This window comes from Rhipicephalus microplus, unplaced genomic scaffold (genome assembly GCF_043290135.1).
Source record: "Rhipicephalus microplus isolate Deutch F79 unplaced genomic scaffold, USDA_Rmic scaffold_18, whole genome shotgun sequence".
In the NCBI taxonomy this organism is placed as follows: Eukaryota; Metazoa; Arthropoda; class Arachnida; order Ixodida; family Ixodidae; genus Rhipicephalus; species Rhipicephalus microplus.
The window spans coordinates 2,892,654-2,964,742 of record NW_027464591.1 but is presented as its reverse complement, the minus strand read 5'-3'; the positions used below and the strand labels follow the sequence as shown (position 1 = coordinate 2,964,742).

At 46.3% G+C, this 72,089-nt stretch overlaps 1 protein-coding gene across 1 annotated transcript; it reads right to left on the bottom strand.

Moving 5' to 3' along the window:
* Nucleotides 1-16,016: 16,016 nt before the first annotated feature.
* Nucleotides 16,017-50,939, bottom strand: LOC142785168 (phosphate-regulating neutral endopeptidase PHEX-like). Its single transcript, XM_075883623.1, has 4 exons — nucleotides 50,617-50,939; nucleotides 44,091-46,137; nucleotides 16,812-16,961; nucleotides 16,017-16,058 (listed from the first exon to the last, which is right to left on the bottom strand). Exons 1-4 carry the CDS (start codon nucleotides 50,937-50,939, stop codon nucleotides 16,017-16,019), a joined length of 2,562 nt encoding a protein of 853 aa, XP_075739738.1.
* Nucleotides 50,940-72,089: the final 21,150 nt, after the last annotated feature.

Here is a 72,089-nt window from a genome sequence, read left to right as displayed (position 1 = left end):
GCCTCAATATTCCATAATTTCGAAACAATGACGTTCTTCATTAACAATAAATACTATAAACCTTTTTCTTTATCCCACTATAAGTACTGCTAAGACCACCTTTTCCATGCCAGACAGAAGTTTGTATAGCATTGCCTTGCATTTCAATGTTTCCATACAAAACAAAGGCGTTGATATATGTTGATAACTACGAGGACGTATAGTTCCCACATTGCGCTAAATAATTAATCGTATCACATTAACAACCGATTCCGCCAACGTCGCATTTCCCGAAACATTCCGTGGAGCGGCTCAAAAGACAGCATAGCGTATTAATTTCTAAATAATCAGTGAATGGTTTTGAGAGTGCTGTAAAGTTTGTGAGACCATCAAGTGAACCCAGTCGGTTTATGGGCTTTCACGCCGCAGATTAGGAGTAAATTATGTATGTCAGTGCTCTTTATTGTGAATACTTGATGCTAGTGTGCCCTGCTGCCGGTTAATATTATAATGGTGTTTTAATGAATGCAGCTAAGCATTATGGAAAAAGAATCATAAGATAGGGCTGAAGTGAGGACGATCTTTTTAACGCGAAAGCGTTAAAAAGCTCGTTTTACAGAAATTCTGGTGTCGGAGTTGACATCAGCGTCGATATGAGCGTTGCTCATTGCGAGTGAACGATAATCATCTTGTGCATGACTGAAAAACTGAGCAAGATGCAAATAAAGTAAGTAATAAAAATTTGCGTCTGCAATTAAGCATCGAACCAAGGACATTTGCGTGGCAGGCCCGTATTCTACCATACATCCATAGAAATTCTTGGCAGTGCAAAAAAATAAGTTGCTTTGCTTCGAATTGCAATAAAAAACTTGTGCTTTAAAAACACAGAGTCCTTGTAAGCAGACTTCACAATGCAATGAGTAATATCGCAGTGATATAGCGTTGTACAAGCGTACTTTGCCATCGGGTGCTAGAACATGCACTGATCATAACGACTGTGGCTCATTACGCTACGCGAGATCATTGTATGAGGGATCATCACGTACATGACTTTTGAAGTCGTTTGTTTGCATACATTGCTCACATTAGAAAAGAAATCTTCCTTGTTTTAGTAAAGAAATCTTAGTCCCTTTATTATACCTATGTGTGACGAAGTGAAAAATTTTTTTGTGGGCCAATGTGGCCCAGAAATACGAGCCTGCGAGCTAGATTGTTAAATGTTTGCTAATAAATGCAACTGGTGTCTATGTCTACTTGTCGGCGCCGTCCTTATATGCCACAATAAATAGTGAATACCCTCCTGAATGTTATAATATACCAGTTTTCACTACGTAAAGATGCAAGCCCATTAAATTGCGGGCTGCTATCAGATAACAGAGAGAATGAAAGTAGCCCCAGCTGTTCACCGTTCACTAAGAGTAAGGGCGCAACTTCGGTGCAGGCATGCATGCTTCTCGAGCCGAATCGTCCTGCAGATTTGTCCTTCAAAATGTATCTGTTAATGTATGATTTCAAGCTGGCATGTGTGCTGTTTCAGTTATTGCGTCAATTTATTCGGCCACCACGATGCCTATTGAAGTTTTTTTCCTGACACGTCCTGATATTTCATGAATATCAAAAATTTCTGCTCAATAATCTTTGCTCGAGCCAATGAGCTTTATGTCTTCCTCGCCAATCACTAGAGTATTTTGCTTTCAGGTTCCCCACTTAATAATTCGGCGTCTGTGCCTAAAGTTACTTGGCGCAGAGCAGTCACTTTCTTTTGTCCTGTAAAGCTTGAAAGAGAGAAAAAAAATAAGGCAGGAAAACCAGCCAGGTTGCTCCCAATTTGCTACCCTGCAGAAGAAAATGGGAGGAATAAAATAGACAAAGGAAAAAGACAATTTATATAACTAGAAAAACACTATTAGAGAAACATGAACTTCAAAGATTCTTTATAGTAATAGCTTAGGGGCCCTTGCAAAATATGCACTCTTTTCAAAAACTACTTTCCGTGAACACTACTTCTCATAGCCACACTGAGAAATGTATGTATGCGAAGAATTCACAGATAATCCTGCCAGCTCGGCAGCCGAGGCCCTCGACTTGTTTCCATGATGGTTTCAGCCTGTGAAGATTGTAAAAGAACGGTTGTCTCGTAGAGACTGATTGTCCTAACAACTCAGGCTTATTGCGTCGTTAAGATGTTCAAAGTTTATTTATGTCAATTTTTTCAAATGAAAACCAAACATCAACGCAACGTCTTTGGGGCTTTTTTAGGTATTGAGTATATTAAGTAAGTGCTACGCTTTCGTTAGTGCTCGTGCTTTCACGGGCCGTTTAAGGAGGCGTGACCATGACATATTTGTTCTTATCATCAGCAGTCGTCAGTAGTTGTTCTTTATAGGACTCGTTCGTGTGCCATGATGCGTGCCTTATGGCACACGCATTCTGCTAACACTAACTCAACTGAAAAGGGTTTCTTCAGTATATACTTCGCAGTTTCAATTTTTCCGGTGTCACAGTTAGCCCTCTCACATTCGGGATTTGAGATTTAATAATTATTTCATACAGCGTGCTGTATAGTTGTAATTTTCCTACACAGTGGGTACAACACATATATACCGGAAACTCCTCTTCATTGTCGTTTGGACCATGGGTGTGAGCCTCTTAGGCTTTCCAAGATGACTTCCCAGCGGTCCCAAAATGACGCCCTTACGTGGGATATTTAACGCTCTGACAAAACATCATCTCTCCAGGACCCCATCATTATAAAAGAAGTTTGTAATAGTGATATGTTGAGTTTCATACAAAAGTTGCTTTTAGTTCTGTCACCTTTGTTCCAATGAGCTCAGTATTACAGCTGTGCACAGAAAATTATGAACAATTCCATGGAAAAGCCTTTACTGAGTCTTCAGATGATCGCATACAGATAGGGACTACGCTTGCACAAGTGACTTTCGCCCTCCTAGCTCTGGCACGCTGGCACATACTTCACCATAGAATCACTGACATTGCTTTTAGGGAAAGCCATGCATGTTCATAGTTTAAAAACATGGATGTGTAACGAACACTTACTTGTCTTAACAACATGAGGGCCTGATGTTGACCAAGTCGCGGAGTGAGAATTTGTTTTCTTTTATGCAGTTATCTTTTTTGGTGGCAATTCTTATTATGAGATCGACAGATGGACAGCTTTCTCGATAAATCTGCAAAGAAATGCTAGTACATTTATAATAAATGTAGACGAATGAGTGCCAAGTGTTGTCTGCCCCGAAATATATCTTACGTCTCTATATTTTTTCACCATCTGCCTTCTCATAGGTTCGCCGGGAAGTTACTGCATTTATAATAAATGTAGATGCATGAGTGCCAAGTGTTATCTGCCCCGAAATATATCTTACGTCTTTATATTTTTTCACCATCTACCTTCTCATAGGTTCGCTTGGAAGTTACTGTCACTATTTCGCAGCAGCAGATGTTTCACATGCTAATTTCAATTTTCGTATAATAAATTGCGTCGTGTTGCTGTGTCTAAGTAAACAAACCTGAAATACTTACCACAGTGGCTGGAAAGCAATAAGACTGATATAAAAGTTATTCTATTTTGATCACGATCACTCTGCAAAAGCAAAGTGCTCGAAGTTAACGAACAGTTCGCCATCTGGGACTTTTTGTAATGCTCCCGGGCACAATCCCTTTCTGGACTGTAAAAACTTATAAGGTTTCCACCTTAATGAGATGGAGTTTCGACTCCCTCCCACGCCTAGCCGTGCGTGGCTTTGCCGTGTCCAAGGAAAATGGGATCCTGGGGTTTGAGCTGATGCTGGTTGATTGGACCTTTAGGTCCCCCCAGCAGAGGGAACACACCCCTTTGGCCCCGGCTTCACGTAGACGGCACTCCTGGGCTGACCCACCCACGGGAATCGGCAGTCGCCTTTTCCTATCTCATTCTCCCTATATTTTCGTCTTTCTCTCTCACTATCTATCTGTCCTGTCTTTTAGTCTCTTCCGTTGACTTCCGAATTTCTTGGCGACAAGGGTTAACCTTGGGTGGATGCCCAGTCTTGGCTATTCCATATTAGGTTATAGCAGTGCTGTACAGCTGGCGTCGACAGAACTTGTCCAGCATCTCCTGCCACGTCCCCTGGTTGGGCTCGGGGGTGGGGGGGGGGGGGGTTGGCACCGCTGTCGAATTTTATAGTTTATTTATAGGCGTATTCGGTTAGCCGCTCTGGTCCTCTGGCTCAGAGTCGCCAGATGCAGAGGCCGCTCGCAATCCGAGCGCGAGAGGCAGCGTACCAACTGAATACATCGGCGATTTCGGAGCAGCTAAGGTCCCCAGATGAAACAAGTTTCCAAGGTAGCGACACCCTCCGTTTTCCTCCTCGCTTATTTGCCTGAAGCGCCCCCTAGAAGGTTTAAAACTTTCATCCAAAAGCGAATGTTTGGGTTCTGTTGCTACGGTGAATAGATGTAAATGAAACAAAATCGAACGTAATAAGACGTAGATTAAACAGTTACCTTTATGAACATAAACGGCACAACACAAGAGCAAGCGGGATGTGCGTTACTCAACCGGCAATGTTGGGCAGTTCTATACTTTACACCACTAGCCATGGCGTCTCGCGTAGTACATTTTAGTTCCACGGCCACGGTATTTCGTCCAGTTCTAACTAGTCCACTTCTCCGATTGTGTTTTGTTCGTGCTGTGACACAGTGGACGTGCTTTTGCTGGATCCTGTAAGTGGCCACAGGGCGTGACGTTGTGACGATTGATTACAACCGGCTTGTGCACACGCAAGAAAAAAAACTACGACCAGACTGGTACGAACACTCGTCCAGCAGCACTGCGATGACGTTTTTTTAAATGTGCCCATTTGGACAATCGTGATGCCAAGTGATTCTGATGCGGTGCTGGAAACTTCCTGAAAAGTGAGAGTTCTGCTGGTGAGGTGTCTCGAAGCAGCGCGTTTCGGCTCAAGCGGGAACTGGGCAAGAGTGAAATGTTTCTGAAGGTGTGCTGATTACAACCTACAGCTGTTCTGTATACGTGCATACCCACATGTATTTGTACCAACTGGCATGCGCTAGACATGCATTAGACGCGCGCCTGGCGTTTCAATAAAAACCGACAAGTGAACTCGCTTCGCAGATCCGCGTCGACATACGTTGACGGAGTTGCATGAAAGCATTCGCGTGAAATGGTTCATAGTTACGCTTCATGGTGCGCTTCATCTCGGAAAGCACGAGGTAAGTTGAAGAGAGCGAAACCATTTTCTGTTGTTTATGGCAACGCAGCATTGCTGAAAAACGCAGATGTTTCATTGAACGAGCATGGCGAAACAATCTTGGTCGATTTAGCGCACACCAAAACGCTCCTCCTCTTCATGCATACTCATGCAAAGGGCGAGGCAGGGAGCACCCTCAGTGGTGTAGGCACTCCGCAAGGTTAGGTCCTTTCCCCTTTTCCCTTCAATGCCACACTCATTCCCTTAGCCCGCGCTCTTCACAATATCCCTCACCTTCACCACACCCTCTATGCAGACGACATCACACTGTGGACCACCCACGGTAGTGATGGCGACATAGAGGAAACCTTACAAACCGCCGCAAACATTACACAACAACACGCACAAAGCATTGGTCTCTCCTGTTCCCCGGAAAAATCTGAGCTGCTTCTCATACCCCCTTCACCACGTACTCTTCCCACTGCCCCCATAACCGTTACTCTGGACGGGCGCCCTATCCCAGAGGTCGACACAATCCGAATCTTGGGCCTTCACATCCAAAAATAACAGCCGTAACACTTTCACTACCCGGAAACTCAAGCGAGTGACGGATGCGCTCTCGCACCTCGTCCGCAGAGTTTCTGGAAAACACTATGGCATGAAGGAACACGATTTGTGTCGTCTCATTCATGCCTTCATACTGAGCCGCTTCCTTTATACAATCCCGTATCTCCGACTTCGACAAGAAGGAATAGCCACCCTGGACGCCATGCTTCGTAAAGCCTACAAGATGGCCTTACACCTCCCCCCTAACACACAGACCACTAAACTTCTTCAGCTTGGGCTCCATAACACCACACACGAACTCACTGAGGCCCACAGACGAGCGCAATACACTTGTTTAGCTCAGACTTTCACTGGACGCTACATACTTAACACCCTCAATATTCACATACCAGCAGCCGACCCCACACTTCTACCAATCCCCCGACCCATACGCACACAGATAATAGTTAAACCTCTCCCAAGAAACACCCACGTTACCTACCATTCGGCCCGCCGCAAGGCCAGTGCAAAAGCTCTCCACAAATACTACGGTTCTGAAGAGGACGCCGTATGGGTGGATGCAGCTTGCACGGGCGACGACGCGGCAGTTGCAGTCGTTGATCGCACACTCCAACCCATTGCAACTCTCCACCTTCCTTCTGCATCCACCCCGGAATCCTCGGAAGAAGCGGCGATCGCGCTTGCCCTCGCACACACTGATGCCCGGTACGTCCTTTCCGACTCGAAAACCGCGATCCTAAATTTCGCGCGAGGACGTGTCCACGAGAGCGCTTTCAGAATTCTCAGCTCGCCCACCAAAAACCCGGCCCGCCATGTGGAGCTGATCTGGGTGCCTGCGCACTCTGGAAATCTCGGCAACGAAGCCGCCAATGACCACGCTCGAGGTCTCATCAATCGGGCGGCGGCGGAATCGGAGTCGGGCTCTTCCAGGGAGCGCATGCATTCGTTCAACGAGATGACCCAGTCATATCGCGCCGAACGCCAGCTATACCCACCACCCCACCGATCCCTCAAAAATTTTCACCAAATATTATGGCGTCGCCTTCAGACCCGAACCCTTCCCTCCCCCTATTTTCTTTCCGCATTTACCCGGGAGCGTACGCCCCGTCCTGTGCTCAATGCACTCACCCCCACGCTACCCTTACCCACATTCTCATGGAATGCCCGGCGGACCCTCCCCCGCGGGGCCCGGAGCCACTGACCGCATGGGAGGAATGGGAGACCTTGCTGCGCTCGACGGACACGGCCAAGCAGAAAATCGCCACTTACTGGGCCGCCCACGTCATGGAACTGCATGAACTCATGAACGCATAGCGCAGTGGGGTCGTGCGGGGACCCTGGGACGTAAGTGCCCAAATCCCTTGGTCTAATAAAGTTTTACCTCCTCCTCCTCCTCCTCCTCCTCCTCCTCTTCAGCTTATGTTCTGGCTACGATTTTTTCTTTGGTCACGGCGAGAATCCAGCTGGAGCCATATGCGCATGCGTACTCGTTTTGAACCTTTTGCATAATAATAAATAACACCACCAGCCATTTGCAACATCACGTGCAAGTAATGCACCAATTACAGACGCGGATATCAGAGAAAAAGAGGACTAATCGAGAGAGTGAGGAGGACTGCTCGAGAACAATGAGTGACGATACCTTGTTTTATCTAGGGACCTTAGGAGCAGCACGCCTGTAGCACCACCGTGCAACGAGCGCGGGAAGCCGCCGGGTAAACATTTCTGCGCTGCATCGACAAATGGCGCCGGTCAGTTGAGTGGCGATCTCCGACATGTCTGGACGCAGTGACAGCCGTCTGAGCCCAGCACAGTCCCTTATGCTGACAATGTGTGACGGTAAGTTAAGTAAAAACAACTTGCGAATGAACTTATCTTTTGCGAGTGACTCGAGCTGTAATGCAGCCCCTTCGCGCGTTATTCATGAAGTTGTGGAGTTAACACCTGTACCGGCGCCGACGTATTTAACCACGTGCATGTTTCTTTAACGTCAAATTGAGACAAAAACGCGTGCGCTGGTTGTTTAACACTCCTTTAACTTGCTGTTTTAAGCTACGGCGGTTCGTTCATTCCACATATTGAATACCGAAAATTTAGACTCAGCCGCGTAGATGAGAGCCAACATTACCTTTAGAGAATAGAGTCGTCACGACATGACATGATTATCTTGAGAAATAAGCGCATACCAGTCATGAGTACTGTAGACAGACATTACTGCTGCCTTGTTTAAATCGCTCAAGTTAGAATTCAACTTCGTCATTTATGTGGTTGATCAACCTGCCATTTCAGTTGCCTGCATACGCACAGCTGAATGCGTCCTCTGCAGCAATATACGCTTTTGCATATAACCGCTTGTAACAGCTATAAAAGTCGTATTAATGAAATTTATTGTTTTTCGTAGGTAACGAGCCAAGCCCAGTCTCGCCCGTGGACGCAAGCAATGCAGATAGCTTGGGTACTCCTTGCACGAGTAAGCATAACCCTCGCTGCTACTTTTTTTTCCAGTTGTCATTGTGGTAGACTGTCTTCAATCAGGCAGGCCTTGACTTCAGTGTTTACTGCCGCCTTGCTCCTGTACTTATTTTAATGCTGCAGTGCCATCAAAAATATTCCTTGTGTGGCCATTCGAACCACTGGTTTTTCTTATTACACAAAATCTGAAAATTTGCAGAAATGTCCGCGGTAGTCCAACCCTCTATTTCTTTGGCCTTTACTGCAGCCTTGCATGTACACCTTTTTTTTGCTTACAATAACGCTGCAGTGACCTCAAAAAAAAAAACTTGCAGGGCCATTCAAACTTTAGTTTTTCTTGCTAGTATACAAAGTCTCAATGTCACTTGTGCTATAACCAAGCATTTATTTTGTTTTCAATGTAAACAGGACCATGGGGAGAAGGAGAAACTAGGCTTTTATTAACACTCTATTCCCAATATTGAAGCAAGGCTGGCCCAATGAAAAAATTTCGGAGCAAGCGGGTCATGGATGAACACATTTCGAAAGAAATACTTCACATGCTTGGAACCTGCCGAACCGCTACACATTGTGAGTCGTGTTTCAAGACCATAGCGAAAAGAAAAAAAAACTGCAGACACAAACAAGACATCCGGCCATACTCGCTGCCAAGTGCCTTATGAAGAGTTTGCCCAAATAAGGGCTGCAGACGATAAAATTGAGCCTGAAGTTCTCCGTGGTGTGCATTCTGTGACCTTCAAGAGTGTACCCAAGCCAGTTGATGAAGCCAGCACATCTACCAGTGTAACTGCATCCTCTGAAAGTACCGAACACGATAGCTCCGAACTTCTTGACTACGCTTGCGAGACAGCAAAGGAAGCAGGCCATGAACGAAGAAAAAGAATGAAAAACAATAAAACTGGTCGTCCCAGTGGTGGTAGCCAAATGATGCATATGCAGTATTTTTTTTGAAAGAATGGAAAAGATCAACAAAGAACGAGAAGCGAAAAGGGACGAAAGAGAAAAAAGAAGATAGGAACGGCATCTTGAACGAATTAAACTACACAAGGAGCATATTGACGCACTAAAAGACCTAGCAACAAAGGCAGGCACATAAAGCACAGCATGCCCTGTACACAAATCTGCGTATGCACATCAAATTCTTCAATAAAACTTAGTTTTGGCATTATATCAACTTGTCTTTGGTTCCTGCTCCCATCACTCCCTATAGCTGCTGCATCAAAGCGTTTCTTTTCAGTTCGCCTAGACGGCGCAGCACACTTTCGCGGTCAGTCTTTGGCTGCCTGTTTCGGTCCAGCTCGGCGCGCTCCTCTCTGATCTGTAGTAGTGCATCTTGTCTAATTTCTTCTCTCTCTTCTTCAATCAATAGGTCCTCCACACCAGTGTGACCACTGTCCAGGCATATGTTGTGGAGCACACAGCATGCTATTATAAACTGTGTGATCTTGTCCACTTTGGTAAACTCAATGTATCGAAGTTCGCGAAACCTCTGCTTCAATAAAGCAAAAGCATTTTCTATCACCACCTTTGTAAATGATAGCCGATAATGGAACCTGCTTTTATCTTGTGTCATGTTGCCTTAATTTTTAAATTGCGTAAGCAGGTGCTCCCTAATAGCATATGCAGCATCTCCAAGGATGTGGTACTTGTTCACCTGGCAAAGTGCGGGCAAATCTTGTTGTATACTCGATAAGCTCCGCACACGGGAGTCGTGTACCTTGCTTGGTGGTCCAGTAAAAACGTCTTGAAATCTCCCTTTGCTATCGCAGATTCCCTGCATTGTCATCGACACCTCGTCGTGTCTGTTTATATATGTAGACCTAACATTATTCGCCGGGCAGCGCATCGGAATGTAGGTCCCTTCGATGCATCCTATAACACCTGGGATTCCTGCTAGCTGAAAAGAGAGTAAGCAATTCCTAAGTCAGAATTACCAGTATACGCAAAGGCTAGAAAAATGCGCAAATACACTCCAGTTTGCAGCATTCAGTCTAATAAGTGGAAATTATTAGGCGTGATCAGCCAAGCCATAATTCCATTTTGTGTTTACTTGATTTTCTAAGAATAAGCATGCAGTACCTTCTACTATATTGATCTCAGGGACATAAACAAAATGTCGAAGTTCAAAAGGACTGCTTCTTCATGCTTGTTTTATCATTCCTCGACAATATGCTTGACTGTGCATAAAAATAATGTAAGGCAATATACAAACTTACTTTCTCGAAATCACTGGCCAATGTATCTTTCTCTAGTCCAAAGTGTATGACATCTGGAGCAATTTTGCACTGAAAGCCAAGAACTCTATCAGTCACAGCGAACTAAGTGGACTCGGCCATGTCAAAGAGGACCACAACCTCTCTCATTGAGGCCATGTTGACAGCATACCTATCAATATTGTGCAGGTTATGAATTTATTTGCGTCGTAACAAGAAGATGCAGCAAAATACATGCAACTGCATAATGTTGCGTGTAAACCAAGACTTGAATCCAATAATGTGACTGCTGAAATGACACTAATTAAAGCTTCATGTGGAAATCACTACATCATTGCACACGTAATGTTTATGAGTGCTCTGCGTCGGCCTCAAACTGGCCATTTATTACTATATTTGTAGTATTTGTCACTTCGTGATATGACGAGTATTCATTTGTGCCATATTGTGCGCCAAGATGAAGTGAAACAGCACGTGTTTGCGTAACCCCTTAAAGTGAACCAACATTATAGAAACCACAACATTAATAAGGTCGTGCACACGTCGAAAGCGTAGTTGGCCTCAGGCTGGAAATGTCTGTTATTGTCCTTGCTAATCAACATCCACAGAAAAGGCTATATAATCCGCTATGGAATTCCATGTTTTCCGCGAAATAAAAGGTGGAGGGAGGACGACGTGCTTACGGTCGTTTTTGTTGAGGCTGTACACGAAGTACGGCCTCAAGGTTGTCAACACCTTTTCTTAGCATTTCTGGAAGCAGAACGAAAAACGCTGTTCCTGTAATGCACTTTTTCAAAATGATGGTGGAAGCACTAAGCAGCATGACTCCTTGAAAAAAAAAACCCGCCGTTAACTGAAGAGATGATTAGGAACTTTTTTCACGGTGAATTTTGACACATCTGATCGTAATATAGAAGGAAAATTTGACAGAAGCCTGGCATCTATATTGACAGTTGAGCTACACTGCATGTCGTACACTGAACATTGAAGCAACGCGTGTGGCATGTAGCTGACAGAAAATGTAACTTGCTCACCAGAGGAATGAATGAGAGAATGTGCTCCTCGGGCGTTTTCACGGGCACACCGCCATGATTTCTGTCTGACGGGTAAAATTCCGATGCCTCAAACTGTTTGATGAGCTCGTAACACGCTGAATGAGCCAGACGGAAGTTAGTGCGAAACTGTAAATGGAGATAACATTACGTGCTGTCATGTTTGCCATGCGGCCCGAGCTTACCTGTTTATCGGAATAATTGCTGACAACGTTCGAACGTATCATTGGACTTTTAGAACAACAATAGACTTGGCGAACAACTCGGCGAACTTGCTAGCATAAATCTGGCAATCGTCGTCGTCGTCGTCCAAACTGCTAGCGTCAAGGCATTCGTCTGCGAGCTGCTGTAACAACAGCATTGACGTTTCCTCTGCCTTCATTAGCCTCCTCTTTTTTGACATGGTGTCCTTACGGCTTCGTAGACGCGAACTCGCCACGCAAAATACACGCCACGAACAACACCGGCGATGGCCCCTTCCAGAATGTGTGCTCGCGCTGTCACCTGCCGGCAACCAAGAGCTTGTGTCACGTGATCCGTCCTCTCGGCCAGATTGCGCCACGCTCTCACTTCGAAGTCAGTGGTGCAATTATATACTAATTCCAAATCCGGACGGAGGTGGTCTGTCGGTGATGTCAAAAAGTGGGCGGTCCGCAGCGGTCGCGAAGACGAACGGAAGTGAACAGCCAATGAGCGAAATGAAGCCTTGCGTCATCATTTTGACGGGGACTTGGGGACCGTATAGCAAAGTGAAAAGTGTTTGTAACGTGTTGAAAAATGTTTAGCTACTATTGATCACTATCAAAATGTGTTGGCACGAGTTTTCAAACGTTCAATAAGGAATACGGCACAATATAAACGTATTTTTCTCGTTATTGTTTTGAAATGAGGTTAAATTTAGCAGGACGGTAAGTAGTGGCGCTAAGTACAACCCCGTTTCAAGCAGTTACTATTTCTATATCTCCACCACTATACAAACCCAAACAGCGCAACTTTCGAAGTTGTTGGCTCAGTCGAGCGCAATCATGGTGGAGGGCAACGGCACCAGTAGCCAATAGCTGCAGCGGCTCATCCGCGTTTCCGAGGCTCAGCATTCGCTGGTGCTCGTCTTTATGGACGAACACCCCCAGCTCGAGGTGAAAGCCGTCGAGCTGCGGCACGGCGTCACCGACCGGCGGCGGCTGTGGCAAGAGCTCAGCGACGTGCTGAACCATGAAGTGCCTGCGCAGGAGTGGCAAGCTTGGTGGCGCAGGTTGGTGCACGAGACTCGCCGTGACGCCGCCGCCATCAGAGAGGCACAAACGTGAGTGACCGTCGAATGGCGCGGGCGATTTGTTCTTTGACATTGGTGTATATTTTCAGGGGCACTGGAGGGGGTGGGCTGCCTGGCTTCCGCGGCCGGGTGCTACAGTTGACTGGGATGACACGCTCCAGTGGCGTCTTTGGTCTCACCTATCTACAGCTAAGCACTCTGCCGCCGCAGTATCACGGGTTCCTGAGTGGTGCCATGACAGAGTTTAATATCTGAAGGGGTGCCTTTAGTGGAACCTTGTTAAACGGGAATATAGTGCAGGAGAAAGTATTTAAAAGTGGGTAGGTTTATTAACTAAAATCTCAGTTTTCAGCCCTTGTAGTACAAGGGGTATTAATTTATCATAAAACACGCAATGCCTGCGGGCAAGTGCATGTACTAAAATGGTACTACATGATATCAATGACCACTGAATAGCTGCAGAACATTTCCGCAGATGTTTAGTACGTAAGGTTGCAAAATAGCCAGAGTAACGAATACCCACTTTCCGAAAGATCATGCTTACTACACTTTCCAGCAGGTGGACGTTCTCACTGCTGTGGTGGAAATGGTTGTGGAGGCCACTGAAGCGTCTGAAAATGGCAGTGACACAGTAAGACGCAAGCATCTGAAAACTTGGTGCTTTATTGAGCGCAGGACCGCAACCTTGAGCAGGGCGACAAGGTGCTCAAGGTGAGTAGACCCTTTGTTTACATTTTACATAAGGGGCGTAAGCATTCTCCATGCTCTATTATGATGACTGAAACCAACTCGTGCTGTAAACAAGAACCATGCATTGTATTGAGGGCATGGTATTGGGTATCTGCAATGATAAACTGCCGGGCAAAAGGTTGGCTAGCCCTGAAAAGGGCTGTTTCATGGTGAGAGATGCATTTGAGGACATTAATAAAGAGTAGTTTCAACAAATGTTTGTTGGTCCGCACGAGGAGGGCATAGCTTTGACACAAAGCTTCACACTTTCATTGGATGCCATCAGGCCAGTTTATCTTCAACTGAGGGGAAATTGTTGTGCCCGTTGCAATTCTTGGCAGAAGCAGCAGCTTCCAGTCACGAGATGGTTAAGGGTTTACCGGCTGCTCACTTAAACATTTACACCATGATGATTCATCGCAGGTGCTGCGGGAGATAAAAAAATCAACCACCCGCATCGCTTTTGCAGCACGGCGTGTGGCAGCGGCACAGGAGAAGGCGGCAGCTGTGCAGGAGGGCACTGACCGTGGCTGAGGGCTTTCTGCGAGAAAGGGATACGTAGTTTAGTTTAATTTTTCGTCATGTGTTCAATGTTTTTTCTTGTCATCATTCATTAATGATTTGTTGGTTTCAATGTGTTTAGGTGCTGCTCTTCATTTTCAATTTTATACACTTCGGGAGAGATATACATAGTTTAGTTTGTTTTTTGCCATGTTTTCAACTTTTTATCATTCATAATTGGTTTAGTTTTTTTTATATGTTTACGTCTTGCTGTTCATGTTCTATTTTATACGTTTTTTGTTTGCATTTAGTACATATTACTAGATTTAGGTTAGCATTTACTTTGTACAAGGAGTACAGCATTTTTTATGTTCGATATATGCATCTCTCAATGCATGTTCGAGCTGTTCCAGTGGTTGTGTTCTCCCCACATTTAAAAGGTGTATAGTCATTCACACGGAGACCACAAGTGTATAGTTGACATTTTCTGTTAATGTTTCTGTGATATTTGAATTGTCCCACTGTGTTTTCTAGCTCACTGTGCTTTTTTATGCAGCATTATCACATAGTGTAGTAATGTGATATCTCTTTGCACCACACTGTTTTGCAGTTCACTGTGATATTTTCATTTCAGCACAATGGGGCTAAGGTGCAACAACTACATTCTGAATCTTGTTTGAGAGCGCTAAGCTATTAAGTGGTCATCTCGCACAGTTTCACAAATGAAAATGGTCATCATCACAGCCACATGCCAGCGATTGATTTCATCCAGTTTTCACTGCAAACAACTCGTTGCGGGAATAAATTTTGAACGTGGTATGGTTTGGGAGCCGCGAAATGGCTGAGCGAATTATTCATGCTGTATGTTATCAAAACAACTCGCCTGTTGTTTGCCGTCATGATTTGCGTACTTTTTAGCATTGCAGCATGACTGCAGTCGAGAATTCTAATCAAATGTTATTTTAACATTCATACATTGTTTAGGACGATGAGCAAAAAACCAGCACAACTTGACGAGCACGATTGCTCGTCAAGCCTGGCGTGCACAATTGAATGCTTGTAGTCAGTCACTATGAGAAGATATGGACTTATGTATCATGTGTTCATGCAACATGTTACTAATGAAATCGCGATTTTTATGCGTTCTGGTGAAAGAAATTCTGAGACGTTGCTGCATTGTTCGCACAATTTTGTGATAGCAACATTCAGCACAGAGTGCCACTCATATATGCTTGCTCCAATCTAGTCTGTTGTGACTGTGATCACTGATATGGAAAAGAGTGTTCTGTTGCATATTTCATGTGCCATTTAAAGAAAATGCAGCATTTTGGCATTGCCACCTTGCTTCATATTGAAGCACGAGTAAGTACTTCGTGTATTGAAGTGTGGCAAACACAGCCCTGTCATGTCTAGATCCACTAGAATTAGTGTAAATAAATTATGTGTGGGATAGGAAAACATGAAAACTCACCGTTCCTGTGCACTTCAAAAAAGGCCCAAGACAGCGCTGTGCTGCTGCCGTCTCTGAGCAGCACGTTGCGTGGTGTGAGCACATGGCTCCCCCTTGTCATCCTCAGCTGGTGGCATGTCCACAACATACTCGTCGAAGGTCCAGTCGCCTGCATGCAACGCAATGTTGTGGAGAGCAAAGCAAGCATAGATGATTTGCACTGCCCGATCGGGGTTGTAGAGCATGGTTCGAAAGTGCTGCAAGCAGCGGAACTTGCTCTTCAACACGGCGATACATCTTTACACAACATTACGCATGAATGCGCGCTCCTTATTGTATCGGCCTTCGGAAGTGTTGCACGGTTGACTGCCAAGGACTGGAATGAGGAGCCATGGCATGAGGGGATAGCCTGCGTCTCCTGCAATATAAGCATAAAAGCTGAGTGTTCTGCCCAAATAGTACACATTAATACTTACCAAGCAGATATTCGCCAGGCTGCAGATGTGCAGGTAGGCGCGCACGCATTGGGTTGTGTTCCCACACCCAGGAGTCGTGGCACGAATCTGGGGATCATGGGTCCATGAGAAGAATGCGCAGCCATGCTTTGAACACCTGCGATGAAGAGCGATATAAAATAGTACTGCATTTATACTCAGAATAAATCCCTTTTTTCTACGCATACGCAGGAAACAATGCATACTAGTACAGTCATTGGTACAAGGAGCTTCACTTAGAAGGAAACACAGGGTGTAGCACACTGAGGAGTGGGGAGCGTAGGGGCAACACCCCCCCGCCTCTGCTGTACACATGGCTACGACTTCCACTGAAAGATCAATAAATGAAAACCTACGTGTTGCTCTTGGGAAAAAACTCTCGTGAATGCCAAAGCCAGCTCTTGCGATTGTAAGCACTTTCGTGTTGGAAATACTTCCCTGTCGTGTATATATTACTGCTACGTCTGCTGCCTATATTACCGATTACCTCTAAAATGCACAACTCAATTGCGCATGCATGCCAGTGCAAAAACGGCAACTGACTCACGCACAAAACACTTGACACCTGTTATTACGAGGCCTTGCGAGCCACCAACTAGCTCGCACCCAATTTCCTGCAGGTTCTTTTTCCTTCGTTGCACTACTACTTTTTCCAGCTTTGGCGTCACAACGGAACAATTGCTCCGAAGGGTGAGTAAGAAAGGATCCTAACGGTACTTACGATAATGACGTTCAGGACATAACAGTCCTTTCTGGACATGAAGCTCGCCGTGTCGGCCATTCTGAATCCCTCCGGCTTGCGAATGGTGACCAACGTGCCATCGGCACACGCCAGCAGCCCTGGGATGCAACCGCGTAGCGCAAACTCTGCCTTTTCCTCATCCTTAGCAGCTGTTGTTAGTGTGAAGTCGGCCAGCTTGTTCCTAGCAGCCACGGTTATGATGGCCTGCGTCACCAAGTGGATAGTGTTGCTCACGACCGGCTGAGACTTGCCGATGTGCTCCTCACGATCAACGCTCCTCTAGAAGCAACCGGTGGCGAAAAATCGCAGCGCACATAACAGTTTCCTCTCTGTGGAAAGGCCACTGGCTCGCTGGCATCCGATGACAGGGACAAGTTCGTCGCACAAGCTACGCACGGTTCGTTCGGACAGACGAGAACATTGCCGGAACTCTTCTTTGGTGAACTTTTCAAATGCATCTTTAACCTCGCTTCGTCGTCCGTGCTTGGCTGCAGCTGCCGCACAGGCGAGACGAAAAACCGTGGCAGTGGGAAACGCCAGGTTGTCCAAGTGCCCGGATGCTGAAAAGTCGAGAAGCCCTTACTTTTCCATACAATCCAGGCCACCTTGCAGCCAATTCAATCCATCCGGTTCCTTTCGAACGGTCTCGCCGACCGTTCCTTCGCCTTCCTCCAAAAACCGGACAAAAACAATCACGTGACACCCCAGCCCACGTCACTCAGAACGTCACAGCATTCATCACGGCTCGAATAGGCCAATCGCGTGTGACTCAATGGAACAGACCGCCTTTGTCCGGATTTGGAATTTGTATATAATCGCACCAAGGTTACAATGGCTGTGCTTGTGTTGCGCCAAGATATCTCGTAATTTTTCTTACAGTCCCCAAAAAGAGAAGAAGAATCTGGGAAAGTTATTTTTTTTTCTCTTTTCTTCTTTCGCCGTGATAGACAATGATGGGAAACAGCATGCGTATGTCCCCCGGGCACACGACGGAGGTGATGCGCACCATGAAACTAGCCCAAACTATAGTGTTCTAGAATAATGGGTAGTGAGCCCACTCTACGGGGAGAGGGTACGTTGCCGTGGCGCAAAAAATGTCAACGAGTTTTCGTTTTCTTGAGTGCCCGCGTGGCGGCGCTACCATCGTCAGCAATGGAAGTTTTCACCTTTTCACTCTGCTTCTGTGTTGGCTGTGTGTCGTCATCGCTGCAGGTTTACGGCCGAGCAGTGCTTTGTCAATACGTTTAATTTTTCAGTTCTTATAGTTGTGAATAATGTAGATTGGTAGTGAACACCTCGCGGTCATCGACACTTAGTGCGGAATGGCACCACGTCGCCAGAACCATTGTTATGCACCCGGATGCCAGACGGGCTACATTCACATAAAAGGTGCTCCAAAACCGTCACTCTTCGTCGTCCCCAGGGATGAGAGACTGAGAAGACTGTGGGAGAATAATTTACACCATGCGGACAAGTCACTCGAAGACACAAGTGTGGTTTGTGAACTCCACTTCGAGCCTCGGTACGTAATTCGCGATTATGTACACACCATCGGCGGTAAAGAAGTGCGGATCCCACGCGGGAGGCCTATGTTGAGCAGTGACGCTGTTCCCACTATTTTGTCAAATTTGCCATCGTATCTCACCAGAAAAGCAGTGAAAGAAAGGCCGCCTCGAAAAAGGAAGTCTTAGGCCGCGTTCACACTGGGCATTCCGGCCGCCGAAAGTGCTCCAAATCCGGTTCGGCGGCGGCAAAATTCGCCGAAAGGGCCTTCTCCCTGCCGATCGCTTTCGGACCGATTTTTGCGGCGTCTGCCGCCGAATCGGTCACCGCGGACCAATAGGAGCGCTAGTCAAGGAATTTTGAAAAATGGCGGCCAGGCCCTACTCACTTGTTATGCCGCAGTGCACGTAACTGAATGTTGAAACCAATGGAAGTTTAACCTACTCTGTGCCCATTTCGCGTCCGTATTTCGTGAAAGAAGTGACCGAGCTTGCTGTTGGCGCGACCGAGCTTGTTGCGGTCTTGCAGAGCAAAACGAACCCACCAACGCCGCTGGCGTCGGTGGTTTTTTCTGCTCTTCGTGCATTACAAGACAGCCACTTGCCAGCAAAGTAAGCCGTACTGTCTTTTCTTGCTTCTTGCGTACGAGAATCGTCGAAGTATACACCACCGTATAGCGTAGTAGCGTTCGCGAGCCGCGACAACAACCGGGTGACAGCGCATCCATCCCGTGTTCGCCCCGTAGTAGATGGCATATCCGGCGGCGCGGGGCGCGTCCAGTGCGAACGACGCTGCGTTTCGGCGGCAGGGGAATTTCGGTCGCTGTAGAAAGCGGATGTCTCAGTGTGAACTAGGCATCAGAGTCATGCTTCGCCAGTGAAGCGCCGGCTGTGCACGAGTGGCAACTCGACGGTGTTTCACACAAACGCCGTAAATACTCCGGATCCAGACGCTGCAGCATCAAGGCCAGAAGACGAACAGCTGGCCATCGATGTAGAAGCTTCCTCTTCAGAAAATCCGCAGGAAGACCGCAAGTCTATGTCGTTATTTAGCTGTCTTCAGGTACGATCGCCGCACTGGACTAAGCACATCTTTCCAGATCACAACGGCATTGTATACTGCACGTCCATGTTGACACCGAAGAATGAAGTACGATCGGAAAAAGTGGTCATGTTTTTTGAGTCACGCATTGCGAGCTACTGCAAAGTGTTCATTAGAGGTACCCTGTTGAAAGAAGGCACCGTGGAAATAGAGGCAGCAACAGAAGAAGTGCTGAAAACAAGTGATCGTATGTGCATTTGCGTTACGTACCCCTCAAAATATACGGTTTCATGCAGTGACCAGCCGTGTACTTTGATCTAGGTGGACGTTAAAGAACCCTAGATGGTCGAAATTTCCAAAGCCCTCCACTACGGCGTCTCTCATAATCATTTAATGGTTTTGGGACGTTAAACCTCAAATATTGTTATTATTACAGTGACCAGCTATACGGTTACATGCTGCGTAGACCTAACCTAAAATGACTTTGTAGCAAGATTGTGCCCTGCCTTCCACCAGACAATTAGAAAATAGTGCAAGCTAGCTTCCTAGCCGAGCTTTAACATGCAGGCGTGCTGGCTGAGTTTGTGCCTTTGTAATGATGAAATGAAATTGTTCCTGAACCATCTTTTGGTTGTTGGACATGGCAGAGTAGATTTCTCGGGGTTTTTAATAACTATACTTACGCAGTTACACATCTATTAGACCTATGTACAAGCTTCTGTTCCTGACATGAAGCTCTTATTTTCAAAACAGAAGCACAGTATTCAACCACTGCTTTAAACACACTTTATTCACTTCATGTGGAACGGCTCAGCTTCAGCTGCTTGGTCCTCGGCCGCTTTCCTCCCTTGTCACTGTTCAGTCCTTTCACAAAAATATGAAGACGTGTGACAATGTAAAAACTAATTACTTTCGCTGTTAGAGTAGCTGCATGCACACTGCAACCAATTTCGATGGAAAGTCTGTGCTGAACAACTGCCAGCATGTTCATAATGCTGTCAGAGTGCAGCTCGCTCTGGCCGAAACAATCTGTGAATATACCTTCGAGCTTTTCCACGAAGCCGTACAGCTGACTAGAGGAATGGAGGAGGCCTCTTCGGACACAATAGTTTAATAGCCAAGCACGCTGAAACTTTCACCAGCTGAGCTCACGGTGAGCAGCTTGACGCAATCTTGACATTTTGTTCTATCATTGACAACGTCGTGCAACACAGCCCGAAATATGGTAAATGAGCCGAAGTCGCTTCTGACCACGTGTTGGTTATGGTCATACAAGCCTGCGGGCCAGCATGCTGGTGTACCACGATTTTTTTTTTGCTTTCCCTTCAGCTGCATTGGTAGCAGCAGTTTGACTGCACTTCTCGCTATCAGTTGATGATTCGAGCGAGTCAACTTCCAGCAAAGAGGCCAGGGTACCCTCCTCGCAGTTTCCATGGCTAACAGACCTAACCAGACCCTAACATAAGAGGCAATTCACAGTGATTGGGAACTGTGTTGGAGTCGGGTGATTATTATTGCTAGGAGCTTGTCTTACACTTCCGACGAAATTCTCGAGTGGGTCCTGGCTGGTTCTTTATGTTATTAGGTACTTGTATCCAACATTGAATGTTAAGAAGGTAAGCAACTCGAGAGTGCTTGAAATTGGGACACGCAATCCGGCTGCTGTGGAGTCACTTAAAAATCCAAGGGTTCCTTTGGCATGCCTTTTCCACTGATCAAGGTACTACAGCAAGTCCTTCAGGGTTTCTTCTTTCAAGGAGCCTGGCCGGAGAGCTTCAGCAGCATACCGTGATGCAATCACTGATGTCAACTGGCTCACCTTGTTGAAAAAATGGCATAAAACAACAATGCTTGAATTCTTGTTTACGTGGCCTCTCGGACTACAGCCACCGTTATGTCGTTGAGCTAAAAACTGCAAACTCTTTCATTGTCTTTTTTAGGAATGTTTACTGAAAACATTCTATAAGCTAGCTGGCAGGAAGATTGGTTAGTCTGGGGCACGGTGTTGTCTAGGGTGAAGGCCTCGTCAGGTGATTTGTTGCCTAAGCTCTAGGACCTAATTCACATTGTGTATTTATGTCTTAAATAAACGAGTGAACTGTGTATTTATGTCTGAATAAACGAGCGCAGAGAAGGGCTCTCCTGCGAGGTATCCACACCTCTTTTCCCTCAGCAATATGCACATCGTCTCTGAGCACATAACGCGGCTCGAAGTAAAGCTCGCACACAGCGCTGGTGTCTTCCAGGGGCATGTCCACTCAGCGCAGGTTCTTCTCCCATTGTTTACGCCTGTTCTCATCCTTCGGGACGCCAAGCAACGAAAGCTTCGGCCCACCCTTCACGAACACATAGCCTGGTTGGCACCCAGGCGCGTAACAGTGGTTTTGCCGATATTGCAGCATGGCTTAGGCACTAAAGCACATACCGATTTCTTCAGCGGTGCGTACGGCTCACCTCTGCCGGCAAAAACTGGGCGCTACAATGGCCACAGCAATAGCGCGTCGCTCAACAAGTGCTTCTGCGTAAGAGCTGGCCAGCACTTCCAGCCGCCACGCTCACCCAAAGTTCCATTATTGGCGATGCCAGTGCCGCCGCCTGGGCGAAAAGAGAAACACACACTGGCGACGTTTGTGGAGACACCCAACCGCATACTCTCCGCCGGGGAGTAAGCCCACTGCTCTCTTCTAGTACACTGTAGTACAGTCACGACGGTGAAGTGTACTAGCAGGGGGCAGTGGAGTGAACGAGGCGGCCGCGCCGTATCTCGGCTGATTCTCCAGCGGATGACAGTAGCGGCGGCGCTTTAGTTCTATGGTACTGAAGATCTCAGGAGCGTCTTCATTGGGAGCGGGCGTGCGAAAGCGTGTAATTGCTAGTTTTTAGCGCGTTTAGTGCGTTTCTGAGCCTTCACAAGTGTATGCACACCTGCTACGTGCCATGGTGAACAATTAAATACGCAGGCTTGTGAAATTGCGTCAACACATTCACTGTTTCAAAAACCAACCGACAAAAAGAAAATAGAACACGTTAAGTCGTAATTTGAGCGGATCCACCTAGATTCTTACTCAAGCAGCCGTTTGAGCTACGCGACATCATTTGTGGCTACTGGCGAACTACAAAGAGAGGATAAGTATCAATATTGCGAATAAATAATACGCTCGCTATGTCGGCAATGTCTACGATACCCAGAGCACTGTTACACAGAGTACACATACACGATACATACGATACCCGGAGCACACATGTGCTCGATTGTTTCATGAGAAACCCGAGTATAACTAATGTTGTCACAACATTTATATTGGCGACGACTCAGTTTCGTCATGTCAATGTTGCGGAAGAAAATAATGTTTTCTGAAAAGCTCGTATTGTTTAAACCGCGTGCTTTCGCGCTTACTCTGCTTCTTTTATGTAAGCTTCAAGTGCTTATAATACCGGGAGGCCGATCTGAAGGAAAGCGTGTACCTAAGAGTCATAAATTCTACGTGAATGGGGTTATCATGAGCATAATAAAAAGTACCAATTGTATATATAGACCGTCTGTTAATCTGCGTAAATTAACTGTAACCATTTCTTATTTTGTATTCACAGCTCAAATTGTGCTGCTTTCCAAGTAATATATTGGCGTATGGCCATTGCAAGCCCAGCAATGGCCATACATACACACTCACACATACACACACAAACACACACACACATCTATATATATATATATATATATATATATATATATATATATATATATATATATATATATATATATATATATATATATATATATATATATATATATATATATATATATATATATACATACATATACTGTGAGCGCTGACTATGTACTTCATCTTCATCTGTATGACCAAACCATTGTAGTGATCATCATCGTATGTCACGCGGGCTGGCTCTCTGGCTCGTGCGTCTGGATTAGAAAGATAACCTGGTTGCTGCCGTACCGGACGTGGTCTCATAAGTGGTGGAGCGTGCTTTGGTTCCCACGTCCTCCTGCTCTACCCGTCACCCCTGGAGCTCCGGTCTGGTCGACGGTTGTGCTTTCAAACAACAGCGATGGCAGAACCCAACGCGTCCGGTGCTGCGACCGCTCCTTCTCAGCCACTTAGGCTTCACTACACCGTGAGTACCTCTCATCGAGACCCTCCGGTATTTTCCGGCCTTCGCAACGAAACGTCGAAGAATGGCTGGACAGTTATGATCGAACCAGCATTTGTAATTATTGGGATGAAGTGCACAAACTGCGCTACGTTCCTTTTTACCTCGATGGCGTCGTTGAAACCTGGTATTACAACCACGAGAGCGACTTCTCCAATTGGTCGGCCTTCACGTGGCATCTCCGTTAGGTATTTGGCACGTCTGCAGGACGTTCTGTAGTAGCAAAACAGAAGCTCGCAACCCGCATCCAGGGGAACGACGAATCGTATACGTCCTACATTGAAGATATTCTGGCTCTCTGTCGCCGAGCACAAAATGACATGACGGAGGCCGATCACATTCGACATCTACTGAAAGGTATCAACTCTGTGGCCTTGAATGCTCTCGTGATCCAGAATCCGACTACCGTCCGGGACGTCATCACTACATGCCAACGCCTGGACGCGCTTCATTCCATGCGCCTTCCACACGCCTCCTGCGACGCTCGCTTTACCGAAGAGCATGAATTGCGGGCCCTTATCCGCACGATTGTCAAAGAAGAACTTCACGGCCTTATTCCAGGCTACCCTAGCGTTGCGTCTGTCCACACACCTGCTCCCAACCTGCGAGAGATAATCAAGGACGAAGTGGCATCAATGACAAGCGCTGCACATGCCCCGTCTCCTGTGCGCTTCCCAGTGCCTTCGTATGCAGAAGTTGCATCGCGGGCCCCCGCACCAGTTCCAACTGTGCCTGCGGACGTCGGATGCGACCATGTGGCTGCGATGACAACGCAAGCGCCAAGGCCACGCCACTATTCTACATTGGGTCCTCCCCGCCCCATCTGCTTCTACTGTGGCATAAGGGGTCTTATATCCCGTTTCTGCCGCCGCCGTCAGCAGGATGAACGACGTGGTTACTCAGCTTACGAGAGAGACTTTGCCCCGAGACCCGATGAATACAATCCCGCACCGTATCCATCCACCTTCCGTCAGTCGCCCTCCCCTCCACGGTCTCATGCTGGGCCTCATCCTTCTCGTTCATCTCACCGCCATTCTCCGTCACCGTTTCGGCGTACGTCATCACCCTTGTGTCCCGCTCCGATCTCTCTGGATTCGGAAAACTAGAAGGTGCAGTTTTTGGAGGGGAAACTGCTTGTCGTCGGAACGTTACAACTCCCCCGTCTCATCCAGCTAATTTAGTGCCTGTTTCTGTAGAAGGTGTTTTTGTTGACGCCCTTATAGACACTGTAGCCGCCATTTCAGTAATTGATCGTGCATTGTGTTTTCGCCTGCGTAAAGTGCAAACTCCTTATGCCGGTCCCATGTTCTGCGGTGCTAATGACAGTCCAATTCGCCCGACTGGGTTGTGCACTGCTCCTATTCTCATCGATGGAATCCGTCATCACATACAATTGGCTGTGCTGTCTTCGTGCGCTCATCAGATAATCTTAGGCTGGGATTCTTGTCAGCGGCGTCTGCTGTAATTTCGTGTGGTCGGCCCCTCATTCGTATTACGGACACTGAGCTTTCTTCTGCTGCCGACCTTTCCTCGCCCAACCTTGTGACAGCTGCCGATTTCCTCCTGCCTCCCGGACGAGAACGTGTCCTTACGATCAAGTCACGAGACATTCTAGATGGTGACGCTGTGGTTGCTCCTTGCCAGCGCGGCATTTTTCGAGGGATTACCATCGCATCTTGTTTAGTGTGGTTCTCCCGTGGTTATGCAAGCATCACGGCCTGCAACACGACGCCAGAACCACTTATTTTGCCTGAGGGGACCACTGTTGCCAGCATTACCGAAGAAGCACCGCTTTTCGTCGTCACTGGTTCATCTGCTTCGTCATTCTCAAAGTGTATGCCAGCGGAAGATGCATTTCCTGCTCTCAAGGCCACCTTGTGTGAACATCTCAACCCAACGCAAACTGATGCTTTGCTAGCGTTATTAATGAAGCACAAAACTTGCTTTGACGTTTGTTCCGAAGGTCTGGGTCAAACAACAGTGACCGCCCATCGTATCGACACCGACATTTCCCGTGTGATTCGCCGCCGCCCTTACCATGTGTCGGCTTCTGAACGCAAGCTTATAGAAGAACAAGTCAACGACATGCTCGCGCGCAATGTCATCAGGCCTTCGACAAGCGCATGGTCTTCTCCTGTCGTACTAGTGAAAAAAAAAGGATGGCTCGGTACGGTTTTGCATTGGTTACAGATCACTCAACAAAATCACTCGTAAGGACGTCTACCCAATGCCTCGCATTGACGACGCTCTTGATACTTTACAAGGTGCCGAGTACTTTTCAAGTCTCAACTTGCGCTCCGGTTATTGGCAGATACCAATGCACGAGTCTGATAAAGAGAACACTGCGTTTGCTACGCCAGATGGGCTCTTTGAATTCAATGTAATGCCTTTCGGCCTGTGCAATGCCCCAGCCGCATTCGAACGAATGATAGACACGGTACGGCGGGGATTAAAATAGAAGACCTGCGTTTGCTACCTGGTCGACATTGTCATCTTTTTGTCGAGCTTCTCACAGCACCTGGAACGGCTAGACGTAGTCCTGACGTGTTTAGCTAAGGCTGGCCTCAAGCTCAACACTAAGAAGTGTCGGTTTGCCAGTCACAGCATCAAGGTATTAGGTCACGTCGTCAGTAAACGTGGCGTTGAGCCCGATCCCGACAAGGTGTCCGCGGTACTGCACTTTCCTACACCAACCACACAGAAAGACCTCCGCAGCTTCCTTGGCTTAGCGTCGTATTTACGCCGCTTTGTACGTGATTTCGCTACTATTACGGCTCCTCTGCACACTTCTGACCATGAGCGCACCCTTTGTCTGGTCGGATGACTGCGAAGCCGCTTTTCACACCCTCAAGCGATGCCTCACATCACAGCCAGTGCTTCGCCATTTCGACCCTGCAGCACTTCTGCGCTACACACTGACGCAAGTGGACTTGGCATCACTGCTGTCCTTCTTCAGCGGAACCACGCTTCCGAAGAACAAGTCGTGGCCTACGCGAGCCGTACTCTGTCAGCTGCTGAGCGAAACTACAGCATCACTAAGCAAGAATGTCTCGCCACCGTGTGGTCCATACAAAAGTTTCGTCCTTACTTATACGGCCGGCATTTCACAATATAGACTGACCATCATGCTCTGTGTTGGTTATCGTCTCTCGAAAATTTGTCGGGATGTCTTGGCCGTTGGGTACTACGATTGCAAGAGTATGACTACAGCGTCACATATAGGTCGGGCCGAGAGCACCAAGATGCCGACGCTTTGTCCCGTTGCCCGCTCTCGTAAAGCGCCGAAGTGACACCTTCCATCTGTTCGTCACCGCCCACCAAAGTGTCCAAACAGACGGCTGCTACTTCGAAACAGTTAGTTGACTCGGCGGACCTTCTTTCGTCCACAGATCTCGGCTCGCTCCAACATGCTGATACCTACTGCCGCACAATAATCGATCGGCTCACTGGCTTATCGCGTGCTCCAAACAGCCGCCTAAGACGACAACTTGCCGTTTCAAGCTTAAAGAGGGAACATTATGTCGGCAAATTTACCATCCTCTGGGTAACCAATGGGTTCCCATCATTCCTCGCTCACTTCGTCTGGAAGTTCTACAAGCGTTTCATGACGATACGACAGCTGGCCACTTAGGATTCCACAAGACCTACGACAACCTCAGGACTCGCTGCTTTTGGCCTGGCCTCTCCACTTCTGTCGCCAAGTACGTCGCTTCCTGCGCGTCATGCCAGCACCGAAAACGTACCACGTCTCTTCCCGCGGGGCCATTGCGACCACTGCCGTGCCCGTCCACTCCTTTTGAATTTGTGGGCATAGACTTATACGGACCTCTTTCGTTTACGCCAGCCGGTCACCGTTGGATTGTTACTGCCGTAGACCACCTTACTCGCTACGTGGAGACGGCAGCTTTTTCATCTGGTGCTACCTCTGATGTAGCCGATTTTTTCCTTCGCCCCATTATTTTACGACATGGCGCAGCGCGTGTGCTCCTTAATGACCGTGGCAAGACATTTCTTTCATATGTCCTTGCTGAAGTCTTACAGGCCTCTAACACCATCTACAAGACCACATCAGCGTATCACCCAGAAAATAATGGTCTGCCTGAGCGTTTTCACTGAACTTTGTCCGACATGATCTCTGTGTAGGTGCAACCATATCACAAAAACTGGGACAGAATACTTCCTTTTGTCACGTTCGCATATAACACTGCCACACAGCGTACAACGAATTTCAGCCCTTCTTTTCTCGTGTATGGCCGTGTACCGACTTTTGTTCTGGACACCACCTTTTTGTCCACATCTTCCCATCCATCTTCTGCTCTCCCGGAAGAGTTTGCCACTCGCGTTGCCCGCTGCCGTGAAATCGCCCGCGCCAACACTGCTACCAATCAGGACAAGAGAAAAATGGACCTTGATGCGAAGCGTCGAGTTGTTGTGTTCCGCCCAGGTGACGAAGTCCTTTTGTGGACACCTGTTCGTGTACCTGGGCTCTGCGAAAAAATCTTTCACCGATATCTCGGTCCGTACACCATCTTGGAACGAACATCTGAAGTCAACTATCGCGTTGCTCCTGTCACCGCGGCTCCTGATCATCGTCGCCGCCACACCGAGATCGCCCACGTCTCTCGACTGAAACGATATATTCGGCGTCCCAACCCTTTCTAACTTGCTGCCCTCTTTCGCGAAGGGGGGAAAATATGCTGATGCTGATGCTGATGACCTCTGATGGTTGGCGCTTACCCACAAAGGGGGATGGGCCAAGAACCGGGCGGCAGGATACTTAAATGAAACTAAACTGAAAATGAAGCCAATCTGAAAAAGTAGCTTAAAAAATACTACCAAAAAGCAAAAATGTTTTCTGAGCAAGCGGTCAAACCATCTTTTGTTTTTGAAAGATATAACTACGAATTATAAACTAAAGATCTGAAAAGGTAGGGGTTCACTAGCATGGTAATCTTTTAGTTGCGTTGATGTAATCAAACACAGCGGAGCATGCATCCCTGTGGCAGTAACCAAATGAAGTTCCGCCAAGTGATAAAATAACTGGTAGATTTACTTGTATTCCTAGCTATGTATTTCTGACTTGTATTCCTGACTATGTACTTCATCTTCATCTGTATGACCAAACCATTGTAGTGATCATCATCGTATGTCACGCGGGCTGGCTCTCTGGCTCGTGCGTCTGGATTAAAAAGGGAACCTGGTTGCTGCCGTACCGGACGTGGTCTCATAATATATATATCCGCAAGTATACGCACATAAGTCACACGTCACGCCCCACTCACGATATCCATACGGCCACTATTTTTACGCGGTGCGTATTTTATCCGATTACGTTGAACTTGAAGTAGTTTTGAGACCTCATACTGTCGGAAAGGTGACCAGTGCGCATTTGTACAGAGACACGCTAAACGTTCGGCGCAAACCTACCTAGGATTTCTTTTAGGAGGAGGGAAGGATTGTGTGCAGCAGAACGACTAACTTTGTCAATTAGGGGTCGCTGTAAATGCGAGTGAATATTTTGGTATACCCTAAAAAGGTGAATTACAAAAGTATTTCGTGGTGTTGGGGGTTAAGATTCCTTTCCTCTCCCCTATCTACTTACGGCCTCCTGGTTCTGCGTGCGTTTGACACGGTATTTTATTTTATCTCGCAGGTTTCTGAGCGCATATAACGGCCAATTAATCCGCTCAGTTATTCTGAATATTGTAGACGCCTCACCAACAAAAAGAAAACAGTTAAGGCAGAAGAAATTAGAATAAGACATACCCTTTCTGTTTCTTCTGTGTCTTATTTCTTCTAGCAGTGGTTCGTCGTCCATTAATCATGAGTATTACTTTTACTGCAAGTCGGCGGACTACTAAAACAAGTTTTAGTATAATAATTAATGTTTACATGTAAATAGGACCATTTATGATGAAGTGCAACTCACTTGTGTTAAGCTCCGAATATTGATGGTCTTTCACATCTCTGAAGCCATGTTTTCTTTATTCAACGCATTACCAGCTGTTTTAGACGATGCGCTCCTACCAATGTTCACAATACAAAAGTAATTTGACGCACATTTAACATCAGGTAACGTGTGTATTAATGCAAAGGCTGTAAAGCCTGACTTTGCCGACCATATTTTTTTCTCATTGTTTTCATACCTGCAGTAACCAATTTAACGGTTTAACCTCAACAAAATAAATAATTTTCGATTTCTCACAAGTGTTTTATTGAGCTCGTATTCAGTGGGTTGGCATATCGTACTTCAAGGGTTACGACATAATGTGTTAGAGAATAATGATGGGCAGGTGCGAAGAAATGTGCATCAAAAAAGCGCGCCGGAGGAGCCGAAGCGCATAGCAGTTCCTGCGCGTAGCGGGTGGCTCTTTTAGTACTATTCCACTGCAGCGCCGCCGCCACTTGGCAACACGGAAGGATACGGGCGGCGAGGCGCGGTCTCACCTCTCAACACTTTTAGTACACTCTAACAGTGGCTAGACACAGAACACCTACCAGTTTGGGTAAAGTGTTCTAGAAAGGGGTAGTGGGCTGACTGGAGGCCGTGTACTGACGCACTTTATGTCTCACCTGGTAGATGGCGCCACCACCACCTGCAAAAGGCTGCTATGGAAGCGACGCGTTCCTGATCTCGGCCAACGCAGCGCGAAGGTTAGTTTGCCAGCGCTTCAAGCACAAACTACTCTTGTGCAACCCCTGTTCATAGCCATTTTCGTTGCTTTTCTTCTTCTGCCTGAGCATATTCTTGTTTTGGCCGTCGTTCTGGCGCATGAAGTATCGCTAAACATGAGCGCATCATCAGCGGGATGCAATGTACGCTGTAAACAGCCAGTTTTGTATTGCGCTCTCGCAGTTATATCGCCTTTAGATAACTGATTTATGAAACCACTTTCTGCTTATGAAGCACGCCATAGTGGAGGGCTCCGGAAATTTTAACGTGCACTGACATCGATTGCCTTTAGATAAAAAAGACTAATGTTTTCATGATCACTAAGTTAATAAGTCGCAGAGTGGCATATAAGCGGCTCACATTTCTTCACCAATATGCTAGCGTTTGTACTCAACAGTAACTTTAGTGAAGTCGCACTCTCACTAAATAAAACAATATTTCTGCAAACTTAAGCACCTTACGCGCTCTCAGCTGATATATTCTCCTGAAAAGTGCAAGAAAATGTGTGGTAGCACACAGAAGGAAAGACCTATCCTAATCATGCCCAAGAAATAAAAGTGAATTTGTAATGAAGGTGTGGAAAAAAATATAGGCAACAATCGTTCACGAGATTAAGTTAAAAGTTTATTTGGTGGGGCAGCACAATGACCGTACTCCACAAAAGCCATGCATATCAATCACTTTCATTTTTTTTCTCAAAGTGAAAGCAGATGGAAAAAGCTGAGATAGCTTGAAGAGGGCCTTGTCCCATTATGTACTTATCAGCGTGTGCGACAAAGAGCATGTCTCCTAAAACAGCCCAATAGATGCTAGAAAATATTCACAACTACAAATAATCACAAAGAGATGCAAAATATTTTCAATGGCACACTTGGCATAAAAAAGTTCACAAAAACACATGAACACTCAACACATATTGTTCACACAATAAGGAAAGACACTGAATCAGAAGAAATACGGAAAATGACAAATTATAGACACATTTCCATTCAAATAACATGCATTTTTATAGAGATCTACAGATGTTCTCGTAGATCATAATAATCGCACTGTTGATGGTACGCCAAGGACCAAAGTCACCATTCACAATTGAATTAAGCGGAGTTGCCACTTAGTCAAGGGTTTATTGCTATAGTATGCGTGGCGAGTGGCAACATACAGTTTTGCTTGTTTTTCAAATCTGGCATTCTCTTGTATTTGGGTCAGTGAAACAGAAAAAAATATTCAGAAAGGATTCATACATCAAGTTTAACCTACACTTGTAATATCCACACAGGAACAATATTAAATTTTAAAAAAATTTCTAAAGCAAGGAAAAAATATTTAACAGCAGCGGCTTATCTTTAAGTGCTTTGCTTTCTGGCGTTTGCCTGCTCTGTCTGTATTTAGCCCCTAATGTAAAAATGAAGTCGTGTAACAACATAGAATTGTATTATTTTTTGAGAGAGCATTGAGACATTGCTTGGGCACCCAACCTCTTGCCAAAGCCTTGCTTTCACAATGGTCAGCACATCTAAAATGCTGTCTGCATGGAGTTGTTCACAAGAAAAGCAGCCCATGAACAAGTCTTCAAGCTTCTTTATGAACCAGAATAGGCAAGCACTTGGGTAGAAGAGTCCACCATTGTCACGAAAACTTGTCAACCTTGCAAGCTGAAAGCTTTCGTCTGGGGCAGGCGCGGTAAGTAGCATCAAACAATCTTTACAATTGCTTTTCAAAATGCACTTTCGTGCCACGTAGCCAGCAATGTAAAATATAATTCTCGAGTCGCTCCTCGCAACATGCTGGCTGTGGTCCTGGGAAGGTATAACCAACGCCTGCGCATTCGGAGAAGACCTCGGTGCGAAATCCATGCCTGCTGCATTTTGCGATGTGTCTCGTGGGCTACTAGCTTCCAAAAGGGAACCTAGCATGCCCTCTTCGCAGTTTCCTTGACTGACACCTTTAACTAAACCATAGAATGACATGCAGTTTACTGTAATCAAAAACTGAGTTGGTGTTGGATGGTCATTACTGCCAGAAGATTGCCTGATAATACCCAAAAGGTTTTCCAAAGGATCCTCGCTAGTTTTTGCAGTCATTAGGTATTTAAAGCCAACATTTTCAGTGAGATAGTCAAGCAACTCTAGAGTACTCGAAATGGTCACACGTAGGCCAGCAGCAGTGTAATTGCTCAGAAAGCCACCTCCACCTTTCGTATGGTGCTCCCATGCTTTGAGGTAGGACAGAAAATCCTGCAGCACTGCTGTTCCTGATGAACACGGTCTGAGGGCTTCAGCAGGGAACCGCGATGTCATCACTCTTATGAGCTGTTGGATTTTGCTGAAACATGCAAAACAGCTGTTTTCATAATTTTGTAGTTTACATTGCATGATGCATTCTTTATAGTTATGAATGGCGCAAAACACACGAGACACAAAACGACGAAAAACACAAGGACGTCATTTTGTGTCTCGTGTGTTTTGCGCCATTCATAATTATGAACCAAAACCAACTCGCCCAAATGTCGGTGCTAATGATGCATTCTATTAAGATATAATTTTTATTTACAAGTTGGTTATATCAGACATTTCACTACCTAATTTTATCCAGCATATGACAAGAGACGACTCACCTGAAGAACTCTTGTGTTACATCCATCCTTCCAAGTGTTGCTTCCAACTTGTCTTTGTATAGGTGGAAAGCTTGGAGGACTTTTGTCCCAAAAAGCTGGAAGGCATAGCTGACCCTCATCTTCTCAAATCCATTAGAATCCAGGTGACACCGTGTTATGCCCGGCATCACTTTAAGGGTCACGTTGGAGGTGTCTAATTTGTGAGCTTTCCTTACATGTTGCATCTCAACCTGCAATGAAATTAAGTGGACCATATTGAAATGCACCTGGTTAAGCTTGGAGATAATGTAAGCATATATGAAATCCAATGTGTGATATGCGTAAAAAACATCAGACTTACATGACCTGCAGGGGTGTTGAATCCAGACTTCAGCAGCGAGTTCCGTAGGCATTTGATGAGATGTGGGAAGTCAGATATAAAATATAGGTGCCGTGATGCATTCCTGGGGTGTGCAATTTTCGAAGTAGTAGAGTCAGCAATCGCTTGGATCCCAAGTACTATCCACATATTTCTATTCCAACTTGCACCATCGCAAGTAATAAAATCCACAAAGAACCCACTCTTTTCAGCTAGTATGGTTGCTTCAATGACAACTTTGGCGAGTGTGTCCACTTTCATGTTTCCAGGTGTAGCAAAGTAACCAATAACTTGACTCCATTTGCCTTGAAATGGGACGAAAAGGATAACCATACCCTGGTCCCATAGTACACCTTTGTTCTTGGAAGTTGTAAATGGACCTAAATCCACAAAACCCTCAATTGCACCCGACTTCTTCATTGAAAAATGTTCTGACAGTTTCAGTTCGTCGATGACCAATCCACCGTGTTTCTTCCAAACATCAAGCTTCGCTGTCTTTTCCTTTAGCTGCTTTAGAACTCGCTCACTAAAGCCAAACACAGTGCGGTATGCACGTAAATAGCGCTTAAGGGTTGATTTACATGGAAGGGCTGGGATGTTTTTGCGACGAAGGTGTTCATACAGGCGAGGGCTCTTCATCTTCATGATTAAACAATCTAAAACCCAGCTTTTCGTATAGCGCAACCCATTGGGTTTTACTCTTGAAGGTGCAAAGCACTGTCTTACAGCTTCCGTCTGTCTTGGTGGAAGCTTCGCAATCTGTGCTTCTAAAGTTTCTGTTTTTATAGCAGCATTCCTAATTTGCATTTGTTCCAGCTTCTTTTTCACCCTTTTCAAGCGAGAAAACAATCTAGTGTTTCTTCTGGCCACAACACGCAACTTCAGCGCTGCATATTGGCAATTCCTTGTTGCTGTTCGCTTCACCCGGACTCGTCAGATTTGCAGTGCTCGTTTCAAATAGCGGCAAGACACACATTGCGCACATGAAAGAAAGGTGCAGTGAATTAGGTTGCAATAACTGGCAAGAAATCGTTCGTAGTGACAAGAGTTATAGCTGTCATACTAGTAAAAATGCACATTATAAATACCTTTTTTATCAACCTGGCCAAGACACTTAATGCTGAAGTACATTTCGTTGCATGTAACCACATACATGGTCCTTGAGCTTCTTCGTAAAAAAATTGTTCTTCATAGTCTTCGTGAGATATTGCCCACCGTCCTTTTGGGCTCGGCGAGGTGTTATATTGGGGTAAATACGATGTGGCTTGAACAAATGTAGTGTTTGTCAAACTGTGCAAAGACCTCAAGCTCCCCCGCCTCCAAGAAAAAAAATATTAACTGCGTGGCTCTAGAAAGGAGCGAGCATATCTGCATAACCTGCCATTGGACTGACTTTCGGCAAATCTATCGCAAAAAAAGGAAAATAATGGTGAACCGAGAGCAACATACGCTCTCAGTACAGTCAAAGGGAAGTCAAAACAAGCAAGTTTATTAAAATATCGAAGAAACGCGCGTCGCAACTTGTACGAGCGGCGAGCACCTTCTGCAGGCGAAGCTTTCATTGAAGATGCCTGAGGTGTCACCTCTCCTATGCAACACCAACTGCTTCAGAGGAGCGGCGGAGTAAGCCCACTGTCCTCTTCTAGTACACTGGAACTGTACCAGTGTAATGAAACCCCCACTATGGTGGCTAAAAGGTAGAGGTGTGCGTCGAGGTGGTTTCGACCGGTGGCGGCGTGGAGGTCGTTGCGAGTCGGCGGCGTCGTCGGCGCACGCCAGAAAATGATGATGATGATGATGACCTCTTATGGATGGCGCTCACCCACAGAGGGGGATGGCCCAGAAACTGGGTGGCAGGATACTTAAATGTAACTAAAATGAAAATGAAGCCAATCTTAAAAAGTAGTTCAAAAATAATACTACCAAAAAATAAAAAATATTTGCTGAGCAAGCGGTCAAACCATCTCTCTTTTTTGAAAGACATAACTACGAATAATAAACTAAAAATCTGAAAAGGGTAGGATTTTTAGCACGGTAATCTTTTAGTTGCATTGATGTAATCAAACACAATGGAGCATACAGATAAAATCATCGGCGGTGGCGCACAGCCTCTTTTCGTCGGCGGCGCCGGTGGCGTGGAAACCGAAACCACAAGTTCAAAAAGCTCTTTAGTGCGTCTTTTTTTTCTTGATTGGCTGAAATTCAGAGCTTCTAGCACTAACTGCAAAATACGACATCAGCGATTACTAGTAGAAAATTATCAAACGTTTCGTAAAGGCTTTGTTTTTGAGCATGCACACTGAACTTGGAGTAAAAAAGTGGGGCGAGGGGGGTACTTGTCTTAAGTCGTGTATAGTACATTATTAATTTTTGGGGACGTTTTGACCCCCCGTTCAGCGTTCGTCATATAGCGATTACCGCGGCTGGGATTGAACACGCGTCAGAACACAGTGCCACCGCGGTACATATGTTGAATGTATGTTTATTGCTTCCACACATGTGCAGCATTCTTTTTTTAGGGGTGAGACTCCTTAGGGTGTGGGTCTGTCCATTTTTTGATGGTGTATGTAGTCACCGGTGCCACATACCCGAAAGAGCGGTCCTTAACATGTCCGCTGGATGGCGGCACTTCTGTATGATGAATACATGATGAAAAGATGAGAGATGGCTGTACTTGGGATTGTTCAGTAGATAGATGGACGGACGTACAAATAGACGGACGGACTGATGGACGCACAGACAGACAAAGGGGCGAGGACGCACGGACTGATGCATGGAGGAACGCATGGACGGACGGATGCACCGCGGGTCACATGGATGGATGGACGCAAGGACGGACGCACGGACTAACGGAAGCAAGAAAGAATGGGCGACGAAAGCACGAACAGACTGATGAACGCTTCGCCCCACCAATCATCTTCACTCCGTGGATATGCTGTTTTTTTTTTGGTACTGTTTTTGCATACGTCTCACAAGATTCATGGCGGTAATCTGCTGGCATATCATTTCAAAGAATGACGAACCAGGCCTTGAAGGACGCGTGCACACAAGATTTAACACGCAAGCTTGGCCGTCAGTATTTTTGATGAAGCAACACGGTTCGAAAAGAAAACCAAGACGAACATGTGCTACACGTGATGCAGCTAGTACAGATGAAAACACGGTGCATGAGACAATCACATAATAAATAACCAACACGTGCCCATGCACCGTAAAAACCATAAAGATTTAGGGCACGATGCATTCTAAATTACATTTCTCTAAAAAAATGATCAGCGTCTTTTCGTAATAACTCTATGGGAGGTACACGATCAGGATTATGTTTTTTCTGTGAATTTTATATACTTCAGTCAGTTCCCTATCGCATATCGTGGCATTTGATATATTCTTTGATCAGTTCCATCTCACATTTATTTCATTGCTGGGTATCGTTAAAAACTGGCGAGCAACTGCACTCTCTGCAGTCGAGCAGGCGAGTCTCCTCCCCATAATGTGATGGACCACTCAGGTTCTTTGAGCATCCCGCCTGGCCTATGCACATTCTACCACAAAACAAGGAATGGCTAAAATATCTCCCCCTTTTTTCTTCCTCATACAACAAGGAAACGGTATACAATACGTATGGCATCTAACAAAATAATGAGCCTTTAAATGTGCACTTCTTTCCTCACGTTAGCGAGTAATTCAGTTAATCTATTACGTGGCCAGTTGTACCTGCTGCTTGATTTCCGGATTTGATGATCTCACAAAATCGCGAAAGCATTGCACGGCGCCATGAATTCATGAATTCGGCAACTTTATTTTTTCACGCTATGAGAAATCGTCTACTACCGCTCGCCTAATGTACACACTTCAACGCGTATCTGAAGTTCCATCTGTTTCTTTTGTTAACTTCCTTTTCGTTTCAACTCAACCTTGGGGCCTTAAAAAAGGTGACTAAAATTCTGCAGCTTTTCAACGAAGGCTGTCCAAGCGCTGCCTAATTCCCTCCGCGAATGTAGGTATGCGTGACCCCATAAAAATGCACGTTCTTTCTACTAATAGTCGTTGCAAACAAACAAAACAAAAGGGGGATGCGGGGAAGGGGGGGGGCAGGGGTTACAAAACACTTATTTACATTGTAAGCGTTAGAAAATTTTTCAAGCTTTTTTCTTTTTTTCCCTTAAATTGGAGCGGCTTAGAAAATAGAGAATCAAGTGACTTGCCGTGAGCTTGACGCCAAAACAAAGTCCGCGCAGTTTTCACTTTGATGACGCAGTGTTCTCCGTGAAGTCTCAATGCACTAAAGTTATCGGCAACCATTGTTTTTATGACTTGCGCAAGCAAGGTCTTATTTCACAAGCAAGACATTTATTTTCACGAAATCCAAAAACAACATGAAAAATAAACACAACATATGCATTAAGGTTGGAGAGAACTGCAAGTTATACGAAACTCAGCTAAAGCAAGTGAATAAGGCCACTAGAAAGGACAGTAAATATACGATGATATAATAAGCATATATACACACATATGGCATTTAGATTCGATTGGCAAACGTAGATACAGTCACAAACCAGTTAACAAGAAAATTGATTTCTCTATATGGAAAACACAGCCAGACAGTGACATCACAGTTGTTAATGGGAGATTTGTAACAATGTGAACAAGAACAAGACAATCATCTCAACTTCAAAAACTTCATTTTTCCTCTCCCTCTTTTTTTGATTGGACGCATTTTCTCCAACAACGAGAGAATACCGTCTGGTAAGTGTAAAGAATCTAATTATCTGATTTATCACTTCCGGTTTGTGGTGTCCACAGATGACCATATTTAACCTCTTCACAGACAGGCAAGAGGTCTGTTTTGCTAGCTGTCGCTTCTCAACTTGTTGAAACTGAAGCAATATGTGAGTGCATCTTCCGTGGCTTTGACCAGTTCTCTTAAGGACTCGGACGGGTACAATGGCACGATTCTGCCGGAAGGAAGCTGGAATTCTCAGAGTCGCGACAACATGCTACATTCGTTGCATTTCGTCTTTTTCACCATCTTTCGGGTGACATAGCCACTGACCTAATAAGTGATCCGGGAGTCACTTTTGCGTTCAATGAGATGAGTGTGGTCAGGAAGGGCTTCACAAATAACAATCACTTCATGAACCTCATTCAGGCACTCCACATCTAGCAGCTCATTCAGCTTATTCTGCAATTTTGTTGTATTATTATGGATGCCCTGACATAGAAGACTGCTCAGAACTCCAGAAGTTATGTTTCCACTGGAGGGTGACTGCCAAACTGTAAAAACTGAGGCCATTCACAGAGATAAAAAATTTTGTCTGTGAAGGGTGAACATTCGAGTCGGACATTTGCTTCAGAATTCCAAAAAGATTTTAAGCGTGTCTTGGCAGAGGCGAGACGTCATCAGGTATTTATAGCCCAAGGTTTTCGTGACATTGTGCCGTGTGGAAAAGGTGCTGGTTAGAGTGACGCGGAGTACTTTGGCATTTGATTCACTCAGAAACCCACCCTCCTTATAAGTACATTTTTTCCCAAGTTGCTAAGAACCCGTTGATAACATGCTTGTAGCTACGGACGACGAATTTTTAGTCAAAATGAGCTTCGCACACAACGCAGTTTTTTTCCAGTGGTTTGTCAGCGCAATAAGTCGCATGCTCCCAGGCCTTGTGCCGTTCATTGTCGGCGGGAGCAGAGAAAATAGACGCTTTCTTCCCATGTTTGCGGAACGAAACATATCCCGCATTGCATCCAGGTGCAAAGCAGTGTCTTTGCTGCTTACCTATCACTGTGGCATGGTCACATTGACTTGTCTTGATCCAGAACAAGTCCAAATAGGCAAATCGCGGACGTTGAGACTAGCGAGCACACGAGCAAGCGACTAAAAGTGCCGCGCTAGCAGCTGGCGAGCGCTCTCGACCGATCCCGGTGGCGACTTGCGCACCGCTCCGCGGCGAAAGGAAATACCAGCACGCCTCCTTTAGAGGCGCGGCCGGGACGATGCTGACACCCCTCCTTCTAGCCACCATACCCCTACCACACTTTCCCAACGAGATACCCGTTCAAAAATTGCACGCAAAGTTGCTAAACAGCTAGCGGCTCAGATTACTGTTGCGTGGTCGGCTGCGACGCTATGAACTTGAATGAAGTGCTGAAAATAAAAACCACGAAAAGAAAGTGCAGCTGAACTTCGCGGTTTCCCTTGGAGAAGCACGAATCTTGCGTTGTAACTGCTGTAAGCACACTTTCTGGGTACCTACTTGCTTTGTATCTTGTGATTATTGCTTACATTGTGTATTAATAACATAATTAACGTTTAACTTCTGCACTGCTGAATGGTTATATGATCCTCATGCCCTGTTATTATGCTTGCATGTTTTTACGTCTACACCCTTTTTTGTGTGTAAAAAATTACTGTATTGCCCTACTGCCACGCTCTCGAAGGAGAGTAGCAGTATTTTAAATAAATAAATAAATAAATAAATACCTGTTGTGTAGTAGGCTGGCATTCACTATGCAATCCTTCATCATTCTTCGGAAAAGCGTACGCTATACACACTTGCTAGGAATGTTGTGCAATATTTCGATGCAGTGGCTGGCGACGATGAAGAATTATGTTTGAAGTGGGCATGCGCCACAGCTTTTGTAATGGGTTGGATAATATGACGAGCAATTCTTTACATGATTCGCATTATGTGACGCTTGGCTGTTCCTTTGATGTTCTAAAACGCGATATTTGCGCGATTCCTTTCCCGACATCAAGGCTCAGGAAAGGTACTTTTGAAATGAGCTTCAAGCGCCGGCGTGGCTCAGTGATAGAATGCTTGGCTGGCACGCAGGGGACTCAGGTTATAATCCCATTGTCTTTGGCGCTTTTGATTTACCGCGTTTTTTTTTCTTTTACAGCGAAAGCTGTTATGAGATCACATCAGGGGTCTCGCGAAGCACCGCAGTTGTCCGCCACCGCAGGTGTACGTAACCACATCACGCGAAATCGGCAAAAAAGAAAAGAAAACCTAGTATTAATGACAACGTGGGGCTCTGACCCGGGTTCGTTTGGCGCCAGTCCAGTATTCTACCACTGAGCCATGCCGGTGCTTGGGACTTGTTGGTAATTAAACTTGCCTAAGGCAGGCTTGATGTCGAGAAAGCAATCGTGTTAATACGAGTTATAAAATGTTTTAAAACAGCGAAAGAACAAGAAGTCGTCGCAATGCAAATAGCGCAACGATTACGTCGTCCAATGCTACAACCCATTACAAAAGCTCGATCTTGTTCAGCTATTAATTGTGGCGCATACCCACTTCAGGCATAATTCCTCATCGTCGTCAGCCACTGCATGAACAATTGGCACGAAATTCCTCGCAATAGTTTAGCGGATATTACGCTTATCAGAAGAGAGAGAGAGAAATCAACGTTTATTTAGAAAACGGTGTTCCGGGCGAGGCCCGGTGTCACCCTAAGGTGGGAGGGTTCCCTAGTCCAGGAACCCTCTGGCTTCGATTTCCCTCATGGCCCTGGCGACGAGTTGTCGCTGGTCTTCCAGGTCCTCGTGGACGATCTTGGCCTCCCACGTTTCCATTAGTTGGTCGTCGTTTATTCTTGGGGCTTGGTCCCCCTCCAGTTGCACGTCGTGGTTAGCATGGCACTGACATTCCAGGAGCAAGTGTGCCAGGGTGTCTGGTACGCTGCAGAGCGGGCACATGACCTAAACTCTTTTAACCTAGACTCTTCTTTTCAAACAGACGTAATATACCTCGACTTTTCCAAAGCTTTCGACTGTGTTCCCCACAACCGTCTAATAAGTAAACTTTCTTGTCTCAGTATAGACCCCTTAGCCCTATCTTGGATGAAAAATTTTCTAACCGGTCGTGTTCAGTATACTGTTGTCGCGAATAATGAATCAACCCGTGTTTATGTAGTTTCCGGTGTACCGCAAGGTTCCGTTCTTGGGCCTCTTTTGTTTATAATCTTTATTAATGATAATCCAGACAAAATTTCATCCACCATTCGCCTTTTTGCAGACGATTGTGTGCTTTACCGTCGCATCTCATGTTGCACTGACCAAATTACACTCCAGAATGACTTATGTAACATCATAATTGGTGTTCGCGGTGGCTGATGGAGCATAATACACAAAAATTTATGTTCATGCAAGTTTCGCGCAAGCGCACTAACTTTTCCTTCCAGTATTCTGTGAACTTCCAGCCCTTAACCCAGGCCGACTTCTATCGTTATCTTGGCGTAATAATAACAAGTAAACTAACATGGTCCGAGCACATAGAACAACTAGTCACCGCTTCAGCAAAATCACTTGGCTACATTAAAAGATCGCTTACGTCCTGCCCACCGCGAATCCGAAAATTAGCTTACGAAACCTTCACGCGTACTAAACTTGAATATGCTTCTGCTATTTGGGACCCTCACCAAAATTACCTAATCGACGCATTAGAAGCAATTCAAAATCACGCTGCCAGATTCATCACCTCACAATACAGTTCTCGCTTAAGTATTACCAGTATCAAACTATCCCTCAACCTCCATCCTCTAGAAATTCACCGCAAAGTCACTCGGCTCTGCCTTCTGCACAAACTATATACCATAATTTCCCGCCGCAACGCAATACCGTTCTTCTACCTTCCGCCCGTTCATGGCGTCGCCTCTTTAACTCCCTAAGTTTACAGTGCTTACATGGTTCAACTAACGCTTTCAATAAATCATTTTTACCTACTGCCATTGAAGACTGGAATAACCTGTCTGAATCCATAGTGCACGAACAAAACCCCTTAAAATTTAAACAGCGAATCACAAATCACTTGATATGTTAGTTAATTTACAATTGTTGCCGTTTTCTTCCACGTATATATATATATATATATATATATATATATATATATATATATATATATATATATATATATATATATATATATATATATATATATATATATATATATATATATATATATATATATATATATATATATATATATATATATATATTCCTTCTGCTGACATTGTTTTTTATCATGTAGTTCACTTTCGATTATGCTTTGTACCATTGACAAACATGCATCTGTTGAATTGTGTTTTTGCCCCCCCCCCCCTATGTAATACCCCGCAAGGGGCCTTTAAGGGTTCAATAAATGATGATGATGATGTGGCCATGTGTCCTTGGGTAGAGGCGGTGCATTAATATGCCATGTATGTAAGTATTGCTTTGTTGGCGTCTGAAAAGCACGCTCTCTTCTTTGGTTAGTCTTGGATGGGGTGGAGGGTACAACCCGTCGCTCCAATTTGTAATGTAGCGACGAATAGGCTTATCAGAAGAATGACGACCAATGGCATAGCGAATCCCGGCATACTACCCTAATTTTTTTATTAATGTCGTAGCGGGCATCAAGCAAGTGTGCTTGCAGCAGTTACACAATTACTGTTTAGAAAGGATCTGAAAGGTCTCTCTTCTAGTTTTCGCTGCAACTGCGCTGCGCCTTTTGCGCAGGCCTGGCGTTTTTTCCGATTTCTTGAGATATCGGTTACGGACACCGGCGGCGGCGGTGCGCAACTACGGCGCCGAACGTGACCTGCGTTCCTGATTTTATGACAGCTTTCGCTGTAAAAAAGAGAAACATCCATGGCGTACGCAGCCAAAAGCACCTTGGCAGCAGCCCGACAGAAGAGCGAGAGTGGTGACGAACAATAGCCCTCGTCGGCTTACAGTCGGAATATTTACGTGCCCCGCAAGCGTTTTCTGACATCGACAAATATACTTGTTTGCCCTCTGCCACGTCCCGAGGAGGCCTGTCTACGCCAAACCACAGAAGATGTCGAACCGACGAGAATACTCGGTTCAGCACAAGCCCTTGCTTTAAAACCAAACTAACCAAATCTTACATGCAACACTCGTCACTAATAATCGCTCAGAAGTGTACCTGCACACAGAACACTCAACCAAAGCGTCAAGAATTTTCAAATTTGTTGCCAGAGGTCCTTTAATGTTACCGTTGCGTTGTTTTCTCGTATGCGCACTTGCACTCTAACCACGCGGTGATGATTGCGCCATGCAGAGTTTCATCGAAAACTACTCTCCATTGTTGTGTACAATTCACCTGGGAGGGCACTCTAAAAAAATCGAGTATTTGGGGAGTGTTTCTGCCCCACAACAATAATAGTCATCTACTTCGAGTACTTTCCTCGTGTTATCGCCATGGTTTACGGTCACGAACAGCGGGAGTGTAATAAAGGTGACATAGCGATTTTTGAGAAGAAAGTAGCTAGCGCCGGGTTTAAAAAAAAAAACGCGAGATCTCATTGCGATTATCGTTGAGTCGCAGAACTATACTCCCCGAATACTTTTTTTTTTCTTAGAGTGATAGCTACTCCGCTAGTCAGTGCATGGATCAATTTGGTGGGTCGTTCTACTGAAAAGAGACTGCATACATGTTTACCTGTGGGAGAGTACTACCCGTACGAAACTGCTAATAACGTAAAACGTTTTATTATAGCCTTGAATATTTGCGAGCTAGACACCAAAGTTCACAATGAAACTGCGTAAGTGCGAAAAAGCAAATTACTCGGCCATACGAAAAATGTGTGTACTCGTGATGTTCGTGTTATAGCGCCGAAGTTGTTGCTAGTGCATACTGTCGAAATTGCGCAATGTCTCAAAAACGCGATTGAACAACGGTACAGCATATACGTAAGAACTAATGACATAAGACTGCCCACGTAAACAATCAGTGAGGCGACAACGCGTTGAGATAATAAACAAGTGCGACGTGAGTTTATCAGCTCACTGTCACATCGCACACTCGCTTACACTACACTGACGCAGTTAAGCATACTAAATAATGAAAACACACTGAACAAAAAAGTCTTCGTTCGGCGTTGTGCATGATGAAGAAAATACACGCGCGAAATATACGAATAAAAATGTCACAGCACTAAAAGTTCATTTCTCTGTCGGTATATAAGAAGATCTCACAAAGCTCTGTCGGAGGGGCGCACTCAGTGAATTAGGGCACACTTGTCGGCGGGGTTCATGAACGAACCAACCTTGCAGCCGAAAGCGCGCGCGAACTCCAGCGAATTGCGCAGCGGGCCGTTAACACGGAACCAGGCGGGACTGTGTGGTCCCTGGGCGGCCATCTTGCGCAGGAAGCGCTGGTTGCCGTTCTCGCACATGTTGGCGGCGTACGAGATGAAGAAGAGCTGACTGGCGTTCCAGTGCTCGAGCAAGGCGAGCCGATAGTCAGGCGCCACGCGACCACTGTCCAGCAGGAACGCGTCCAGCGCCGGCCGCAACGCCAGGCTGTCCCACAGGTCAGACCACGAAGTGCGCGATGCGTCCAGCTGCGGCCTCTGCTCGGTCCAGGACAGGGCAGAGTACTGGCGTTTCAGGCAGCGCCGCAAGTCGTTCATGCGACGCGACAGGGCCGTCTCGGCTCCGTATGTGTTGCTGCCGCGTTCGAAGTTGTAGGCCCAGTGGTAGACGGCGCGCAGTAGGGGCCGGTACACCTTGGTGCCCGCCCTAGCCATCTGCAAGGGTCGCAGAGATGGGTCCTCGTTGAGGAAGAAGTCGAAAACGGGCAGCGGGATCTCGAGCCTCTCGTACGGTGGTGGCAACTGGCTCTCGGCGCTCAGGAAGCCGCCCGTCCAGCCCGGGTAGGCCGCCACGCCGCCTGCGGCAGCCGCACGCGTGCTCATGTGCGCCATCAGCTTCTTCTCGAGCGACTTGCGGATCCAAGTGTAGACGAACTGTGCCGTGGAGAGGCGCGAGTTGCTCAGGTAGACGCCGTCCACGTACTCGGCTCGCGTCGACTCGCTGCCCATAGCGCGGGGCGACAGAGGCTCCCACGAGACGGCGTTCAGCTTGTCGCGAAGGTGCGCACGCAGCTCGCTGTTCAGTGGGCCCATTTGCGCCTGGACGGACTCGAGCAAGACGAAGCGTAGCGTAGACACCAGGTCTTCAACGGCGTTCTCACCTCCCAGCAGAGACTCGGCGAGGCGCCGCGACACGTGCAGCGGCAGGTTGGGCTCGAAGCGGTTCAGCAGGCGCAGGCAGTAGTGGCTCTGCGGGAGAGCACGCGCAAACTCTGGGTGTCGCGCGTAGGCCACCGAGGCGAGCTGGTCGCGGAGCTCGCGCTTCCAGATGAAAGGTGACAGCGCCATGGTGATGCGGAAGAGCAGGTAGCCCAGCAGGTCGCTCGAGAAGCGCAGCAGGTCTCCACGCGCCAAGCGAAGGAAGTAGTCAGGCGAAGCCAGCTTTACGTACGTCCGGGCCGTGATGGGACGAAGCCCTTTGCCGAACACGCTCTGCAGGAAGCTAGTCCACTCGATGTTCCTCAGCGAGGGCAGGTCAAACACCTTGACCATGCTGGCATTGACAAGCGCCGCGGCGTCCAGTTGCGGCCGGCCGAGCATGAGCGCCAGCCTCTCCTCGAACTGGAGGAGGTCGGCGTCCGCCTGGTTCTGGAAGAAGCCCAGCAGGGGCGCGAAGCTCACGCGCACCAGCTCGTACTCTCGGCGCTCGAGCGGGCCGCGCAGGAGCACTGTGGATGGCTCGCCGAGCCCCACGAAGCGGCGGGTGTCGTTTGAGGAGACTTCCTTGACCACGAAGGGCCTGAAGAGGGCGTCGACGCCGAGCTCGCGGTAGGCGACGCCCAACTTGCGCGACACCTCGACGGACGACGGACGGCGGCGCGCGCTCGATTGCGCCATCCATGGGCGGAGCCGGGCTGCATCCATGAACATGGCCCGCAGGGCGTGGAAGAGGTTCGGCTGCGGACGCAGGCAGTTGTCGATGAGGAAGCGCAGTGGCGGGAACCGGCTGGTCGCATTGTCGCGCAGTCCCGAGGCGAGCAGCTCGGCGTAGCCGTCCACCAGGGCAGTGTCCACCGAGAGCCGCTCGCTACCGAGAGGCAGCGGCCGCGCCCGCACCCAGTCGTCGCACACGTACGCGTAGAAGTCGTCGCAGGGGTCGCGGCTGGTGTTGATCTGGCGCAGCAGTCGGCGCGCGTACTCCACGCACGCCGTCGAGGTACAGGCGCGATTGCGGCGGCTTTGCGAGGGCGCGTCATAGAACACGTCTGGAAAGCTTGCTCTGCCGTGGCAATGATTTGAACAAGTGTTAGAAAAGCTTTACGTGAACTGTAGTGAGGGATACATATAAATGTTTCGATAATTTCAGACGTTAATTACCGATGGACTATTAAGCTTTATTTGACGAACAAGATGGCTTCGATGCTGAGGTGCGTAAATAAAAAGAGCTGATGGCCAATTGACTGTCTTCCCAAGAATGTGTGATACATATCGACTTTACTGCGTCATGACTGTGCATCGAGGAATCGACGAATAGCACAGTGTACTTGCAATGTATTTTCTATAGAAGAACGGAACATGGTACTGTGGGACCAAGATATGATCAGTATGCATTTACTCCGGATAACCCCTGATATTACTAATATCAAAGCACAGAAGTGCATAAGGAACAATGCGTGATGTGACAGCCCATGCTAAGGTGGCGCCTTCTCGTGGCTGTCGATACCAACTGCGGCAGCCAAGGCTCCTCCCTGAACACACTACCCCGTATTCTAGTACACAATAATTGAAGATAGGGTGCCTCGATGTGCGCGCCGGATGAGCGAGCATCGACATAGAGTTTCCTACAATTAACTAGAGGCGGTTTTGGGGCTGCGATCGTTCAGCGATTACGAGAATGATGGGTAGTACACACATTTGACTAGTTTTCGTACTTGTGGGCAGCGAATCGTACTTGGGGCTTCGTTTATTGCTTTGTTTCGGTTTTGTTTTGAAAGAAAGATTCAACCCTTTTGAACTTCGTGACCCGATTTGGAAAGGTAAGTGTAAAAAAAAATTAAATGGCGAAGCGCAACTGCTGAACATTTGCTAATATTTGTTTTGTAAGAAAACAGTTTCAAGCCACACGAACACACACGGAGCCAAAAGCAGGCCAGAAGTACGAATATTACACAAATGTGTGTACTACCCATCATTCCCATGCTCGCTGAAACGACGTGCGTTGCAGCTCCTATAGACACTAGCGCCAGAGTTAGTTCCCTCTTGTGTATATAAGGAAACTCCATGGGCATCGAGGCACTCTAATGGAGGCGCGCCACCTGGTTGGCGCTGGCTTCTCATGGGACCTCCGTATTTGCGTACGTGTGCGATTTTTTGGGTTACGCCAAACCGCACGCTGAAGAACTTAGCTGCTAGTCTTATTTTTAACACTGCAGTTTATTTCTATCGCATCTGGTCTAGGTGGGTCTGATTTACCCCGGCGCCCCAGCGGAGAATTTGAGTTTATTGATTGGCTAATATGGGTGGTAGCTTGATCACTTGAGTTTGGATGACAAGTTCCTCTGAATGCACAGTAATTGTCTAGACAACTATTACGGTCTCTCGTCGTTTAGCTTTTCATCAAATGGCAAGTTCACATAAGAAAAAAAAAGTCTAAGCTTGCACTAAGTAGCGCAAGGTTTGAAGGAGCGAAGCTGGCCGGACGATGAAAAAGTCTAACCTGATTATTGCTGCTGTGTTGTTGCGAGCATTTAGCAAGACTATGCTAGATTGTTCGTTGGTTGCTTTTCAAAGAAGAGAGCTTCGAGCTGGATCACTTACAGTCACAGACAGGACACGTACGTCCAAACTCCAGAGAAAAAACTCGTGCTGTAAACGAGCGTTCGCACCTCCCATACATCTACGGGTCTGTTGTTCGCGTATACAGCTCGCTTAGGGGCTCCGGAAGTATATATATATATATATATATATATATATATATATATATATATATATATGTATATATATATATATATATATATATATATATATATATATATATATATATATATATATATATATATATATATATATATATATATATATATATATATATATATATATATATATATATATATAGTCAAGTAGATCCTCCGTGAGCGGTCTCAACGTGGTTTATTTCGACGTTTTGGCCTAGAGTGTGGCCTTCATCAAGTGTGTGTGTGTGCGTGTGTTGAGCTAAGTGGCAACCATGGTTTGAGAAATCTGCGAGTTGTGGGTTAATAAACGTACTACAAGTCCAAGAAAATCGTGCGATATTCATAAGACAGCGTGCTGCCACCTCATTCAGATTTCAGAAAGGCCACATTTTCGTAGGCACGTGCGATTTTCGCAAGGTCTCTTGAGTTTTTCAACACGCCTACTCCTTTAAAAGCGCATAAAAAAAGAAATGGAACTGGTCACGCACACTCACACCAACCTTTTCCAATGTCCACTGACAAATATCAGTGCAATTTTTGCAAATAAATGAAGGTCTCAGTGTGGCAGAGTATTTTGATATTTATTTTTTTCAATTATTTATTCACAATAGTGCCAGTTTTTACTGAGACTATAGCAAGCGGTCAATATGTACAGCTACTATGAATACTCATCATATTAACCAAGCAGCACGAGAAAGAAAAAAGAGTAACATCAACATAGCTCATTATACATCTGCAACTTACACTGCACAACACATAAACGAAATACGAGTAGATAAAAATGGCACATGAACATTGGAAGCTCAACACACGACTACATGCAAAATTTACAAGTACATGTGCATCTTGCATGAAGGATGCTACTTACAATATAACATACTAAGGTATTTTTTTCAATCTGACTCAAACTGAGCCAGTGATTCAGTGTTAGTAACGAGAGAGGCTAACAACCAATGAACGACGCAAGGCTAAAAGTACTGCAGAGACACAGGAGCAAAGGGAAGAAAGTCTAGCAAAGCGGCGTCGCCAGGAGGCTGATCGCAGTGCCCGACCATCCCAGCAATAACAAGACGCCGTCAATGGCGTCAAGGCTTGCCGAGGGATTGACTATATGGTGAAGCTTAACGAAAGCCCCTTAGCTAACGCTACATATGGCATAACCGAGCTAAGCCACGGCAAAATTTTGCTCCAGGCACCTAATAATCTTCTTTGATTTCGCGGGGCTTCAAGCAACCAGGCTTCCCCAAAATATCCCTCTCACGCAGCCAAAACGACGCTCCTTTACCAGCAGATTCTTTGGTCTCCTCTTCCTCTTTGCATCTTAGCTCCGTGGCGGCTTTTCAAGGGTTCTGACTCCACCACTCCATGATACCTAAACAATTGTAACTGTCCACGAGAAATTCGTTCTAGTCAGTCAGCGTGCGTCAGCCCGACGACCGCCCTCGCTGCACACATCAGTGGAAAACCCTCTCTCCCGCAAGGTAGAGCAACCGAATATGAAGAAGCTCCAAATTCGTAGAAGGCAACGGGAAAGCTGTTCGATGACGCATGAATTATGAGCAACAAAGAATTCCAGGGCTCAGACAAAACGTGCAGTCTCCAACGCGCAGCGTTCTGAACGCAGTGGAGAAAAGCCCTTGGCCGCCCCATCGCCCCATTTTCCGTTACCCGAAGACCCGATGTCCAGGTCAAGTTTCAACGCCTCCAAACCAGTGGCACTCGCCGCTTATTCTTCCTTGAACGCCACAGGCGGTCAGCCGCCGAGAAGGCGATAATAAGCCCGGTAGCCGCGGTAGATACTGTTTATGTACACACGTTGTTCATCTTGTTTTTTTTATTATTAGCAATTTCCTTTGCAAGAACAAAAGCAGAGGCGACGTGCTGTTAGGAGAGGCACACAGGACAGTAAGAACAGGGCCAAGTAGGGACACTCAATCCGCCCATTCGGCATGCAACCGGAGAACGTGCAGGTGGGACGGTGCCGGTGAGGCAAAACGCGCGTGAAAGGAAATCCGACGCAGAATAGCTCGAAGCTCGCTTGTATAAACCGACGTGAACATGACCGGGTTCAACCTACACCGGCTGCCGCTATTACCGCAGCGCTCTTCGGAAAAAGCAAAATAAAAGCGAATTAGGGAGATATCACTAAGCAAATGAAAACTAAGGAGGAATGTATCACTGCAAGACATATCTCCGTGTTTGTGAAGACGAGAAAAGATGCTGGAGGGGGTCGTAGCAGCTGTTAGTGGCTTTCTATACCTGTGGGGGCGGCCCCCGCAGGTTACTCTGTGAGCCACTGTGCGAGAACCCGCACATTGCCGGAGGGAGCCATCGCTCGCCATCAGCTTCTGACGCCATACACGCCGCGAGAACTTTCGGGAGGTGCCGAACGGTTTCGTCCTACTTAGCCAAAGATGCCGCAGAGAAGAGGCTTGCAGATCCAGAATGCGTTCGACGAGAGAATTCTAGGGGAGCGACGATAATGCAACTTACGCTAAGACCCTGACATGAGGGAGGCCGATAATGAGTGACGACGGACCTATATGCTTCAACAGGAGGGGGGCGGGGGTGCCAAAGCCCGCTTTACTGAGCGCGAACTCGCTCTGGAGTTTGGCCATTCACGCGAAGCTAGTGATAAACCATCTTCGCCGTCATTTAGCCTCGCGGATCTTGACGCAAGCTTTGGCGTTTTTTTTTACACAGGCGTAAACACCAAAGTTCTTACGCCCAGCTTCGCTGTTAAACGTTGTAACATCGAACGCGGCTAGCCCTAACCACGTCACGTACAGGCACTGACGTCTTACCTAGGCACAGTGGACATTTTGGGCGGCATGCCGTGGTACGATGGCGGCGGTGCGTCTTTGGCCGTGATAGTAGGCTGCTGTGGCATCGAAGAGAAAGCGCCGCCGCTGGAGATGAACAGCGTTGCGGTGACGAAGGCGGTGACCAACACCGACGCCATCAGCAGCAGTGTGGTGGTGACGCTGAGGCTCCACAGGGCCGCCGCCCAGCCACCACCGCTGCAGAACTGCGCGTTGCTCGCGTCGGCTGGCGGAAAGGGACTGGCGGCCGCGTACAGCTCAGCCGGCACGGCGAGGACCTCGCTGCTGGGAATGTTGTCGGCCATCGCTCTGCAGCGCAGGGGCGAGCGCTCCGTTCCAGGCCACGAGCTGCTCGTGCGTACGGTGGCGCCTGGTCACCTGACGCCATGCCCCTTGCCCACTAAGAAGCCAATGAGCAAAAATGTCTTATTTTAGGGGTGAAACTTCTTGAGGTGGAGGCTTGTCCGTTGGCGGCGTTGGCATGCACCGTAACCATGATGGTGATGGCGATACGCTTATACCGTTTGGATCGGGATGACGCTGATGACGATAGTGATTACGGACAATGACTGGCCTGTGCAGTATATGACATCTCGATATGCTGTATGCGTTAAATTTTGTATGACTGAAAACAACCAACAACGACCAGGACAACATGCAGAGACCTTGTTTTTGCCATCTCGAGGCTAGATCAGATACCACAAAGGCAGTAATAATCAAGGCAAGACGCAACTGACAACTACACACAACATACCCTTCATGATCGATAAACCTTGCAGATAACTGTGCAGTGCTTTGTCACTCACTTGCATGCGTGAGTGTTCAATGATACGGTGAATCCAGGTAAGACAGAATGATCGCTCTGCTTCGCCCACTCATCATCATTCACTTCGTGGATATACCGTGTCCTTCAAGGAAGCCTTTTCGAGAATAACCATGTGGGGCCAATATTAGAGGCAGTGCAAGAATAGATCGGATGCAAAATATAATAATCATATCTGGGGCTTTAGGTCCTAAAACCACGATATGTCTATGAGACATGGTAGTGAAGGGCTCCACAAACTTTGACCATCTGGTGCTTTCGAACGTGCAGTGACATGGCACAGTAAACCAGCCTCTGCCATTTAGCCTTCATCGAAATGTGACTACCGCAGCCGGGATCGAACTCGCGACCTTTGGGTGAGCAGCCGAGCAGCGTAGCCACTGTTCCACCGAGGCCGACAATCAGGTGCAGAAAGCTCGCAATGCCTCCCAAACCAGGGGCATAGCCAAACCGCGTTAGATGCAGCAAAGTTTTGAGAAGGAGGAGTGGGAGCTCGATAATGAATCGATTAAGGATAAAAGGAAGAGAAACACCAGCCCTGCACGGTAATAAAAAAAGAACAGAATAAGACTAATTCCATCGCATACTAAAGCCTCCCGCCTGCGACAAGAACGCGCAGCTGCATGCGACAATGTGGCGTTGGTGAATGAAATAGAATTTTCCAACGTATAAGGCCCGTCCACATATATATCCTGCACCATTAATACAGTGGGAAAATAACCAGAAAAAAACATTCCGCTTGTTTCCGTGGAGCCGGCTTCATTGCGTTATTTCTAAGGAATGCCGGGAAGCCAACGTGAGCCCCGAAGTTCGCTTCGGTACGGCAGAATTTTCGAAGCATTATAGCGAACTATTCTACATATAAAAGTAATTGTTCCTTTTAGTAAGTTCAATATATGCGGATTCGGCTGTACACTTTTCGCAATAACTAATAATCCAACCAGTGAAGAGCAGGAAGAAAACTGATAGCGGCGTTTTTTGTGATGCATCGCATATAGAAAAGCAGTGGACTTAATTTACTTGCCATATTATGCTTATCTGCTGAAATAAAGTGATTGATAACGGCATATTCACTAACGCGCAAACACTCAATATGCTTCCATAGCGATCCAATGGCGGCATAGGAATTTGCGGTAAAGATGTCGTGCACTTTGTCGCGCACGGAACATGTGTGCTGCGGCTACGAGAGTGTGCGATGGCACCGACAGAATTGAAAAAAAAATTCAACGAAACAAAAGGTCGGCTTTGCGCAGCCAATGGCGCACTTCTTTTGGTTGAGCCGTCGTGAGATAACTGCGACCAGTCGGTGCTTTGTTGTTTTGGCCGAGGAGGTATTTTCTGTTTGATATAAGATTAACGGAAATATTCAAATTAGTGGGCACATTATGGTCATCTCGGTATTGACGTAAACGAACTTTTTTCTGAAGATATGCGAAATATGTGAAGCCAATATTTTATAAGCTGTACAGTTTCTCCTCGGTCTTATGGCGAATGGTCTCACGTAACGTTTGTTCATATCTTTCGATGGTCAAAACATATGTTTCGGTCATGTATATCGCTTTAGCCAACCTGAAATCTCTGCCAGAATTAAGAAACTAAATATATTTGAGGACATTTTTGTGCATGTTTTATTAATCCACCCGAAAGCGGTGCCGGAATTTAAACCAGATGAACGAACATTGTTACACTAATGAATCTATGATGATTCTGCTGTGGGATCAAACACAGCACTTGTCGAAACAAACATTCAACTTTCTCTCCAATATCGCTGTTGTCTTTGTGAAAAAAGGCGACAAATAATGAATGTAAATCGCTTATGCACTGGTTGAATGCATGAATGAAAGAGAAGTTTTTTCGTGACATACTTAAATGAGGTGTAGATGTCAAGGATGAATTAGAAGCGTGTGCGAAGTCTACAGTGGATGCAGAGTCGTGAGTAGTATGAGTTAGATCTCTCTTGTTGCCTTTGAATGGTCAAAGCAGCTCACCGATGATGGGAAGCACCAGAGCATTCATGGTTAAAAGCCCAACTAGGGAGGACAGTCTTTCCGGTAGTTCATTACGGTAGATTCGTAATAGTCAGCTACTAATAATCATTGTTCACGGCTCTTGGCATTCATATCGGTACTTGTAATGCCAGTAAAATGAATAAAAAATATGAAGGTATTCCAGATTGTATTGCTCATAGTAGTACATCACTGTAGTAAGAGATATGTGTAAGTGTGAGAAGAGCCGACGGAAGGGTGCCAACCCTTCTGTGAAGCCGGAGAAAGCTGATAGATTATATAAAGGACTGGCACGCAAGAACTTAAGCGTGTTTTGTAAACAACGACGTCGTGCTTCTGAATCGCCGAGTAATGATTTGGTGACAATCTTTTTGTGCAGCGATTAGGTATGCTATTCAGGTATCTTACGTTTGGTTGGTGAGCTTGCTGAGAATCTTCCCAAACCAAATCATGAAAGGCACGTGGGCGCATCAAGCCCTGGAGGAAGGAGGCAACGCTGTGGCGTTTGTGCTCCTCCTTCAGTCATTCGCAGCACATGGAATACCCGTCGTCATCCCGTACCAACTCGTCGTGACACTGAGAAATCTACTGCCGATTCCCCCGTTGGTACCTAGGACCCGACTGGACCTCGGCGATGAAAAGACTTTCGGATATCCGACTTTGAAATTCGTTACAGCCTCCCTCGGTAAATTGTGCAAAACAAGTGAAGACTAAAGTAATTATGCCACAAGAAGCTGATATGTCTTATTTATTCATTGAGAAGAAACGTGCGGGTAACATGTGAATCCGTATTCCAGAGACAGAAGGGCAGACTGTGGCGTGGTGCAGAAAATTGCGTCGCACCAAGTTACGAAGTGTCTATACATAAAAAACATGCAAAATAAAAAATATGTTATAATGAGATTCACACATGCGCCAGAAACATTAGGCATTTTTACAAATATGTTGACTTCATTAAAATTGAAAAAAAAAGCCCGCAGCTCAGTCGCCACGATAACAGGATGAACCTTTCTTATAGACACCCTTGGGGCAAATATACTAAGTACACTTGCATGTCACCCACTACATCATGAATACTTTTTGAGAAGTAAGGAAGCGTCCACTATGCTTTATTCGGTCTTCGGAAAAGCGCGTTACCCGCTACACACCTGTAAGACACGTGTTGCACTTTGTTGACGTTGCGTCCGATGACGATCAGGAAATTGGGTCGAGTCTTTTGTAATGTGTTGGAAGCACTCAACGACCAACTCGTTACGCTATTCACATTGTGTGACGCCCGGTTTTGATTTCACTACCTTGAAACGCTCAATCACACCGCTAACATGATTTTTTACGCAACATAAAGCCTGCGTAGAGTCTGTTTTAAACGCCTTTCCAAGCACCCATGTCACAGTGGTCAGTCTGAAGCCATTTCAGAGGCAGTTATGTTACGTCAAAAGGGGAGAATGCTTCAGACGTTTTTCACGTTCGTTTTACAGCGAAAGCTGTTGAGAGATTCAAATAAGGGCCCTTTTGGCGCCGTAGTTGTCCGCCACCGGCAATGTCTGTAACCACTGTTGAACGAAAAAAAAACTACATAATAAGTAAAATCGTCAGAATACGCAGCATGGTCATAGCGAAAGCTGAAAAGGTGTTTCAGATAAAGTTGTAGACGGCATTGGAGCAACGAAAACAATGACATATGACCCAATACGCCCTAAATCATGCACTAACTTTCATGAAGTGGGGAACACACTATGTGATTATTCGTTATTACGGCAGATAGTCGAGGTACCTGAAACGCTTATGTGATACATTGTGTGTCCTCTGTTGGCGCTGTGGCTGATGAAAATGAAAAGCTATGGCTGCGCCTTCTATAGTGGTTACAAGTGTTGAACTACCCTCTTCTTGCGCTATTCGCTTTGCGTGACAACTATTTGTTATTTTAATATTCTACAACGCCATTATTAGATTTAAAACAAGGTCCTTTGCTCGACGTGGCCCCTGTATTTTCTGCTGTTAGAAAGTAGTCTTTCTTTGGATACATCCAAGTAGAAATTTAGGCCTGTCTGTCGGTTGACTTGTCTGTGTGTCACCCGAAACAGCTGAAATCCAACCGAATCCGCAGCACCCACCAATATTGATCGTGTCTCGGCGTTAATGCTTGTGCGTATTGTCGATTAAAAAGAAATATTGCGCATGCATGAGGCACAACCTCCACACGTCAATATCTGTAAACGTATTTCTTTTAACTATAAAGGGCCTACGTAAGTATTCAACGCTGTGCTGACAATGCAAGGCTATGCACGAAAAGGAGGGTGTTACTTGCGCTTTGCTTAGACGATATGGTGGTGGCACCTATACCATCGCCTTGAATTCTACAAGTAATGGCCTCCGAGATAACACGAACCCGCCGCGCGTTCGCCACGTCAGAGGCCATCCTATCGTTTTTCAAGATTACTGTTAGGTGGCGCTCATGTTTCACGCAGCGTCTCCAGAATCCCATTCACAGATTTTCTCGCTCAGGACATCAAATGAAAGTTATTATTCACTCCGTCCAGACGCAAGGCTATCGGCTTTCGACGGCATTTGCAGTGAAACATGCCGCTGCAAGCGCCCTCTCCTGAGTTGGAGTCGTCGGTCTACCTTGGTTCAGTGAGTGGTGGAGATGCGACGCCTAATAAAGCTTCGATACGACTGATTACGTGACACGTGTGTCTGAATGACTTCTAACCGAGATGCAATCGACGTGCTTTCCCACTCCAATATCATGCGTCTGTCAAGTTTGTTCCACCTTGCTCGTTCTTGGAGACTCGAAGACATGACCACAACGCCTTTAAGCACCCTTGCGTCAACTCTACTAAAGTCTCTCTATGAGGCGACGCGAGCTCAGAGCAAAATAAGGTTCAGAGAGAGGCTAATAAATATGAAGGAGAGTAGATTGCTTGATTGATATGCGGGGTTTAACGTCTCAAAACCACCATACGATTATGAGAGATGTCGTAGTGAACGGTTCCGGGAATTTCGACCACCTGGGGTTCTTTAACGTGCTTCTGAATCTGAGCACACACGCTTACAGCATTTTCGCCTTCATCGAAGATGAAGCCACTGCTGTCGGGATTCAATCCCGCGACCTGCGGGTCAGCAGCCAAGTACCTTAGCCACTATACCACCGCGGTGAGGCGAAAGATAGTAGATTGGCAGAGAAAGTGTTGTGTTATTTGCATAGTAAGGGCGTTGGCACATAGGGAAAAAAAGAACGAAGATGCATGCTCACCAATAAATATGATGCTTTCAATGCCGTTTGCGATTATATTCAGGCAACCAAGCGTATACCTTTGTGATCTTCAACCAAAAAAAAAGTTATTTATTACTCCCCAGGGCTGAGTGAAGTAAACGCAGCTGAGTGGTAATCATAACACCTCAAATCTGAAAATTTCTCAACTTGATTTTTTTTTCGTTTGCTCTTTTTATGTTTTTTTACATTAGTCTTATTATAATACCAATTCATTACACATAGTTAAAATGATCACAGAAAAACTGCACTACACTTTCTTGGCCAATCCCCCTGAGTGGGTATGAGCCATCATCCCAGGAAAACAAAACAAAACAAATATACGGCTAGCAGTGTAAGCGGTATGGACACAAAGAGCCACTAAGTGTCATGTCAGAAAGACGAAGAGGCTTTACTGAGTGGCAGGAATGGAAACAAGACCGGCTCTAAGTAATTAACGAAAAGGGCAAAATCTAGATAAGGAGGTAGACATTTCATATTAACTTAAGAGGAAGCACTTTACTGTTTGATGTGATATCAGGCTGCCTTAGAATGCGTAGCTATTAAAGCGATATTCAGTAAAGAAGAACAATGCACATGGTGTGATAAAATTAAGGAAACGACGCCAATTGAATGTTAAGGTATACAAGCAGGTGCACGTTTGGGTAGGAGCCTACACGAAGCCTTCGGTTTTAGATACCTTATTGAAAGGCTTGAACACGTCCGCGACAGAATAAGAAATAAGTAAGAGATGGATAGTGGCAGAGAACCAGCGAGAATAATCAAAAATAAATAGTGGGAAAGATAAGGACGTTTTTCCGTTAGAGCAGAGAAGGAGTTTTATTTTTATCATCTAAATTTTTTGTCGAATATGGTGGCACGCATGTCACCACTCCAGTCACAGAGGGCACTGTCGTAGCATCCATACACCTATGAATAGGACACATCATAGAGTTTCCTAAAATCAACTAGAGGGGACTCTGGCGCTGCGATCGTACGGCGACCATGGGATTGATGGGTAGTTCACACATTTGCCCATCTTCGTACTTGCGGGCGGCAAATCGTACTTGCGGCTTCGTTTACTGCTGTGTTTCGGTTTTGTTTTGAAAGAAAAATTCAACCCTTTCAACTTCGTGACCCGATTTGGCAAGGTAAGTCTAAAAGAATAAGATGGTGAAGCGCAACCACTGAACATTTGCTAATATTTGTTTCGTAAGAAAACAGGTCCAATCTAAACGAACACACACGGAGCCAAACGTAGGCCACATGTACGAAGATTAGACAAATTTGTGCACTACCCATCATTCCTATGCTCGCTGAAGCACCGCGCGTTGAAGCTCCCATCGACACTAGCACCAGAGTTCCCTCTAGTGTATATTAGGAAACTCTATGGGACACATACCAACCCCGTGAAAACGCGTGCCTCTTGAAAATTGTGTGCAGCTTCAAACGAACTATGGGCTCGAATAGCGGATGGGGTGGCTTCAGCTCGCCTTTCCTCCGTTTTCGCCTAAGCTCAGCTCGCCTTTTTCCTCCCTCGTCAGAAATGCCTGCAGCATTTTTTCAACGATTATAGGGCTTTTTTTTACATTGCAAGCAAGCTCTTTACGATTTCACCCTTCTCATAAAATATTCGGGGCACTCACTTTAAAATGCGTTCAGTTGTTCTTCAAAGCATTGCTTGCCACTTGGCTCAATTTAAAAGCAGCATCAAGGACAGGTAATACGGCTGATGTACGACAGTCTAATTCTACAGCAGCAAATATGGACAAGCTAGCACGTTCGGAGAGTGCAGAAGAAGACGAGGACATTCCTGATAGGTTCTGCGCTGCTATTATCTCAAGGTTCTAAGCCATTTATGTAAGATAGAAAACGTTGTCGCCATTCAGAAAGTACGCGCCATGGCCTCTACGATTCATTATTTCAAGAGTGAAATGACTATTCCAAGGCGTCGTCTATTTACCCGCATGATACTCGCCAGTTTGTTCACCACGGTTGTTCTGTGGCTAATGATGGTTGATGCCAAGAAACACGCTCCCATTCAACACAGCGGTGAGTGCCAGTGTAACTCTTTCTCTTGCTTTAAGGCACACCATGGTATGTTTTGCGGGATGTACAGATGATGCTAGCGAACGGGTTCCCAGTCAACATAGAGGGAAGGATTCAGAAAAACTTACGCACACTAACATAGTGCTAAGTCCCATCATTACAGTGGTATATAGGTTTCTGCTCCAGTTTCGAAAAGAGTTCAATGGCCACCCAGCGGGTGCTCTTCCAATGTATATAGCATGCTGTAAATAGTAAAGGGAGAATGCCCGTCCACGTCTCGGCTGTCACTTCTTCTTGGCCGGAGGCTCGGACGCCGGGCCACTTGGTTCTCGCTGCGTCGCGTCCGACGCTCGATACAGCAATTACTTTTAGGGGCGAAGCTTTCCGTGAGCACACACGCTGCGATCCCCATTATCAGCCATTGGCATGTACATTGAGCACTATCTGACAAGAAGGGGTTGCTACGTTATACTCGCTGGGTGTAACCTCCTTAGTTTTAGAAAGGTGTAGCGAGCATTGAGCTGCAGTGCCACGAATACAATGAACTAGTATATACCATGAATGAACTCGAGGTGGTTAAAGGTGGGAAGTAGATACGAAGCGCAAGCTGTGAGAAAGTAAAAGCCGAATTTTCCTGTCTCTCATTTTCCATTAGCAGCCATAGGCATGTACATTGAGCACTATCTGACAGGAAAAGGTTGCTACGTTATACTCGCTGGGTGTAACATCCTTGGTTTTAGAAAGGTTTAGCGAGCGTTGGGCAGCAGTGCCATGAATACAGTGAACTAGTATATACCATGAACTCAAGGTGGTTAAAGGTGGGAACTAGACCCGAAGCGCAAGCCGTAAGAAAGTGTGCGCGTGCCACCTCTCGTTTAGTCCTTGGAATGTCCGCTGGATGGCGGTGCTTCTATATGGGGTATATATGATGAAAAGATGCGAGATGGTGGTACTTGGAGTTTTGAATGGATGGACGAACGGACACACAGACAGATGCATGGATGGACGAATGAACGGACGCAGGGGCGGATGCATGGACGAACGCAGGGACGGACGCACGAACAGACGCACGCACGGACGGGCGGATGGACGCATGGATGGTCACACAGACGGACGCATGGACGGACAAAAGCAAGAATGAATGGACGGACGAATGCTTCGCCTTTCTCCATCATTCACTCCGTCGGTGTGCTGCCAATTTTTTTCCTCTTGTTTCACAGCTCGGGTCATGACGCGCCTTCCATTTCATGAATTTCTTGCCACGCGTAATTCAGGTCTGATGTAACAGACCCTGTGTATATCGTGCGCCCTGGGCGCGATGAGTTTTGATATAGCCCGTAATGATCAATGATGAATATCCCGAACCACGGGCACCATTTGGGATTTCAAGAAAAAATGCGCATATCATAAATTTCCATGTGCTACTACTTTCAATCATCAACTGCCCTCAGGTCAATAACTGAAATGGTAACTAACAGCTAATATGTATTAGTCGCAACAGGTCGTTTCGTTTGCGGCTAAGTACGGACGCCTCGACGAAGAACTGTAGTGCAGAAACAACAGCTTTACTTTCATAGTATTTTTGTAAAATGTCTGTAAAGCTCAACACCATCCTCATTCTGTTTTAGCGAGCTGCTGGACGAAGACCTTTTCCTAGCCCCGCCGCGGTGGTCTAGTGGCCAAGGTACTCGGCTGCTGACCCGCAGGTCGCGGTATCGAATTTCGGCTGTGGCGGCTGCATTTCCGATGGAGGCGGAAATGCTGTAGGCCCGGGTGCTCAGATTTGGGTGCACGTTAAAGAACCCCAGGTGGTCGAAATTTCCAGAGCCCTCCACTACAGTGTCTCTCATAATCATACGGTGGTTTTGGGGCGTTAAACCCCGCGCATCACTCAAGACCCTTCCCAACGATGTCCCATGCTGAGTCCTGTGAGAGCTGATTCTGTTTCATCCCCTCGAACTCCTTTTTTTTTAATTCGTCACGATATCTAACTCTCTGCCTTCTTTGACTGTATTTCCCATCAATTAGTGACCATTCTGTTGCTCGTACACTGGATGTGTGTGGTACGTATGACGTGGCCAGCTTAGGTTCATTGCTTTTACTTAATGTCAAGTAGAAAATCGGCAATCCCCTTGGTTCTCTGACTCATTACACCATCCACTAATCAGTTAATGTTATTCCAACAAGTTTACGATGCAATGTGCTCAGCGTAATCCAACTTTTTGCTTTGTAACACTTCACGTTTCAGCCCCATATGTAAAGCTGGCAATACGCAAGAGATGTATACTTTTCTCAAGTGACAGTGATTTTCAGAAATTATTTGGTCCTAAAATGTACCCGTGTTTAAAAGCCCCAAATAGGCATAAGGACGTATTTCAAGCGCGAAAGAAGCAAGCGCATAAATAGATTGACATGCAATGGAGACCGTGCTGGTGTTAAAACTTTTCGCAGAGTACATTTGAACTTGCATAATAAAACCTTTTGCAGTGTACACTACAACTTGCATTAGTAAGCGCTATAGCCTGTACTGGCTACAGTTTAACCAATCGTATCGAAGAGTATCAACCAGGTACGTCTGCATATACGTCTGTTTCCCATAGTAGAGTACCTAGTAGTCTAAATCATTACCCGCTTTTTCTAAACACACAGTATCAGTCATTTTAGCAGATGGGACCAACATCATGTAACATTATAGTCAGTAACTATACCTGCCATTAAAAGACAGACACTGACTGATGTGTAATTCCTCACTGGCTCAAAACATCGAGGATTACTGAGGGTCATTGGTAATATGCAAAAGAAACATCCAAAAACATCTCATTAAATCGTCATTCCAGCGTAAGCCCTATGGCCGCGTTTCTTTAAGTTCTCAGAAAAAAATTAGCAGATCCCACGTACAGTGGGAATCCATGATATGCGAAGCACAAATGAGAAATGTTGATATACGCCACATTAAAGTCAGCACAACACTACAAGGTGGAGGTAAATGATGCCGTACATGACTTCCGTGTCATGATTATCATGTTTGGATGTGTCGTTTACCTTCGGCATCTATTCACGTCACGTGATACCATATTTAGTATATGTGGAGCTAGCGAAACGGTCGCGATCCCGCTACGAGCGTGGCATGTTGTCATGTTCTTACATGATACGCATGTCAGAATTATCATGTTTTGCACCAGTCATATATTTCGTCATTCATTGACGTCACGTAACACCAAATTTGTTATATGTGGAGCTATAAAAACGGCTGCGAGTGCATAATGAAGGGCCCAATATACTTCGATGTAGCGTTGACGCGCGCGCACGCTGGACACAGCGACACTACGTTAGCAAAACGCGAGCCCTCTATAGTCTGACACCAGGCGCGACCAGCGTCCATCGGCGCGGTTGCACGGCAACCGGCGCGAAATGCGACATGCTGCAGTTCGCGCCTATGCGTTACCCAGACAATGCTGCGTCTCCCTCTTTTCGTGGCGGAGAACGAAGGACACGCTGAAACGCGCATACGTCAAAGCAGTGAAGCACGGCGCGTGCCTGCGAGTATATCGCAGGACCAGCGCCAGGCGTGGCAACGCCGGTGTGGCGCGACGAAATGAACGCCAGTGAGCACGCGCACCGCTTCACGTCGAAATGTATTGACGCCATGACTGTGTCATGTAGTCATGTTATCACATGACACACATCTTATGATTATCATGTTTGCACCATTACCATACCTTCGTCATCCATTGGCGTCACGTAATACCAAATTTGGCATGTGAAGCAGCGAAACCGCCATGAGCGCACCATCAGTGTGGCATGTAGTCATGTTGTTACATGACACGCATGTTGTGATTATCATGCTTGTATGTGCCATTGTCCTATGTCGTGCGTTCGCGTTGCGTAATACCGAGTTTGGTACATATGAAGCATGTGAATACCGAGTTTTGTACATGTGAAGCGCATCATGAGCATAGCATGTAGTGATGTTGTTACATGACGCACATCTCATATTTATTATCTGAGCACCAGCATCATACCGTCGTCATCCACTCACGTCCCGTAATACCAAATTCGATATAAGTGAAGCTAGCTAAACGGCCGCCAGCGCATCATGAGCGTGGCATGTAGTCATGTTGTTACATGAAACGTATCTCATGATTATCTTGTTTGTACCAGTCACACATACCTTCGTCATCCATTCACGTACCGTAATGCCACATTTTGTATATATGACGCTAGTGAAACAGCCGTGAGCGCATCATGATCTGGTCATGTAGTCATGTTACATGACACGGATGTCATGATTTTCATGTTAGGGTCTGTCGCTTGTGTTCGCCATGCAATCATGCCATACCATACCAGTTTTTCAATGTGCCGTGTGAACGAAACCACCGCAAGAGCTGCAGGATCATGAATTGTAAATTATGACATTCATGACATACATGTCATAATTTTCATGTTATGGCTAGTCAAGCATGTTCTTAATACAGTTATGGTATGCCATACCAAGTTTGGTATCGCTACCATTACCGAAACGGCTCGGAGAGCTAAAAGTCGTAGGCGGATAGATAGATAGATAGATAGATAGACAGATAGATAGATAGATAGATAGATAGATAGATAGATAGATAGATAGATAGATAGATAGATAGATAGACACGCTCAATGTCACCGAAGTTCACTAAGAAATGCTTCGCATTTAAAATAGTTCTAGAATTTTTGGAAAATGTTCTAGAGTTGACGGTCTGGTGGCATGATGAGCAGGACTAGTGCGATGACCGTTAAATAACTTTGGTCCCGCCATTACATGTTGTCTTGCGTGTGATGTGAAACGAGGAAGTGTGCGTGTGCGTGCGTGCGTGTCTGTGTGTGTTCGTGTGTGTAAAACACCGTAACACTGACATCGCCTGAATGATCGAAATTATGCGTTGTTTTGTAAAGCACGCTTTATTGCACACAAAAATGTCTCCTGGCTCTAAGTGTACGCACACAGAACAGTTGGGCTCCGTGAACGCGAAGAATCACTGACGCTATGGCGTCGGCGAGAAGCACTGCCGGTGACACTTGCAGACGCCGCGCGCTGGCAGCATACCTGCGTACTAAAGGCACACACAGAGGCTGTGCGTCCTCTTTGTCTAACATGGGTAAAAAAGAGCGCTACACGTTAAGTACATACCAATCGGAATAGGCAAAAGAAGAGTGCTATAGGCCAAGTAAATCCGAAACTAAGTAAAAAAAAAAGGGTGGGTGGTTGGGACCCTTAAGCTTTGCCTTTGAAAGTTGTACGCGATAGCGATACTCTGTTCCTAGTGCGTACTTCGAACACTTAGTGTATTAAATCTTTTCGAACGTGCTATGCACCCACTACGTGGCCTTAAGGAAGCAGCAGCGTCTGTGCTTTTTTTAGTGGGTCACTGGCTTTAACCGATGAAACTATTTTGGTTATCTCATCTTCTGACGGCCGATTGCAATGCACAATTGTACCACGCATTATTGCGGCAATATTGCATGTTGTGAATTGTGAAGAATGTATACAGGACATTGTGTTTGGTAAAGCCCGAAAATTACTTTCACTGCATTTCCAAGCAGAGGAAGCTATTTTCACGGTATTCACAATCAGAGGTATGGCTGCGTGGTAGGACACCCGCTTGACCCGCAAACAATCCGGGTTCCAACACCACAGAACCAGAACTTTTTAATTTTTTATTTGCAGCCACGCAAAGATGGCTCATTTTTTCGGTCATGCAAATACGATGATTTTTCGCTCAACCAACGACGCCAACGCCGGAATTTCTGAGAAACGAGCTCTTTCAAGCTGTCTGTTAAAAGAGGTTGCTACACGAAGAAACGGCACTACAGGTCAATTCAGTACCGAAATAGGCAACGCAAGGGCACACCGTCTCACGAATAAGAGTTCGTTTTGCCGCCAGGGAAGTAGTGCGGGCTGCAAGTTTGGAACACCGACACTTGCTTGTTCGAAAAGTTCGCGTCGGTGGAGTAGTGACTAGGCTGCTCGGCCCTTATTTGAAGGTTGCGGGTTCGATCCCGGCCGTGGTGGTCGCATTTCGATGGAGACAAAATGTAGTGGCCTGCGTAGTGTGCGATGTCACTGCACTTTAACGAACACCAGGTCACAACTTCAGGGGCTCTCCATACGACGTCTGTCATTATATCGTAGTTTAGGGACGTGAAGCTCTAGATCATATTACAGCTTGTCCGAGAACGCCCGCGTCACCGAAACTAACTTATACATAGAGAAACATATTTACATAAAGAACGGACACTCCCGTAGGGACCTCTGGTCCAGCTACGGCGCTGCTTTCAGCGTCACGAGTGGTTGGTCAGACCCGGTATTATCTTCAGCATAAATAAAATAACTAAGTTTTCTTCTTTCCGACAATGGGACTTTAACCCGCACCCTCATGCTGCGAAAATGAGTGTATTTTACGCTAGGCCTCACACCCATGCTTCCGCGAAGAGAGTAAATGTACAGTACATCTTAACCACATGAATGTGCCTCTTCGTGCAAAATAAATGCAGAAAGACAACACTTTCTAGTCATACTTTACTGTTTTTTGTTGCAATGCACTGAATGTCCTCAGTGGGACATGATGTAAAGCGGGTATGGAAAATTGCACAAATTAATAAACTTTCTTCTTTGCATAAAATCTATGCCAAGCTTGGGTATTCAATGTCCTCCTGAAGATACATGTCTTAACAAAGAATAAAAGCAAGGTTGGGTACGCCATCTAGTGTTTGGTCAGACAGTTTCTTGCTGGGCCACAAAAAGGTTCCAGTGGTCCCTCTTGTATAGTATATTTCTCTATGACTCTAAGGCCAAGCGAACGCTCAGCTGTACTGCATAGTTTGTACATTTTTGCGGTGTGAAGCTCTTGCGAATTATTTTTTTAAAGTTTATGCCAAATGGCATAGTGCCGCAAAGTAACAAAGATAAGCCACAAAGAAGGAAGTCTTGGATTCAGAGGTAGATTAATGTTTTTTTACCGCCACTGAGGTTAGTTGCATCGTAGTCACCAAGTTCTTCTTCCTTCTCTCCGCAGAACCGGCGGCCAGGGAAGCTCACGATATATGGTTCCTCGAAACATCTGGCCGGCGAAAGCTAACAGCCCAACAAGCCTGCAGCATCGAGTCAGCCAGCCGGCACAACGGCGATTTCACCGTGCACCTACTTCACACCGGACGACACCTTCGCTCTTGCGCTTACCGTCGTATACTCTCAAAGCTGCCGAATTTTTCGTCGGCACGGCTAAGGCCACGCACCGAACTCGCAGGCACTCCATTGTCACGGCTGTATTCAAATCGCCGAGCACTACGTGAAAGCTCTTCTCTCGTAGAACATCTGAGTGACTTTCTTCGCTACGCGATTATCTGGAAGCGTGGTGGTGTTTACTTGGATTTAGACATAATTGTTCTGAAGTCGCTTAGGCCAATAGAAAACTCCGTTGCTTTCGAGGAAGATGAAGTGCATGTGACCAACAGTGTGCTTTTCTTCCGCAAGATGCATCCGGCTGTGAGAGCGCTCATGAAGGCGTGTGCACGCCAGTACGATCCACGGAGCTTTCAATCGTGTGGCCCATTGTTGCTGACTCAATTGCGCCATGCCCCGTTTTATGCTCGGCTCGTGAACTTTCTTAGCTCTTCAACATTCTTCAAGGTTTCTTTTGGCGAGTGGAAGATGTTCTTTGATCCAACGATGACCGAAAAGGTGCTCGAGGAGGTGAATGGCAGCTATGGTGTCCACCTTTGGAACAGGTTCAGCAAGGGCATGAAAGCTATCATCGGATCTGGCAGCCCGCTGGAACACCTAGCTCGGATCCACTGCCCATCAGTGTACAGACAAGCCTCAACTGCGGGATACCTATAAAAAGACTACGCAAAAGATTAACCATAAAAGGGGCTTGGGCCATGTTGCACTAGCAAACGCACTCGTTAGCTTTACTTATTTTTCATGTAGAGTTCATTCTGTATCAGTTGGTCACAGTTTAAACGTAATAATGATTAATAATTAGTTTCGCAGAAATTTCAAGTCGGCGGCTGTCCCCGTGGTGAGCATGCGTGCTACCGCAGAGCCACACCACTGCTTCAAACTCCTTTGAAAAATAAACACTTTACAAAAAGTCTCTACAACACTTGTAGTATTACGTGTCAGATGCATGGAATTGGGCCAGGCGTCACAACTTATAAATTGCACAAGTGAGTGTTCTTAGAACACATACGTTGGAACTCACTTAGGCAAAGCAATCGCCATCACCAGCAAAAGTTGAACTAATAGAGTAGCTGCGCATGTCGTTGCTTTTTCGGCCACGTAGTGCTGCACCCTTCCCTGGCTAGTAGGTAAAAAGAATTCCGGCGTATTGGGCAGATGGTAGCGGCACTCGAAGTGGGCATTATAGGGCAGTTTCCCCCGGCGTATAGAGTGAGCCGCAGTTTTCAGGTCCTCCTCTACTCTAGTTCGAAATGACCCACGTTCCAGGCACAGACGTTCGTTTCGTTGCGGCGTGAATGCGGCATCCGACCGAAATGGAAGCCGTGCTATAACATTTAAGAAGAGAATGCGCAAAGGTCTCGTTTGCACTAACGCGCTTTTCCCCCTGATGTCACACGAGCTTGATGTAGATGTGTTGTAGTAATAAAAAAGTAGGAAAGGCATCACGATGTACTCATTCCTTTTTTATGTATATATAAGTGAATTGCTTGCCCTTGTATGTTGTACGCGTCTTCTAAGCGTCGTGCTAGATGCACTGCCTTTTCAAGTACCTGAAAATCCATTGCTATCTATTTAGCAATCCAATGTTGATTATTTATATCAAGTCTGGGTTAAACATGTAGGTAATTGTCACATAAAAAACTCATTTGAGTATTTTTCAAACCGTTTTCAAAAAGTTGTCATGGACTGAGAGATCGTGGGTTTGACGCCCGTTGACTGACCTTTGACTTTCATATCGGATGTATGCAATTGTTTGGGTGTTATTTACGTGACACGTACACGTTACTAAAATCTTGAACTCCGGCGTAAAATCTTCCGCGTCAAAAGTTTCCGATCCAACGTTAACAGTTTCGGTCAAGTTTGTCGGTGACATCGAGAAATATGGAAATAAGCACCAACGGGCCACCATCACCTTCAAATATTTTTGGGCCCGCTGAGAGCGTTTTCTGGGTTGAATATTTCTAGCTCCGTGCTCTTTTAATATGCCAACATAGCATTTATAAAAGACCAAACGCATTCACATAACAACGATATAATTACAAAGCAGCTACCCTTTGCAAAGACATTGGAAAAAAAATCAAGTGCTCAGTGTGTCAGTCTCATAGAATTGTGTGTGCGTGTGCGTACAAGCGTGTGTAGGCAGCTTCACGAAAATTTGATTTCGAGCGCACCGTGAAAGTTTTATCTTCTCATCCTGCGCATAGTGTAGCACGAGTGCTGAAACAGTGTCCTAATTTCTACGGAACGTGCGCACACTGTGACGAGAAGTAATGAACACAGCTCGACTCTGAACAAATAATTAACAATACACAGTAGGGCATGTACTCAGGCAGAGCGATAGGTTGTCCTTATAGGTTTTATTTTAGGGCGCGCAGACTGAGCACGTTAACATCAAAGAAATTGAAATTTATGGCACAACGTGGCAGTCACGCTTGTGTCTTTCAGTTCACTACGCTAAAACAAGCTCACCCTCGCGAAAGTGCCCGCAGTTTCGTACAAGGCGGGAAAACTCTATACGAAATCACAGATAAAGACAGTTTACAACGCGATGTCAAAGTCGACGACAGACGCACATACACAAGCACATGCTTTCCTTAATGAGTCTCTGTCAATCACGTTCCATCATTCGGTTTCCCGAGGTTGGCCGCCACGTTTCCTGCCGCTGCGTTTGGGCACGCTCGACGGCGTGGACGCGCTCGAAGGTGCTCGCATTTGCGCGCCCTTCTTCGACGCGCCGTCTCGTTTGGTGGCTTTGGACTTCTTCAGCGTCAGTGGCACACCCTTGCTCTCGTCGGGTTTCTCCTCGACCAGCGGCAGGCATCTCGGTTGGCCAGATTTGGGACTAACTGCCACTGCGGTGACGTCCGCCAGGTGGCCACCGCCTGTCACCGCGGATGCCTCGGCAGTGGTCGGGACGCTGCTACTGGTCGGCATGGCATTCTCCGCGAATTCTTCGAGGGCTGTGCACGGCTGTTGCGCCGGCAGCTTCCACGGCACCATGGAGTCCCGGGACCAGAGGCTCGTAGTGCAAACCTGTGCCAACGCGGGGTTGTTTGCAGGCGGCCTAGAGCCGGAGCGCATGGTCGAGCTGGCTGCAGGCGTCGCTGGCGTCTCGGAATCCTGATGAAAGCACGAAAACGATGTCTCGCTTATACACATCACTCGAGGCCTTGTAGTGAACGAGTAAGCTAAAAAAAAACAAGACTTGGTCACGTTCTACGATCCGAGCGTGTGCCTCATGAGGAGGCACGCTCCACCCGATTCTCTTTGCTTCGTTTCGCTAACGTAACGCATTTTCGTATGTGTTCACATGTATGATCAAAATAGAATACGGAACATATGTTTGAAACAGTGCAGTATTGCCTACTCGCTAATAAGGCAAACTGCAGCTATGACGGCTAAAACTGCAGCTATGACGGCTAAAACAGGCAAACAACGCTTTGGACGTCTCAAAAGGCTTCCGCTAGTGGGATAACGGGTTTGCGTCGTGCAGTGCGCCTTATTACTGTGTGCGTGTGGTAAGACAAATGAACGACACTTCTGCTGCGAAAGTTGGGAGAATGGCAGGTTTTGCTCCAGAGGAAGAATGGTTTCGTACAACGGTGCGCAATACGTCGAACGATTTTAACATCATTCAACGCAACCTAAAGAAAGCTCTCCAGAGGACGTGTCGGAACCTTCGTCTAACTTCTAAACTGGAACACACATAAGACTAAGTCTGCATTGGGCGATTGTAAATTTTGTGGACAATCTTATCCCTCGCCATTGTGCAGAATATTACTGCGTAACTTGAAACTATAGCTTGATCACTAATGCATCGCAATATTGGGACCACAAAGGTCTTGTGCGATGCATCTCATATTACTTCGGACATCACATGGCCAAGCTGTTCCTTAACATTGTTTAACCTCGTGCTTGCGTGGCTTTTCGGCTGCTGGTCCAGATCCTCGGTGTTGACCATGAAATCCACGCGGACGACATTACCATTGGCCGACACGTAGTTCCAAAAGTGCCGTGCATGACTAAAAGCAGTAATCAATACAATCGCCAAGTACGTCATAATAAGGCGACTTGAAATGCACTTTGCTGAAGTCGGAGCTCATAATCATTTACTGCGGGCGCTCCCACCATTGTAGGAAGCACTACCATTGGTACCTGGTGATAAGCCACGTCATCGCGTTGCAAATATCTTATTTCGACTCAAGTCAGGTTCCCGTCAGCAGAATTTTCCGCTTTAAAAACATTTATAAGTCGCATGCAGCCTGATGTAGGGAGCCTGATGAATAACACGATTGTTTTACTGACGCAGTTCGTTACACTAATTGTTAGCTATTCTAGTACAAAGTTCATGGGAACTCTTCATGCAGAAACATTGAAAGTGACATTGAATTAAGATTTAATCATGATTTAATGCAATAATCTAAAAATTAACCCCTTCTTACCCTCAAGTTCCCAGGACTGCGATGTGACTGTGGGACATGACCGAAGTCTATGCATGCTCAGTGATGTTCTGGCTGAAAGCGGTTCGTAGTTCACTGATAAGCAGTCATCAGTGAAGTCGTTATATCACAACTTTATTCTAAAATTGACCATAGCACAACCACCTAATAGTCTGTTAAGTTTTGCAAGTGGCTTCTGCTTGAGTGTCACCTAGCTTTCGACGACATTTTGTACAATATCCCTACTCATGTTGTTTCATTGATTAGAATTTGCTGGAGTCGGAGAAACGCTCAGTAGACGTCATACCTGCTAGACCGTTTTCCAGTGAATGACTCGTGCTGCTGAGAGGAGAATACTTACGAAGGCGCATGACTGTCTTTCAAATGTCTTTATGGAAGGAAAATTGCCAAATTACGTTGGCTCACATGGTAGCGAATAAGATTGGATATTTTTTAATACCGGAGCTATTCCAGGTCTGAGCGTCAAGGCAGATCAATATCTGTGGCTATGAAACTCTGGTTCCCAGATACAACCATAAATAGTGCGACTGCATCAGTCGACGATAGTTATAGCGCGAGAACAAAACGACGACACAGAGACAAGAGCGACACAAAAGTCCTTCTTGTCTCTGTGTCGTCGTTTTGTTCTCGCGCTCTAACTACGTCATGCCATACCAACTAGCCCAAGCTACCACACTTCTAGGTTGCATCGGCCGCGGACGAAGCAGTGTTTTCAAGTTGCTTTTACCGGAGAGGCAGTAGCCTATGCGAAGCCGCGAGGAGGAAAGGTGCGATGGAGACGCGGTGACTGGCTATGAGAGCGGAGGTTCATGCGTACCTTATTTCTGAAGTTGCGAAAGATTTCTCGCATGCTTCAGGAAAAGCGGGAGTTGTCACAAAAGCGCTTTGATGTTTTAGCACCTTTGACAGCATGAGGTGGCTATAGTTTTTGAGCACACTATGTGTACATACACTACATTATACGTGATTCGCGCCAGGTCTGCAAATTCATTGCATCTTACGGGTTTGAGCTCCGGGTCGTCGGATCCGGCGCTGGTTGTTGGAACGGGCGTGCCAGCCATGGCGGCGACTGCTGCGTCTTTATGCGCCAGTGGCTCCGAGATTGAGCCGAGGCCACTACGCACCAAATATCGGCCTTGATCGTCCTCGCCGACCACGACGAAACAGCTCAAGAAGTCGGGGAGCACTCGGCGCGCGAACAGGTTTTTGGAAGCGTACGACACTCCCACGGTGCAGCTGAAGCTGGCGATCATGCACATTGTGCGGCACAGCGGCAGCCTCACAAGCGTGGGTGCGTTGATAAGTGGCTCACCACAGAACGTACGCAACAGAAGACCGACAAGAAACCCTGCCGGAGCAAAAAGGGAACAAACAAAAAAGAAATGTTGTGAGAAGCCTGAGGTAAACCTGCAGGAGCCTGTGGTGATCATACTGGTCGCATTTAAAAGTAAATGGTGGGGTTAGTCAAGCCCAAACCGCTATAGTATTGAGGCATGCTATACCATGGTCCTGTTCAATAATGTTGGTCCAGTAGTTCTTTTAACCCATAACAATAACATAAGTAGTCATAAGTCAGCAAAAAAAAATAAACCGAATGTCTGTACTCACGCGCTTGTGCACGTCACCGTTACTCCATTAAATAAGGCATGTA

Bases quoted from the DNA above. Each gene is read 5' to 3' on its own strand.
- LOC142785168 (XM_075883623.1), bottom strand. From the start codon at position 50,939: ATGGCCGACAACATTCCCAGCAGCGAGGTCCTCGCCGTGCCGGCTGAG. The intron at 16,962-44,090 runs GTTGGTTCGTTC...GGTTGCTTCTAG, and splicing joins CGCGCGCTTTCGGCTGCAAG to AGGAGCGTTGATCGTGAGGA. The intron at 16,059-16,811 runs GCAGAGTTTGCG...TCTTCATCGCAG, and splicing joins CTGCTAAGGATGAGGAAAAG to GTGTTCAAAGCATGGCTGCG.